Here is a 67,662-nt window from a genome sequence, read left to right as displayed (position 1 = left end):
TTCTCTGGGCTCCTGCTGCAGGAGGGCAGGGTGTGTGGGGGAGGGGTTGGGGCAGGGGCTGGGAGCACTCAGGGTGGGCAGGGCTGGCTGCGAGGGGCCTGGTGAGAGGCCATGTATGGGCATGGGGCACACAATGACACATACGTGTGTGTGACACAGGCATCACATGTGTGGAGCCCTCCCTGCCCCCAGGGCCGGCTGCGTGGGCCTGGCCAGGGTCCTCTTCCCGCCCCTCCTGGAAGCCTCTGGAGGCATGTGTGCTGAGCCCATCATCCAGGATGGTCCCTGGGGAGCTGGTTGTCAGATTAACCCATGCACACCCACTGTACTCTTAGCAGAAGTTTGAGTCCGGGCTGGGGATGTGGAGGAAAGATCCTGCTTCTCAGTGCGCTGCCCTGGTCCAGCTTCCCATGCTGCCACAGATCGGCTGCGTGACTGCGGGAAAGTCACTGACCGTCTCTGTGTTTCCATTTTCCTTATCTACAAAATGGGGGCGATGTGTTGGGGCCTTTCAGCTCAGCAGGGCGAGTGTATCACAGTGCTCACTGTTTGCAAATGTGCTTTGTCAGCTGCAAAGCATGAGGCAAACGTTCCTTGGTCTTCTGAGCAAATCTGGGTGGGGGTGGGAACCGGGGCAGCTTTGCTAACCACCTTACAGCGCCAGGGCTGGCCATGAAGACACAGCCAGTCCTCTTGAGAACCAGGGCTTTTGAGGTGCTTGCTGTATGCCCAGAAGGTGGTTCTTTCAAGGTCTGCATCTGTGAAGCACAGAGAATTATCCCCTTTCTCCTGAGACGAACGTCAACATGGGGCAGTTCATCCTTCCGTTGGCTCAGACCCAAAGCCTTGAGATCATCCTTGACTCTTCTTTCTCCCACACCCCACACCGCACATCCAATCTCTCCCCAAATCCTGTTGGCTTCACCTTCAAAACAGATCCAGAAGCTGACTGCTTCTCACCACCTTCTTTGCCACCCACCTCTGGCCCATGTCATTATCATCTTCCATCTAGGTTCTTGCAACAGCCTGTCCTCTGTTCTCTCTCTTGCCTTCTTCATCCTGCCAGTGGGATCCTATTAAAACCTAAGTCAGATCCAGTCATTTCGCTGCTCAGAACCCTTGAGGCCCTCACCTCACTCAGAAGAAAGGCCGAAGTCTTCCCCACGGACTCCAGGCCTATGTGATCTGCCCCCATACTTCTCCTCCCACTCTCTCCCCCGGACTCCCTCTGCTCCAGCCACCCTGTCCTATGGCTCTTCCTTAAACTCACCAGGCACATGTCTACCTCAGGGCCTTTGCCTTGGCTGTCCCCCCGCCTGGAACACTCTTTCTGCAATAATCGAACGCTCTGCATCTTCACTTTCTTCAGGTCCCAGCTCAAGGGTCAGCGTCCCTGCCCACCTCTCCCCTCCACCATCCCCTGGGCTCCCTGGCCCCCTGGTCTTGTTCCACTTTTCTCCTTTGCACTGACCACCATTTTTACTTGTTGGCCTGAATCCCCCAGTCGCCAGGGTTTCTCAACTTCGGCATTGCTGACGTTCGCGGCTGGGTAATTAGTTCTTTTTTTTTTTTTTTTTAAAGATTGGCCCCTAGGCTAACAAATGTTGCCCAATTTTTTTTTTTTTCCCCCCCTTTTTTCCCCCCCCACCCCCCGCCCCCGGTACATAGTTGTGTATCCTAGTTGCAGGTCCCTCTAGTTGTGGGATGTGGGACGCCGTCTCAACGTGGCCTGATGAGCGGTGCCATGTCCGCACCCAGGATCTGGACCCTGGGCCGCCGCAGCGGAGCACGCCAACTTAACCACTTGGCCATGGAGCCGGCCCCGGTAATTAGTTATTGTAGGGACTGGGCTGTGCATTGTAAGATGGTTAGCAGCATCCCTGGCTTCTACCTAGATGCCAATAGGAGCCCTCCAGTTGGGACAATCAAAAATGTCTCCAGACATTGCTAAGTGTCATGTCCCCTGGGAGCAACATCACTCCCAGTGGAGAACTCCTGCTCTAGGAGACTGTGAGCTTGTTCCCTACTGTATCCCCTGAGCCTGGAAAGCTCTTGGCCCATAGATGCTGGTCAACAGGGTTTGTCCAAGGAATGAATGAGCGTCAGGTAAGCGAAGAACCTGGCTCAGGGTGATGCAGGTGGAAGGTGGGATTCTGCCTAGAGCCAAACCCCACCTGCTCCCCACACTCACCCAGCCTTCGCCAGGAGTTGGGCCATCCTAGAACTGGGTGATCCCTGGAAATCAGCAAGCCTTTTTGCAGGTGGGGACACCGAGGCCCAGGGAGTCTGAGAGCAGGTCGGTGGCAGGGCCGGGACTCGAACCAAAGCCTCCTGACTCTTATTCCAGTTCCCTTTTTGCTGCAGCACCCTGAGGAGTCTTGTGAGCACAGGCTGAGAGTTGGGCCTGATGTCAAGAAGTGAGGATGGGAGGCAGGCCTGACAAGAAGAAGGCACAGCCTGAACAAAGGTGTGAGGTAGGAGAGCTCAAGATGCTTTTGGAGAATACAAAGAACTCCACTGGGCCTGGAGTGAGGGACATCTAGAGGGACAGTGAGGAGTAGAGAGAGAACATCAGAAAAGGAGTAGAGGCTTGGAAGGCAGTGAAGCTGGCTGGCCTCCATCATGGGCGCCATGGGGAAGAGGCATGACGGGAGATCCCTGTGGCTGGTGGTGGTGGGTGGAGGGGGGACCAGAGGCCAGGGACCAGTTAGGAGGTTGTTGCAATAGTCTGGGAGAGGCGAGGGAGCTGGCTGGAGAGCCGGGCAGCAGGGCGGGCCGGGCTGGGGGAGGCAGCCTCTGGAGGCTCCTTAGGGGCGGGCCGGAGCCTGGTCCAAGGGTGTGGCGGGCCCAGTCATGATTCGGGCAATGGCCAGTGCTGGGGCGTCTGAGGGGAGGCTGCAGGCCGTCTGGCGAGTGGGCGGGTCAGCTCAGAGGTCAGGACTCCAGCCCCAGTTGGGGTGAGGGGTTGGGGGGCAGGCAAGGGAAGCAGGAGGAGGAGGGTCAAAGGCCAAATTCCAGATGGTCTGGCTGGGCTTACTTGCAAGTAGAAGGAAGCCCGAGCCAGGAGGGGGGCAGTGTTAGGGAGGAGTGGGGCACCTCCGAGCCCAGCAAGGCTAAGGGTTTAGTAGGGAGAGAATGAGACTTGGAGACGTGCCTGGGTGCCCAGTTTGGGTGGGTGCCTAGCGCTCACCTGCCCCCATCCAAGTGGGAAGAGGTGGGAGTGAGGCTGCCTAGTCAGGACGGGAGATACAGTGGGCACAGCATCAGGGATCTGGAGGTGAAGGGATCGAGAAGGGCTGGTTGTGGTCTTACTCTTCCTGCCAGTTTCTTTCAGTCTCACTCACCTTGGTTCCCCCATAGCACAGAGGATATGCAAATCAATGCAGTGAATGCTTGGAGGATGGGTGAATGGATGGATGGATAGATGGGTGGATGGATGGATGGATGGATGGATGGATGGATGGATGGATGGACTGATAGATGGATGAATGAATGGGTAGATGGATAGATGGATGGTTGGATGGATGGATAGGTGGATGGATGGATGGTTGGATGGATAGATGGATGGATGGATGGATGGGAGGGTGGTTAGGTAGGAGAATGGGTAGATGGATGGATGTAGGAATGAGTAAGTGCCTGAATGGATAGATGGCTAAATGGATGGGGGTGTGGATGAGAAGATGTTTAGGTGTGTGGGTGATACAAGGATTCAGGCAGAAGTGCTAATTCATAACTGGTCACCACCATGATGGATGGCATGCTCAGAATGTAACTGTGGGTCTGGAGGAGTGCCGCCCAGGAGGGTGGGACAGCTTGGGCTACTGCTGGCAGGGATGGTATGTGATGCTTCCCTGTTCCCACACAGCCTGTTTTCTCTGTGGGGGCCTGAGGTCAATGGGTCTCCCTGACTGAGGTGGGGACAGCTCAGGACACCAGACTCAGCTCGTGTCGGGGGGCAGGAGGATGGGGTTCCCCGCTCTGCTCATGGCCCTTATGGGGAGAGCTCACCTCAAGAGGGGCATGAAAACAGAAGCCCACTTCCCCAGAAGGAGCCTTGTCTTCCAGCTACCGGGACAAGCCAGACAGTGGTTTTGGATGCAGCGTGTGGGCCCGTGGGGGTGGGAGTGAAGGCAGCCTGCAGAGGGGCTGGCCCAAAGAGGAACAGCCAGGATGGGGGGGTCGAGTGGGATTGGGGGGCGCCCCCTGGGCAGGCGTCCTAGAGAGCCTTGGCACGCCCGGCCGCTGAGCCAGCACATTGCTTCGTGTACAAATCACCTCCTTTCCTCCTTTTTCTTTTGTCCCCATCCCCCCACCTCCCTCCATCTCTAAATTCTTCCCAAACCACCCGAGCCTTCAGGCTGTCGGGAGGAAGGGCCGATGGGTGGGCGGGAGGTGCCTGGTTTGGGTGGGAGCCTCAGGAGGGGAGGTGGGAGAAGTCCTAGGGCAGGAATGGGGAGGGAGGGGACTCTGGGAGGGAGGGCAGCGATTGTGCACCCCCCCAACATGCTGGTGCCGCACCCTGTGAGCTTCTGGATGGGAGAGCCCGCAGGAAGAGGGGTGGTGCTGGCGACTGGACAGGGTAGGAGAGAGGCTTGGGGAAGGTGGGGCCCAGGAAGAAGGGGTGTTGTCCAGGCCTGGCCCCTGGGGGTAAAGGATGCTGACAGCTGGAGGGGGCTGGGAGGAGTGTCTTTGCCATGGAGAGAGACTGTGTGTGTGTTCGTGGGTGTACCTGGGTGTCTGTGCATGTCCATGTGCACAGACGTGCATGTGTGTGCACTTGCACAGGCCCAGCATTGCTGTGAGTGTGCGCAGCTGGGTGATGTGTGTGTGTCTCCGTGGGCCCACACCTGTGCCCACAGCTGTGAGAGGAGACGCGTATGGCTGTCGCCAGCTTGCCCAAACTGGGCCCAGCTGGAGACCCAGTCGCTCTCCTGGCAGACACCTAACCTGAACATCTGCCACATTTGCCCACAAGGAAGGGAGTCCTGGAGCCCACATCAGAGCTAGAAGGGCCCAGCCCTTCCCCTCAGTGTACACACGGCCCAGAGAGGGACAAGGTTTGCCCCAGGTCACACAGTGGTGGAGGCAGAGCAGGGAGTGTACCCAAGTCTGGGGATCCCAGGCTGGGACAGGTGCTCTCCCCGGCCTCACCATTCGTATCCTCCCTCTGGTGCCCTTTGGCTGCAAGGCTCCATGGAGAGGCCAGGTGGCTGGCCCTGCCCCGGCCTTGCTGTGTGCTCCAGGGCGGTCCTGGCTGGCCCTTCTTGGGCCGCAGCTTCCTCCTCTGTGCGAGGGGTACCTATGGGAGTGGACTCTGGTCCCTGTGGTGGCTGGCAGAGGCCTGCTGCCCACGGTGACTAACTTGTCCCAGTTTGCTGAGGACTTTCCTGGTCTCAGCACTGCAAGTCCTGTGTCCTGGGAACTTCCTCAGCCCCAGGCAAACAAGGACGGTTGGTCCCCCTGTTGCCAGGGACATTTCTCTTTCCACCACGTCCTTCCCACTGCTACCCCAGTCTCAGCCTCCGCTGTCTCCACCCGCACCCTGGAACTTATCCCTTCTCTTCCTGTCCAGCGCCGTCTTCTTCCTGCCCCCTCGCTGTCCCCAGGGCTCTCTCACATCTCACTGTCCCTCCCTCTGACAGCAGGGCCTCTTTCTCCCTGTTCCTCTCTTCTCTCTCTGTGTTGGGGGTCTCTAGCTCTTCCTGCCTGTCTCTGGGGTCTCTCTGTCTCCTCTCCTGTCCCCAGGAGTGTTACCTTGTTGGTTTCTGGGGTCTGTCTCTCCATTCTCTGCCCACTTCTGTTTCTCCCCTCTCCATCTCTGGTGTCACACTCCCTCTGTCTCCCGGTTCCCGTCCCAGGGTCTCTGGCTCACCACCTTCCCTGGGTGGTCCAGGCCTCTCTCCTCTCCCCCGGCATGCACCCCCAGGGCTGGCTGGGGTGGGAGCCAGGTCTGGGGGCTGTGACCGGGCCGGGAAGGGGAACCCAAGCAGACATGATATTTATGTTAGGACTTCAAAGTGGAGCAGGGCCTGGAGCGGGGGTGGTGGGGGCTGGCAGGGGAGGGACGGGGGGAGGGTGGCGAGCAAAAGCCAGACTAAGGTCAACTCAGGCCCCTCCCTGGTGAAGGTCTCCTCGGTGACACACACCTCCCCCCGTGGGACACTGAGACCCAGAGTAGGGACAGAACGGGCTATTTTGGTGCAGAGTTCCAAGAAAGGCACTTCCTGCGCCCCCATCCTAGCCCCAGCCCCATCCTTTCTTCCTGTCGCCCTGCAGGAGCAGCTGGGTCCTCTGAGCATCAGCCTGGCCTGGGAGGCCGGGTTCCGGGGGTGGCAGGAGCAGAGGGCTCCATCTCAGCACGAAAATCTCCACGGCACCGGGCCAGCCGTGCCTTCTCCACTCTCTGGCAGAGGCCTCGCCTGGCAGTGCAGCCAGGGTTTGTAACCCGCTCAGCCCTGGCGGGCGGGCAGGTCCAGCCCCCCAGGGCCTCTGGGGTCCATTGAGGGCTGCCTGCCCAAGGGCCCGAGGGGCCAAGATGGCGGTGAAGGTCACTCCACCCCTGCCCCCACCCTTGGCCTAACCCTTGCTAAAGACACCCAGCTGCTAGGGCCAGGAAGGCATGGGGTCAGGGGCCCAGGCCCGGGGTGGGGTGGGCGGGAGGGCCCGATTGTCTCATCCGGCTGCTCACACTGTGTCCTAAGCCTCTCCCAGGGGCCAGGCCCAGCAGACACCCCTTCAGGCTGGGCCACCCCCTCGGAAGACCCCCTCTCAGACTAGAGGCTTGCTCTAGACCCAAGACCTTCTGGTCTGAAGTCCACCAGGCCCCCAAAGCCCCCGCCCCTGGGCCATTAACACCGCCCCCCCCAGTCCCCCGTCCTCCCCAGGCGCTTGCCGTGAATCACTCAGGCTGGAATCTGATGAGCTCAGGCCTCCCCGCCCAGTGCTGCCGGCCTCGGCCTCCTGCCTGGCCAGTGGGGTCGCCACACCCCCTATGGGGGTCTTCTCAGCAACTCATAGCCCCCACCAGGGTCCACCACGGGGGTGGTGGCTGAGTGGTGGCAGAGACAGGCCAGGGCTGGGAGTGAGGTTAGTCAGAGGGCTTGGGCCTCTCTGCATGATCTAAAGTGTAAAAAGGTATGTGTGCGTCTTTGTGTTGTGTGTGTGTGTTTGTGTGTGTGTGTGTACACTTGCTATGCCCGTGCAGAGTGAGGAGGAAGCATGTGCCCTGAGTGGGGGACTTGGGTGTGTCAGTGGCAGTCCTACATGGGTTGGTGTAAGTGTGTCGCGGAGTCCCTGTGTAGCAGGTCACCATGTCTCTGTGTCAGCCTGTCCCCATGTGTGTGTGTCAGGGAGTCATGTTCTAAGCCCGAGAGGGAGGGTGTTGAGGGAATATTTCTGAGTCTGTAGATCTACGGATGTGTGCGTCAGGGTGTGGCTCGAAGGCGGGGCTCAGGGGTGTCATTGTCCCATCCCGCAGGGCGTGAATGGCTAACAGTGTCAGGGTGTTCCTAACACCCTGGGTGTTCCAGCTAAGACTGGGGGTGTCCAGATGTACCATACATGACCACCGCAGGCCGGGTGTCATACACTGTGTGCAAATATGAGTCAGGATGTCTTTCTGTGTTAAACTGTGGGTGTGAACATGGGTCACAATGTCATGGCAGGGTGTTAAATGCTGTATGTTGAAGGTGAGTCAGGGTGTGGTTGTGGGTCTCAGCGGCTGCCTCCCCCCACCACACACACACACACACACACACAGGGTCCCCTCTCAGGCTACCCCACAGGCCCTGGCCCTGGGGGGAGGTGGCGCCTCCCTCACCCACCTTCCCAATCTCCATTCACAGGATCCCTGTTCGCAGGAAGGTCCCAGGGCCCCACTGCGGGCCTGCTTCCCTCCTGGCACCAGGCTGGTGCGGGTCCTCAGAGTGCCCTGGGTCCCTGGGTGGTCTCAGGCCAAAAGGGGACGTAGTAAGCGACTGGGAACGGGCACACTCGCCCCCTGGTGGCAGCGATGGAGAATGCGCCACTCGCACCCCGGGAGCTCGGAGCGACTGTTTAAGCCGAGTCATTCGGCATGGATCCTTCCGCGTATATTTACTAAGTGTCAATTCCGGCCAGGCATTGTTCTAGGCCCCCGAGATTTGCCGCGGGAGCAAGGCTGACTTGGCTCTGGCCCTCTAGAGGGGAAGACAGACAATAAACAAACTCACACACAGAACGACGGTGATTCCAGAGGTAAGCGCAACATTTACGAGTGAGGAAATGACTTGGCCGCTCCTCAAGACATCCAAGCGTCAGGGTTCCAGCCCTGCCCAGCATCACCTCTCAGAGCCTCGACTTCCCTTTCCAGAAGGCCAAAGGTGGGAGGGAGGGGTGGGGAGGCAGTACAGAACCCAGGCACAATAGGCTGTCACTGCCCAGATCACACCTGTTTCCCTCTGGCTAGGGCTGTGGGTGCTTGGTCCCTATGAACCCAATAGATTACTCCTGAGGGGACGAGTAAATGTGTCCTGTTTTGGATGACTGCAGGATCCGAAGCTCCACAGTACCTGGTGTCCAAGCCCTTTGCCCTGTAACAAGCCACTTTCTCTGAGCAAGCCTCAGTTTCCTCATCTGTCAAATGGGGATAATGAGAGCAGTCTTAGACCAGCCTATCATTGCCTGCCCTGCTGGGAGCCCCAGTGCCCTTAGCATGACCCTTGGTCATGCTGATTTACCCGGTCTGGACCCCTGACCAATCAGTCTCCTGAGAAGATAAACCCAAAGGCTCAGGCTGCAGGCAGGGCCTGGCAGGGCCCCGATGAGTTAGGACTGAGCACGGCAAGGGGCTGGGAGGGGTCTGCTGAGGTCTTTAAGGCAGGGGCCCGGAAGCCCTGGCTTGTCCTAGTGCCGGGAGACCTGCTCCACATCCGGCCCTGGGATTCTCCGAACACCCTCGAAACCACTCCAGGTCCTTCCTCTGGGACTGAACTTGAGGCTTCCTGAGTTTGGTTCCCAGAACCCAGCCCTCCCCTAACCTCCCAGCTTCCCACCTCACTGCCCTTCACTCTTAGGTATCGAACTCCAAGCAGTTGACAGCATTTATTGAGCGCCTACGGAGTGCCCAGCACTGTGCGAGGCACTGGGGGGCATGGGGTGGGGAGAGAGGACATACAAAAGAATGACGGGGGGACTCGACCAGCGAGACGCTTCGGGGGGCCAGGGGTGGGGCGGGGGCGGTGTTGGAAGAGGGGAGGGAAGAGCTGCCGGCGACCCAGTGAGAAATTTGGGAGCCAGGCATGTGGGCTGTATCTGGATTGTCTGAAGTCCTGACGTCCAGGATTTCTCCCTTCCAGTTGTCATGTGTCTGACACATGGGCTGATGTCCCTTTGTGCTCAGCGCTTGAGGGAGCACCTCAGAGACGGGCTGGGTTCCTCCTTCCACCAGGGGACAGTTACTTCCCAGGGAGTGACCCCTGATTCTAAGGGAGCTGAAGGCTGCAGCCTTGGCCCCTGCACTGTCCCCAGGTTGCCTGGCAAAGCCGGCAGCCAACTGCTGCTGCAGCTCTGGAGCCACCCCCGCCCCTGGGGTCACCCACTCAGCCGCTTCCTGGGCTGCATGCACCCCCTTGTGGTCATTGCTGGCATTTTCTTTCCTCAGATTTGCTGCCTGCTCTGGGCCTCCTGGGCCTTGAGGTTAATTTACTGGTGGCTTAGAATAGAGGTCCTAGTTGGAAACTGACACCCTGGTTTGGGTGGGGGAACCCCTGATGGCCTGTTGTGTGATATCTTAGGAGTCACTTTCCTGAACCTCAGTGGGCAATAAGCCATGCCCTGCCCCTGTCAAGCTCTTGTGAGGTCCCAAAGAGTTAGGAGCAGAGAAAGCGGTTTCTAAGCCCCCGCTCCAGTTCAGAAGCCTGTCTCCCCTGTCCAATTCCCCTGGGACGCCAGAGGGCCTGGGAGGACTTCCCACCTTGGGAAAGACTGGAACTCGGTGCTCCCTCGGCCAGGCCTGATGTCCAGGATCTCCCCTGGGCTCACTGGAGAACATCATCCTTCCTGAGAGAAGAGATCAAATCCTTGGAGCGGTGGGGTGGGGGCTGCTAACATCCTGCCTCCTTCCCTCCGCTTTCTCCTAGTCTGAGCTCTGCTTGGCAGCAAAACCATCCATTTTGACCCCTGGAAGACTTCCGGGAGAAGGCCGGGCAGCAATAGCCACTCCACTTGACACGTGAGAATGCTGAGGTTTGGAGGCGCTAGCTGTTCTCCAGGCGGTCGGGGCAGGACTGGGCCGGAGCCCTTGCTGCCTCCCTGCATCTTCCTGACACCAGGCGTGGGTGGAGCCTCTCAGGGCCTTGAAGGCCCCCCTGCAGGGGCTGCTTGGTAGCAGTCCTGCCCTGCCCACGCTGTGTGCCCCCCCCCCCCACTGCCAGCTGTTGGGCACCTGGTGGTTTGTCCCCTGATGGGCACGCTCACCACTGCAGGCTGGTTGGCCTCCAGCGGGGGGAAAGGATGTGCGGCAAAGGGGCTTGGGGCCTTGATCTGGCGTCCCCCAAACCGCCTCAACTTTACTCTAATGGCCCAGACATGGCCAGTCAGGCATTCCTCCAGCAGGTGTGATCATAGGGATAAATGGCACACAGAGGTGGTGGCAGACACAGGAGTGGCCTGAGGTGGGGAAGGCTAAGGGGGCTGCGGCCTTGGCTGGTGGGGCTGACGACTCCTCCAAAAGGCCTTCCCAGCAGGCTCAGAGTTTTCTGCCCCAGATGACCCTTCTGGCCTCTCCCTGCTACTCCTCTGCTGCCTGGCTTCCCTTGGCCTCTGGCCCCCCTGGCTGAGCAGAGCCCCCCCTGGCTTGGCCCTCGCCCCCCTCAGCTCCCTGGGCAGTTCTCTCAGACTCTCCCCTGCTGTCCCTGGCACTGGCTTTGACCTCAGTGTCCCCGTCTCCTGGGCCCCCTTTCTTCTCCTCCTTGCTCCCTGCCTCTGGCTCCCCATTGCCCTCCCCTGCTGCAGCCCCAGGGGAGGGCCCCGGGGTCTCAGGCCGCTCCGCCCGGCGGTAGACGAGGTAGCCGGTTGTGGGGAGCCCATGGGCCAGGGCTCCGGGGGGCAGGCGGCGGTAGCCCTGCTCCTTGTACAGGAAGAGGCCGAAAGCGTCAGGCTGGCTCACTCGGAACTTGGTAGCACAGAGCTGGTTCAGGGTGGCAATCGAGGCCCCTGGGGGCACGGCCAGGGTCTTGGAGGTGCAGCCGCTGCTGGGGTCCTGATAGGCTACTCGGAGGAGGTGCTGTACAGGAGGAGAAGCCAAAACGAGAACTCAGCCCTGCCTGGTCTCTATGTGGCTGCCAAGCTGAGGCCCCAGCATGGTCTCTGCAGGGGCGGGGTGGGGGTGGGGAGGAGTGGTAAATCCAGAGGTGGAACAACCAAGTGGCAAAAGCTTTTTGGACGAGGTGAGCCCCGAGGGGGCTTCTGAGGAAGGGAGAGATGAGCTTGGGCCAGTGGGCCCCAGCTGCAGGCTGGAAGGCTGGCCCCCTGGCCCTACAGCCCAACCATCTGACTCGGACAGAGTGTGCCCTGTGCCCCAAGGGCTTGTCCTGCATTAATTCATTGAATCCTCACATCCACCCCAGGACGCAGGTACTATGACCCCATTTTATAGATGAGAAAACTGAGGCACAAAGAGGTTACATAACTCTCCCAAATTCCCACAACCAGAAAGTAGCAGAGCCAGGATTTCAACCCAGGATCTGGCTACCAAGTCTGAACTCTTAACCAAGGCTAGGAAGGATCCCTCACTGGATAGAGAGGACAGTGAATGGCCAGATGGCATCTGGCTCTGCGGGCACCAGGCCTGAGTCCAGAAGGGAGGGTGAGGGGAGTGTGGGCTGGAAGCCTGAGTCCAGGGGAGGGCAGAGCCCCAGCTGGGGGCTGGAAGCCAGGAACTGGAGCTTGAGCTGCCCTCTGTGTCCCTTTCCCTCTACCATTGTGTCTCAGTTTCCTCATCTGTACAATGGGGACAGCAATGGCCTTACTTCAGAGTTTCTGTGAAGATGCCGGGCTGAGTACCCACAGCACTTAGCAGCACTCTGGCACAGAGAGGGGACTGTCTCTAGAGAGCCTGGGTCTGACGCGTGTTCTGCGTGGGGCGCTGTTTCTATTGGGGGTGATGCAGGACTGGCCCTTCCCCTGCCAGGCCCCACTGGGAAAAGAGGGGGCTGCACAGGAGGATGCCGGAGCCCTCCAACGCTGGAAAGTTTGGGGCAGATGGCGTGGAGGCCCTGTTACCTGGAAGCTGTGGCTGGCGGGCAGCCGGCGCTGCTCCCAGAGGCTGAGGGAGCGCTGCAGCTCCTGGGAGGGGCTCAGGGGGAGGGTGTGGGCCTGGCCCAGGCTGCTCAGCAGGGCCAGGCTGGCCGAGAGGGTGGTCAAGTAGTAGCCGCCTGGGACACAAGGGGAAGAATGCAGCTCAGGCTAGGGGTGGGTGACCTGCTCCTTCTCTCCTCCCCTGCTTACTCAGGGCCACACAGCGGCTAAGGCACCCCAGCCCCACCCTGATGTGGCGTGTGTGTGGGCGGTCCCTCACCCTCTCCAGTGAGCAGGGCAGGCTCCAGCAGCTCAGACATGTACTCAGCCTCCAGCAGCAGCTCAGGAAGGTTGCACTGGGCCAGGACAATGCTCAGCAGCGGGAGGAACTCATCGGCCCCGGCGCCCTCTCCTGTGGGGGGTGGAGGAGGAAGCTTCAGGCTCCTCTGGGGCCCCCGGGTCAGAGGCCACTCCTCGTCTTAGATAGGGACCCTCCCCTCCACCTGCCAGGCCTTGGGCAATGTGGTATCTATGACAACCATGAGCAGGGGCTAGGGAGAGGATGCTGTACTTGCTGGGCCTCAGTTTCACCATCTGTGAGATGGGAGAGTTGGACTCATTTCCCGCCCCCCCCCCCCCCCCCCCCCCCCCCGTTCCCATTCGGGGGGCCCCCGCCCCATGGGGGGGGGGGGTTGCCTCTGACTCAGCAGGGGGTCAGTAGGAGGAGGTGGGAGGAGGCATACCCGCATGGGTCCTCAGTGCTGTGTACAGCAGCTTGCAGGCCTGCAGGAGCCACTTGACCTGGGCGCTGGGTGAGTAGGCCCGGAGCAGCTGCAGTAGCTTCTGGCGCACCTGCTCCATCTCTACTGGGGAGGGCAGGCTCAAGTGGGACCCGAAGGCTCTGGGGCCCTGGGCCCGGGCCAAGCGAAGGCCTTCAGCCAGGCGGCCCAGGGAGCCATTGGCAGAAAGCCGGCGCCGCAGACGGGCTGCCAGGATGGGCCGGAGAGGCTTGAGCACAGAGCGATGCAGCGACTTCTCCAGGACGCATTCTGTGGAGAGGCAGTCCAGGGTCAGGGGAACCATGGCAGGCGTGGGGGGCAGAGTCCCAGGCAGAAGGGGCACAGTCGGGGAGGGAGAAGGATGAGGAGTCTTGGTGAGACAGGAGGGGGGGAGGTGGGGGATGGAATTCACTTGAACGGAGATAAGATGAGGTGGGTTCTTAAAGCAGCAGAACAGACTAGAAAGGCAGGCTGGCACTGTGGAGAGGAGGAGGGAGCGGAAAGGGGATGAGCTGGAATCACGGAGAGATGAGGCTGAACAGGCAAAAGCCGGGGCTGGAGTCTCACCCAGTCTCTCAGGCGGCAGCAGCTTCTCAGGGCCCAGCTCCGCGCTCAGCATGGCCCGGGCCCGGCTCAGCGCCTCCCGGATGCCCTGCAGCTCCCGGGGCTCAGGGCTGGCCCGCACCTGGGTCAGCAGATCCTGCACCAGCTGGCCCACAGCTGTGTGGCGGTCATGCATCAGTGCCGAGGCCGCGCGGCCCACCTGCCGCTCGGGTGCCAGCAGGGAGCAGAAGGCAGCGCTCATGGACCGAAGCAGGGGCGGCCGGCGGCCTAGGCGGGGGGAGGTCACTGGGCTTCCCTGGGACCCAGGTGCCCCCTCCTCCTCTGAGCTGCTGGGGGAGCAGCAGTCCACCTCCTGGAGGGAGGGCAGGGGCGGGAGGCTGGGGCCGGCACCCCCTGGCACACGGTACCCCACTGAGCTCTCCCTCCGCAGCAGCTGGCGAGGGGGCAACCTTTCTGTCTGGTTGGGGGCTGCCCGTGGCAGCACAGGGACTGGAGGAGGTGGCACAGCAGGTGGAGACAGGGGGCTGGAGGTCTCTGTGGACACTCGCACTTTGAAACTCGTCTTGAATTTCTCCCGCTTGGTGGGACCCAGGTCCCCTGGGAACAGTGGGTTGAAGAAGCAGAGGGCGGCTCCAGTGCCCTGGTCCAGCTCTTGCGGGGACCGAGACTTCAGCCTGGGCAGCAGCGGGCCGTCAGATGGGCCCGGCTGAGCCTTGGTGTTGAGGGAGGAGCTCCAGAACTCTAGGGAAGAGAAACCACCTGGGGCCTCAGGGAGGGTGTCCAACCAAGGGAGAGGCACAAGCTTCAGGGTGTGCGCCTGCATGCCTTCCCTTTCCCCCTTGGCCTCAGCTTGCCCATCTGTGCAGTGGGTAGCAGGGGACCCCTTACCAATGCCCAGATGGGAGATGGCTTCCAGTTCCTTGTGCGTGGCTGCCAGGCGGATGGCTCTGGGGAGCTGGAGCGGGAGGAGAAGGATGTCCCTGAGGCCAGAAAGGGGAGCAGAAAATCAGGAGTGAGGCATGTTTGGGGCTGCGGGGGCTGAGAGGGCCTGTGGGGGCGGGGAGGACAAGGTGTCCCAGGGGAGCAGGGCCCCATAGACACCAGGTGCCCTGTGGCCAGGCTCACCGTGCGTGGCAGTAGGCACAGATGAGCTGGACCAGGTCCCGGAACACGAGCTCTGAGCTCTCCAAGGAGACGCCTGAGAGATGGGAAGTGAAGGTGTCCTCTGGGGAACCCCCCTGGACCCACCCTAACTGTTTCCAGCCCCTTCCCGCCAGGCCAGTTCCTCTCACCCCCAGGGCTCTCCTGGATGTAGTGGCTGGAGACGAAGGAGGGGCCGCTGGCCTCAGGCAGCCGCACACACAGGACTTGGCACTGGCGAGTGTTGGATTTCCGTACCAGGAACGTCTGCGGGTGGACAGGGTTCGGAGACTCAGACCTCGTGTCCAGCCCCTCTCCCTCCCATCCTCGGCTGGCCAGTCCCTGGAAGGAGGGGGCACAACTCACCCCCGGGGGCTCGGTCCTCAGTGCGTGCAGGGCAGCCGCGGCGTTGGCGCGCAGCTGCAGCCACACGGGCCGCGTGAGCAGCAGGCGCTCCCGCAGGCTCACGGTGCGCCCGGGTCGCTGGGGCCCACCTGCCTGACCCCCGCCGGCATCAGGCACATCATACAGCGGGTCCTGGGCTGGCCTGGAGGCAGGCACCAGACCTGAGGAGGAGGCTAGGAGCTGGGACCCTTTCCCCCTCCTTTGCCCCCAGGACGGACCCTGCGCTGCCACCCCTCCCTGCCCCACCAGCCACCCTTCCAACTTCACTAACTTTTCACTCTCCAGGTGTCCAGGTGCAAAGCTGGTCAGGCTGGGGGCTCCGAAAGGGCCTGCTCCTGGCTCCCCAGGGGTTTCCATGGCTGGGAGCTCCTTCGGTTTCTGGTTTCTCCAGGGACTCAGGAAGAGAATCCAGCCCCCAAGGCGAGAGCATTCACATTCCCGGTGGTGAGTAACACTTCCTGAGGGCGGATCGCCCTGTCACACCCCGCCAGTTAACTCTTGTGTGTCCACTCAGCTTGGGCAGCGCCCGTTGCCTCTCTTTTCTGGGCCCCGCCTCGGGGGGCAGGGATCCCTTCTATGCAAGCGCCACTCCGAGGGCCCCAGCTGTGGGCTGCCGCCTCCACTCAGTGCTTCCTGCAGCCCTGTCAGCTTCCCTGAACCACAGGGGTGGGCAGGAAGGGGTTAAGCAGGGCCTGTCTCAGTCCCCAGAGGCCCAAGCCTCGCCCCTGGGGCACCTTTAAGTCTGTGTCAGTTGCTCATCTGTCCAGGCCTTAGGGTCAGCCGTGTGGGAAAGCGCCCCCTATTGGCCACAGATGACTCATTCCTGAGCCTACCTTGGGTTTTGGGATTTCAGGTTGCCATGGAGAAAGGATGCCGTGTCTCCATGGAAACTAACCCCTTTGCTTAAGTGAGGTTCTGGGGGTGGTTCTAACACTCAGCGCTAAACAGGGGGGAGTCTGGCTGGGAGGTCGTCAGCACATGGCGCTGCTGCCAGCTGCCTCCCACGCACACAGGCCCTGCCAGCCTGCCTTGCCAATCTGCCAAGCGACTGGGGCAGGTGCAGACATGACCCAGTCTCCAAGCACCGAGCACCCAGCCCCCTTCCCCACCCAAGGCCACGTGTTCTCTCTGCCACATGGTGCTTCAGACTTTGCTCACCAGCACTGGGTAGTCCAGGGCCCAGCCCCCCACCTCTGCGGGGAGGAGCTCCCCCTTCCCCAGCCTGTACCCCAAGTCAGAGTGGATAGGCTCCTGCTGGGTAGTGAGAGGAGGCACCAGGGACCCCCAAAGAGACTGCTGTCTCAGGAACTCTCCACAGGAGCCGATTCCCTTGCAAGGTAAATCAGACACATGCGGGTCACGCCAGAGTCTCAGGAAAGGTTTTAATTCCAGTCCCCGAAATCCGGGAGGAAGACACCAAGAACTGCCTCGAGAAGACCTGGGGAGCCTGCCTTCTCACCTCCAGCAACAGCCAGGACAGACAGGCCCCCAAAATATAATTTCCAGGACCGAGTTCCCACGAAGCAGGGCCCTGCTCACTGGCTCAGTGACTAGGGGGCCGGGTCCAAGGTCAGCAAGAAGGACATTGCTTTGGCTTAAGATGAGGGACGTCTTCTCTGTCAGGGAGGGCACCGAGGAGGCTGGCCTTCGTGGTGGGGGGGAGGTGGTGGGCTCGCTGGGGATGGAGGAGACAGTCTTGCCTGGCGAGGGCAGGTCCAGGCCACAGCTGTACAGGCCCCCGAGGAGGGGCAGAGGAGGAGTCCAGACCAGTGGTGGCTGGATGGGAGGGCCCAGCAGCAGTGCTGGAGAGCCGGCGGGGCAGACCCCTAGGGGCCTGTCAGTCTGTGTTGCGGCAGCAGGAAAATGCAAATCCTGGGTTTGGTGCCAGCTGCTCCGAGGGGCCCCTCGGCTGTGAACAGCAGAGTCATGGTCCTGGGGGTACAGGGGACGGGGAAATCACTGCAGGTGAGATGCTGGTCCAAGAGGGAGGCAGTCACTTCATATGGGGGACTGAGAAGAGTGGCCTCGGTCTGGCTCAGGGCAGTCGAGGCTGGGAGGGCACAGGGCAGCTCCACACCCTCCTCCGTGAGCCCACCAGCCCTCCCTGACCAATCCTGGCCCCATCAACCGGGAGCTTCCCCACCCCCACGATGCCCTCAACCCCCGACCGTCCTCTCGCAAGCCACAGATCTCTCTAGCCTCTGCCCCTCTCGGGGCTCCCTTCCAGGAGGCTGGGCTGGGTGCGGGGACAGTGGGAGGTGGAACAACCCCTGTGGTGCTTACCATCTGATTTTCTCTTCTGAGGGGACACAGCTGCCCTAGCCTGGGTGGGTGAGAAGAAAACCCCCCTGAAAGCCTGTCTTCAGTTGGCAAGTCCCCTCCCCCCATCAGCCTCTCTGGGGTTGGGGGCTGCTGGGTCAGTGCTGCACCGAGAGGGGTGGGGAGCATAGACCCCTTGTAGGCAAAGCTCTGATGAGGTCTCCTGTCAGAGGCCTGGCCAGCCCAGCTGCTTTCCCTCCTTCCCTTTCTCCCACCCCATGCAAACCTGCCCTGGAACAAGGAGGGGGCTGACACAGATTAGAAGTTCCCTCCTCCAGGGTGGCCTCAGGCAAAGGGGTCTTGTGAGCCCAGAGCAATGCCAGGGAACCCGGGCTGAGGGCAGGGGTGCTGAGGGCCGAGCACAGAGCTCCCCAGGCCCTCAGACAGCCCACGCGGGGACGGCCTGCAGAGACCAAGGCTGGGGTCTGCAGCAGGGACCTGCGCTGGCAGCCCCTACCTGGAGACGGGGCAGGAGAAGCGGCAGCACTGGACCCACCTTTTTGATAGCCGTCCAGTCCTCCAGGATGTCGATCTCCTGCAGCATGTACACGATGTAAGGGCCTGTGACGGGGTCAAGGAAGCAGGAGGCCGTGGAGGGGACAGGGGACGGGCCTTGGCCCGGGAGCTCTAACCCTCGGGAGCTGGTGGATGGTGGGGTGGGGCTGAGGGCCTGGGTGCGAACTCAGGCTCCACCTCCTACTTCTGGGCCCCCCGTTCTCAAGGAGAGGGGGAACCCGTGGGGTCAGCGGGCCCCAGCTTTACCTTCCCTGGGCCCCCTCTCACCTCCTCTCTCCAGTCTCAAGGTCAGTAGGCCGCGGTCCATCCCACCAGCTCAGGGACCTGCTCCTTCTATTCCCGTGCCCTTAAATGTCCCTTCATCGGGCCCCTTTCCCCATCTGCAGACTCTGCTCTCTTCTATTTTGAAAACAACCCTCCATCCTCTGGGGACCATCCACTCTGCCCTCTGTGCTCTGTACCTCATGCCTCCACGCCCTCACCTCCCATTCCCCTCAAGCCCTGCAGTGCGGATTCCTCCCTCCCTGCCTGAACCTGACTCCCACCACCAGGCAGTCAATGCCCTGAGCAGCCGGTTGCTGCAGGGATATGGGGGCGGGGCAGGGTGGGGGTGGGGGGCATGAGAATTCAACTCAACTCTGCGCTGGGCTATGCCACGAGGGATGAAGGCATGGCAGGCCCTGGACTGAGGGGGCTCATGCCTGAGGTGGGGCAGACACAACTGCTCCCATATGGGATGCAGGTGACCCAGTTGAGGGCACAGGGGTGCAGAGAAGAGAGAAGCCATAGCCATTGGGGGAAGGCCAGGAGAGGCTTCCTGGAGGAGGTAACAGCTGAGACAAGCACTGAGCAGGCAGAGACTGGCAGAAAGGCATTCTAAGAGGAGGGTAGAAAGTGAGCAAAGGCATGGGGATGGAAGGCCTGGGACGTGCCCAGGGACATCGTGGGAAAGCCAGAAGGGCCTCAAAGGAGACCTCACTCAGGAAGTTAAGGGGAGTCACTGAACGGATGTTTCTATTTTTCTGTGGTCCATACAGCCCACGAGAGACCCAGGACCCCACCCAAAATTCCTGACAGCTGGATTTGCCAGCACACAGCCACAGGATGCCAAATGACCAGACATGTGTCCAATCAGACCCTGCCCTCCATGTCCCTCCACCCCCTCCCCCGGGGCTGGAGCAGACGCTGACATCCTGCCTGGCTCAGGCCACCGTGGGTGGAAGGATACCAGAAACGAGGGGAGCCTTCTTCCTCTTGCTGGGTGGCAGAGAGTCCCACGTCTTCGAGCTGCCTCTGGCGTGCAGCTTGTCATCCCACCACTCTGGCCCCCAGACCCAGAGTCAGGATCAGGATGCTGGTCCCCCCAGGCCGCCCCAACCCTGCAGCCTGTGTCCCTCACACAGGCCAGCCCTCCCCATCAACCACCTCCCAGGGCTGTGGGAGAATGCTGGGTTTGGGGGCTGGCAGCTGAGCTCAGGTCCCGACTGCACAGCCGTGTGACCCTGGGAAGGAGGGCAGTGGGCCTTTGCAAGCCTCGGTTTCTTCAGCTGTTCAGTGGGAGGAGGACAATTTCTGCTTCCCCAGGGCCCTGTATGAATGTAGACACTGGGGACACGGAGGGGCCTGTGGCTACTGTACGTGTGGGCGTGTCAGAACGACACCTCCTGTTCTGGAAGAGAGCAGGCCAGAGGAGGGTGGGGGACCCGCTCTTCCTGAGCCCCCACCGTGTGCCAGGCACTGGGTTAGGCCTTTCCATGACTGGTTTCATTCAGTCCCCACAGTGACCCCCCCGAAGCAGCTCCTTTTCTATCCCCTTGTGCAGGCAGGGGAAGCTGAGGTCTACACAGGGGTGGGCAGTGACAGAGCTGGGACCAGCACGGGGTGCCTGGGGCTGTCCCTCGCCTCACCAGAGCTGATGTCCAGGCTCTGGCGGTCCTCCTCCAGCCTCTGGATCCGCTCCTGCAGCTCGCCCTGCAGGGTGTCATACAGCAGGAGCTTCTCACTCTGGAAGAGGTGGGGCGGTTCAGCCAGGCGGGACACAGCGGCCACTTCGGAGTCCCCCCACACCCTCCGCCCGCTGCCACATCCACCTCTAGGTGTTGCTTGGCTCCCTGCAGCTCACACTGGTACTTATTCCTGATCACGTCCAGACAGAAGCCCTTGTAGATCCCTGCAGAGGGAGGGAGTGGGCTTGGCTAGGGACCCAGGCGCCCAAAAAAGGGGGGCCGGGAGCAGGGGTGAGGCCGGGAGAGGCAGAGAGAGGAAGGGGACAGAGCCATGGGTGTTGGTAAGGGAACAAGGAGGGGGACTGGGGACTGCCCCAAGGCATGGGACAGCCCACAGACCTGCCACCTGAATGCGAATCTTGAGGCTCTGCTGCAGCCCCCCCAGAGGCTCTGTGTACTCGGGCGCTCTCTCAGCCCCCACTTCCTCCAGCCGCAGCCGCAGCTGACTCAGTCGTTCTCTGAACAACCTAGGAGGTAAAAGGCAGCCACGCAGCCATGTGCTCATCCATCAGACATGTGCTGAGCACCCTCACTCACTCGGGGCCTCAGCCACCCCTGCCCAGCACCAGGCCCACTGCCTCCTCACCCGGGTGCCTGAAGACCCAGCCCTGGGTGTCCCATGCTCACTTCTCCTTCAGCTCCGAGAACTGCTTCTCTAAGTCCAGCATCTCGTTGACGCACTCGCTGCGGCGCCGCTCATAGTCCTCGTCGTCCATCTCTGGGACAAGAAGCCGGTCAGGGCTGGCTGAGGAGGGGCAGCGGGCACGCGGGTGTGCGTGTGGGGCTCACCTGAGCTCTCCTCCTCTGACTCGGTCTGGCTGCCGCTCCGTTCCTCCTCACTCTCTTCCTCCTCCCCATTCATCTCGGCGGCTGAGTCGCCCTCTGCTTCCATCTCTTCTGTGTCTTTGCTTGGAGGCTGGACGGGCATCTGGGCTCTGGGAGAAGGAGTGGAACTCTACGGCTCTGAGCGGGAAAGTGGCCACGCACGAAGTCAAACTGAGCCTGACCACAGAGGGGACAGCTGGGGAAGTGACTGGACTCGCCACACCCTGAGCACACACAGGGTGGGGACAGTGCAAGTAGCCCTGTCTGCACAACTGCCAGAAGTCTGGGAGCCACAGAAATGCCCAGGCCCTTGGACATTGTTGGTAGTCCCAAACTTGGGAAGACTAGCCAAGGTGATGACACATAATACGGGAAGTCAAGGACAGGCTCGCCACTGCCTATGGGAGTGAGCCCAAACTTCAGACTGGGGCTTTCAAGGCCCTGCAGACTGGACTTGGGCTAGTGGTCCGGTTCCTTCACCCCACCATCTCACGGCCAATTCTCACATACCCTATGCACTTCTTCCCCCTGCTCGTGCTCCAACCCTTCACTTCCCTTCCTGAAAACACTGTACAATCCTCCTGTCTTCTCCCTGGGCTCTGGGTCAAATCCTATCTCCTTCAGCTTCCTGGGGATCTCATGTCATCTCTTCCATCTCTTCAACTCTCCCTCTTGCCGGCTCCTTCCTATGACACCGTAGACATGCTCAGGTATCGTCTACCACTCAGAAAAAGCAGAAACATGAGACCTCACCCCATTCCAGTGGACGGCTCCCAGCTGTCCACCTCCCAGCCCCACTTTCAAGGCCCTGTGCACACTTGCTGCTCTTTCTCCCCCCCCCCCCCCCCCCCCCCCCGGCTTGTTCCAGTACATGTCTGTATCCTCACTCGGCTGAAACTACTGGTGGAGAGTCAACCAATGACCTCCTTGTACCTAATGCGTTTTCAGTGCTCATCTTAGTTGACTTCTCAGCAACACTGAACACTGCTAAACATTCTTTCTTTTATTCTCTTATCTACTATTTATTGAAAATCTAGTAGATGCTAGGTACCATCAGACACTACCACAGGGCACGACTGTGACAGACAGACACAGTCTCTGACCTCAGGGAGTTTACAAGTTCCTGGGCGAGAGAGGCAAAGAAACAGAGCACTCCTGTGGTGTGAGAAGAGTTGAGACTGGAGGCAGATGGGAGAGGCGTCTAACTGAAACCCGGAGCCGGCCGCAGCAGAGAGGGCTTGCAGGGGAAGGTGGGCCAGACAAATGAACTAGTTGAGGGAAGGAACATTCCAGGCAGAATAAGCAGCAGGTACAAAGACCCCAAAATGAGAGAAGGGGCAGAGTTGGGGCCACACGGATCTAAGCCTCAGAGAGAAATCCGGGCTCAGAAATCTGGTCATCAGCCGCTAGCGAGTTCTTCAGGTCTCGAGAGAGGGTGAAACCAGCAAGGCAGAATGTGTGGAGTGAGAAGAGGTCCAAGATGGAACTCCCAGGGTCACCAAAGGGACAGATGATGAGACCTCTGCAAAGAAGAAAGGAATTAGCAAGAGGTGGAGAAGGAAAAACCCAAAGTCATGGGAGAGAGAATTTCAGGATGCAGCAGTGACAGTGCCAAATGCTGCCAAGAGATCACCGAAGAGGCAGACGAAACAGTCCTCTTAACAGATCATCTCTCTGCTTACTGGGGTCTTCTATTCCACAGTGATGTTTTTCCAACCTCTCTGGGCACTCCTTTGTCGTCCTTCAGATCAGTGTAGACACCACTCCCTCCAGGAAGCCTTATTTGCTTACATCTCCTATTTGTCTGTTCGCATGTCTGTCGCCCCAACTATTCTCTAAGCCTCCCCAGGGCAGGGCTGCGCATGCGCCTTATTCACCTAACACAGTACTGACTCCCTTGGTGACTGCAGGATTTACAAATTAAACAAAATAAACTTTTGTGGTGCAGGGATTGGCTTTTACTTCTTGGTAACCCCAGGCCCCTGTAGTGGTAGCAAACCCAAAGTGTTCTGTTAACTTTCCCTGACACCATTCGAATTGTGTAAATATCTGGCCTAGAGAACAACTTAGTCACATGCCTCAGTGATTTCACAAATGATTTGAACCTGACCTGAAAACCCTGGTTCTCCAAACCAGCCTTACCTTTCCCATTCTCAAGCCTCAGTTCTTGCCGTCCCCAAATTTTGCAATTCCTCTTCACCGTTAAGTATATTTACTTTGAAAGACGCAACTTAAGCCCTACCTTTCGGGACCAGAAAGGGCGGCGGGGGGAGGCGGGGGGTCTCTCCAGCAGTCGCGGATTCTGCTGAATAAGCTAAATTAAATCACAACCCCGCCCCCTCCTTACCCAGGGTGCAAAAAGAGGACAATCACTGCCACTCTGAGTGCTGTAAAGATTGCAAAGGGTAAGGGATGGAAAAGTAAATTGTAAGGCGTCGTGCACATATATCTTTTCAGAAAGAGCAGGCCTCCACAGAAGACAGATTCTTCCCCACCCTCGAAGAGGCCAACACAGCCCCTCCGCGGCGCGCCCGAAGCCTCCCGCCACTGGCTTTTTCGCGGCCAGCTGCGGCCCCGCGGCCCCGCACGCATCCTGCCGGTTAAGTCTCCCCTTCGGCCCTGAAGATCGGGCCGGCTCCGACAGACTGACTGAAGAGGCCAAACCAGGCGCCAGGGGTGGCGTTACGCACCGCGGAGAGTGGGGCCTCCGGCTTCACGTCCGAGACTCCCAGAGAGGTCCCTCGGGCTACCGGTATTGGCCACAGCCCCCGGGCTCCCGGAAGCGCTGCGCCGGTCCCTCTTCTCCGGGGGGCGGGGCCTGCCCGCGCTTCCGTATACGTCATCAGGAGGCGCCAGTCGGGGGAGCTCATAATTGGACAGCTGGGGGCGAGGCATGCTGGGATACTGCGGGCCGGTCTCCATAGCAACCGGCCGAAATTCACGTAGGCCTTCAGCCGGCGGGAAAGGCCCTTGTAGTTTCCTCGCTTTGTTGCCGGCGGTCCTGGTCCGCGGCCGCCTGCCCCGCGGCGTGAAAGGAGAGAACCTGGAACCTCCCCACCCTCCAGGTCCAGGAGAGTAATGGAGCCAGCTGTAGGTGTGAACACTCATTTATTTATATATTGTCATTGGCAGGCAAATAACCCAGCCCAGCCTATTCGAGGGTTAGAGATCTGTGACAATCACACACACACAGCCTGCAGACCCCTCCCTTTTCCAGAGCCCCAGGGGACGGAAGCCTGGGAGGACCAGCTAGTTTAGGCTCCTGCCCAAAAGCTAAGAACTAAATTCAATGCCTTCATCTGATTTCTTTCCAAAAAGTCCATTTTGTTAAGCACTCAGACTTCTAGCTCTGCCCCATTCATACTTTTTGCTCTCCTACTGCCCACCCACCCAAGACTGTTAATAATATTGTAATAACAATAATAACAACAATAATAATACTGTAAGAATATTAATAATACTTCACATTTGTACGAAGCTTACAGAATGTTTTCACATATAGCATCTCATCTGAGCCTCCCAACAGTTCTGTGAGGTAGATATTCTCACCTCCCTTTTTACAGACGGGGTAACTGAGGCTCAGAGAGGGAACGGGATTTGCTCAAGGCCACACAGCTAGTTAGTGGTAAAGCTAGGACTTGATCCCAGCGCCCCATATTCAAGTCCATTCAAGTCCAGTGTTCCAACACCACAGCTACCGCTGTAAAGTGGAGTGACAGTTCTTACCCCTGTCAGGCCTGCGGGGTGGCCTGAGAAGGGAGGAAGCTGACTTCTCAGACTTGGGGAGAGAAGGGCTCAGCAGTGACGGGGGGAGTCGGGGTACTTGGCCTTCAACTCCTGTTTGAACTGGCGGTAAAGGATCTTATTGTGCTGATTTTCGGCTTCCTTTTGGGGATGGAACTTCAAGGCTTCTTTGAAGCCCTTATGAACCAGGAAACCTTCGTTCAGCACCTCGAAATCAAATCCTGCCACGTGCAGCTCACAGGCCTGTAGGGGGAGAGACAGGTCAGCAGAGTTTGTTGACATTCCTGGGCCGAGACTAACATCCCTAAAGCCGCACGCCAGCATCCCCACTCCTCTGGAGGCATCAGGGATCTTCCACACCATCCAACCACCTCCTGAACTATGATCCCTCCTGCCTCATTGCCTCCTTTCCATTCAGGGCCGCTCATAGCTCCCCGATGCCACCACCACCCCTCCTGCCCCATTTCCCCTGTCCTTTTCCCTCCGAGCACCTGGCTGATGCGATTGAAGCCGTACTGCCGAAAGCGCTCGTCGAACGTGGGCACCTTGCCTCCGGCCACGTAGAATGGCTCCCAGGGGTCCTGCCAGGGGACTACGTAGGCAGGCCTCAGCAAGGTCTCTTCTGGCAGGTTGACCCAGCGGGAGTAGTTGGTGGGCGCCTGGCAGGGCGTGCACAGCCCATAATAGAAGGGCCGCACCTCGCCCACCTGGTACAGCTGCAGCAGCTCATTCTTGTCCGTGGGCATGCGCCGGGCTCGGCGGATCTCGAAGGCAGGCACCACCAGCGCGGTGCCCGCCCACTGCTTGCTCTGATCCAGCATTTCCCGCAGGCCTCTCCACAGCCCCTCGCTGGGCACCATGTCCACATCGATAACCAGGGCATAGTTGGCCCCCTCACGAGCCAGATTCCTCAGCAGGTTATTGGGATACGAGACATTGGTGCCCAACGCGTAATTGATCCCGGGCTGGGCCACCCTGGCTAGCTTGTCAAAGACTTCCTGGCAGGACCGCAACAGGGCAAACTCTCCCGGCTCCCTGGGGTCGGGCACGGCGGCCTCATAGCGCGAGGGGCACACGAGGTGCATGGCAACCCTGGCGCGCATATCGGGGCAGTGGCTGCTCAGCGCGTAGGTCAGCACCGTGGCCAGCTGCGCCTCCTCCTTGGTGGCCGCGAACACCGACACGGATAGCGGGCCCTCCCAGCGCTCCAATAGGCCGGACAGGTGCAGCAGGTTGTCCACGCTGGCGTGCGTGGCCAGGATCACATCGTTGGGGTCCATGGTGGTCTTCAGTAGGCCCCTGTAGACGCGGTAGTCGCCGCTGGCGTCGAGGACGCCTCCGGAGGCCAGCGCGGTGCGGAGCTGCGCCTTGACCTGGTCCACGGACCGCGGGGATGGGGGGAAGAACTCGAAATACTGGTCCTGCTCCTCCTGCCCGTGTAGCCCGGATAGCAGCGACAGGTAGAGCAGCTGCAGCATCGCCACCAGCATTAGCGCGGCCAGCAGCAGCTGGTAGAAGGCGCACCGGATGGCGTAGGACATCTGCATGGCTCTCGGGGCGCGAGGCGCGCAGCAGGGACCACCGGACAGCAGGCTCCGACAGCAGCCGCAAGCCCGGATTTACCGCAGCCTGCCGAGCGCGGCCGAGGCGAGCCGAGCCGAGCCGAGCCCTGCGCGCAGCCCCGCCCGCCCGCGCAGGCCTCCGCGCGCCAGCGCGCCCCCTGCGCGCGAGGAGGAGCTACTGCACCCGCCGCCCGCGCCGCGCGCTTTGCAAACTCTGAAACTGCTCGCGGCCGCGCCGCCGCGCCTGCGGGGCTCCCAGGGACGCAGCCCCCTCTCTCCCAGGCAATGCGCGACCCCCTGGACCAAGCGCGTCCTGAAACCCCGGCGAGCTCGCCCCCGGCTCAGGGAGGGGAAACCTTGCCAGACCTCGGCTGCGGCTTGGGGAAGGATGGCGCGGGTTCCTGGCTGCGGCGGGCGGAAGGGAACACAAAAGTCCCTTTCTTGCTGTGGTCTCCCCCTCCTCTAGGTCCTACGAGGTCTGCTCTGAAGAGTGGGTATCAGAGTCCGGGAAGGTGCGGAGGAGATGAGAGATAAAGGAATATGGAAAGGGGTGCTGTACATGGGACGAGGTGGCCGAGTGGTTAAGGCGATGGACTGCTAATCCATTGTGCTTTGCACGCGTGGGTTCGAATCCCATCCTCGTCGGTCGTGTTTTACGCGGGAGATCAGTCTTAATTTTCCGCGTGCCGCCTCTCCGGAGCTGCAGGTTGAAGAGCACGGCACTGAGGATAGGACGCAATTCGTCCCAGCCTGGGGCTCTTTCTCCTCTTTGTTCACCGCACGTTGCTGGCCCCTTCGGGATCCAGGTGTCTGAACCTCCTGGGCGGAGTGCAGGGATGCGCTTTTCTTTCTCCCTAGGAAGAGGGTCAACGATTGGGTGGCACCTAGAAGACCAGAACCAGAATTCCGGCCAATGCCTAATTGGGGGCCAATATATTAACTGCAGGATTTAGTGAAGCCCCCAAAGGTGCCGCCCTCCCTATCTGAAGTGGTAGAACTTGGGGGTGGCGGCGGTGGTGGCGTTTGATGGTTTAAATTATAACTCTGTTCAGCCCGCTGATTCCCCTCCCCCCAGCACTTCTTCCAGGGCGGAGACCTTGTATCCACACACCTCCCTCCCCGACACACACACATACTTATACTATATGTGATAACTACTGGAGCGCTGTGAATCTTGGGAAGGTGCTTTGGGACAGACGGAGGAGGGCCGCGGATGCCAGGAGAAGGGGTTTGCCCGCTATTCCACGAGCAGTAGGGAGCCCGGGTTGTTGCGTTGAAGAGTGACCAGGGCATCCATATTCTGCATCCCTGAACACCACCACCTGCTGAGCGCCTGCTCCACCCCAGGGGCTGTGTTAGGCACCAGGGTGCTAGGCACTGGGGTGGACCTTGCAGGAGACACAGGTACTGTCCTTGAAGGTTTGACCTGGTGACCTGTGACAGGAGAAAGGAGAAAGGTAAGTGTGGACCCCTTCACACGCCTTGCCACGGGAGGCTGAGCAGCCAGATTTAGTGCATATGGGTTTTCTTTGGCCTGCTCAGTGTTTAGAAACAACAATTTGAATCACATTAGTTGTTAACTTTGGTAAATCAGAAGATTTCACATAAAATTCACATTTCCAACTTCTGTTTTAAATTCTGGACGATCTAGCAATGCCAGGCTGGCATTCCCATGGTGTGACAATCGGCCAGAGCGTAAAGGTGGCTCTCCCTTTGCAAACAGCCTCCTCTTTGCTGAAGTCTCAGCCCTTCCCCTTCCCTGTCCACCTCGGTCCTTTGAACGTTTGCGTTGCATCTGCGGTGCTCACACAATACCCATTTACTACCTGGACTGAAGATTTCTCCGGGTGTCTGCCCACATTGCCCCCGCCCACTACACTGCTAGCCACGTAGCAGGAATCAAGACATGTTTGTTGAATGAGTAAATATGAAGCTTCTGAAGTGTTCCCAGGGGCCCTAGTCTAAGGGGAGACTGAAAAGTAGTGGCTGGACCTTGGGGGGGGGTGTCAAGATCAAGGAAAGCCTTGATGGCCTTTCGCGTGAAAGGCCCAGAGGAAAGCCAAAAGCCTGCTCTTGTGGGCAGAGAGGCCTGGCTGGGGAGAGGGAGTGGCTGGGATGGAGCATGACATGAGAGATTCAAAGACCAGAGTTAAAAAAAATGTTATCAAGGGGTCTGCTTCTCACATACCTTTCCCTATGCATCTCTTCTGTTTGGCTGTTCCTGAATTGTGTCCTTTTATAATAAACCTGTTATCCAGTAAATAAAAGTTTTCTCTGAGTGCTGTGAGCTGTCTCGCAAATTAATGGAACCTGAGGAAGGGGTCACTGGAACCTCTGATTTATAGCCAGTCGGTCAGAAGTATAGGTAACAACCTGGACTTGTGATTGGCATCTGAAGTGGGGGCAGTTTTGTGGGACTGAGCCCTTAGCTTGTGGAATCTGACACTATCTCCAGGTAGATAGTGTCAGAATTGAGGTGCACTGTAGGACACTCGGTGTCAGAGAATTGCTTGGTGTGGGGAAAAAAATCCACACATCAGAACTGGTGTCAGAATCATATGTATAGAAATACAACTGAATTTTGTGTGTTGATCTTGAATCTTGCAACTTTGCTGAATTTGTTTATTAGCTCTAATAGTTTGCGCGTGTGTGTGTATTCCTTAGGATTGTCTGTATATATATATATATAATATCATCTATGAATCAGATCGTTTTACTTCTTCCTTTCCAATTTGGATGCCTTTTATTTCTCTTTCATGACAAATTGCTCTGGCTGGAACTTCCAGCACAAAGTTGAATAGATGAAATGGTGGAAGCGGCACCCGTGTCTTTTTCCAGGTCTTGACGGGGAAGGCTTTCAGTCTTTCCCCATTGAGTGTGATGTTAATTGTGGATTTTTCCTAAATGCCCTTTATAAGGTCAAGGAAGTTCCCATCTAGTCCTTATTTATTGAGTGTTTTATCTTGAAACGGTGTTGGATTTTGTCAGATGCTTTTTCTGCATCAACTGAGATGGTCATGTGGTTTTTCCCTTTCAGTCTGTTAATGTGATGTTTTATCTTAATTGATTTTTGTATGTTGAACCACCTTGCATTCTGGAGTAAATCCCACTTGGTCATGGTGTATAATTCTTTTAATATGCTGCTGGGTTTGGTTTGCTAGTATTTTGTTGAGAATTTTTGCATCTATATTCATAGGGGATATTGGTCTGTAGTTTTCCTTTCTTGCGACGTCTTTATCTGGCTTTGGCACCAGGGTCATGCTGGCTGTATAGAATGAGTTAGGAAGTGCTCCTGCCTCTTTGGGAAGAGTTTGAGAAGGATTGGAGTTAATTCTTCTTTAAATGACTGGTAGAACTAGCCTGTGAAGTCATCCGGTCCTGGAATTTTCTTTGTTACGGATTCAGTCTTGTTACTTGTCATAGGTATGTTCAGATTTCCTATTTCTTTTTGAGTCAGTTTTGGTAGTTTGTGTGTTTCTAGGAATTTGTCCATTTCACCTGGGTTTCTCATTTGTTGGTGTACAGTTATTCATAGTTTTCTCTTACAATCCTTTTTGTTTCTGTATAATCCATAGTAATGGCCCCATGTTCATTTCTGATTTTAGTAATTTTGAAGTCTTTTTAAAAATTTATTTTATTTTAAAGGTTGGCACCTGAGCTAACATCTGTTGCTAATCTTTTTTTTTTTCTTCCTCTTCTTTCCAAAGCCCCTCCCATCGTATATTCTAGTTGCAGGTCCCTATGGTTGTGCTCTGTGGGACACCGCCTCAGCATGACCTGATGAGCGGTGCCACGTCCGCGCCCAGGATTCAAACCGGTGAAACCCTGGGCCGCCAAAGCAAAGCTCATGACCTTAACCACTCGGCTACAGGGCCAGCCGCTCCACTCTGGTCTTTATCATCTCCTTCCTTCTACTTGCTTTGGGTTTAATCTGCTCTTGTTTTTCTAGATTCTTCTTCCTTTTTAACATAGGCATTTAGAGCTACACATTTCCTCTCTATGCTTCTTTCGCTGTGTCTCATGAATTTTATTATGCTGTGTTGTCATTTTCATTTATCTGAAAGTATTTTCTAATTACTCTTTTGATTTTCTTTTTAGCCCTTTAGTTGTTTGTGTTTAATTTCCACATACTTGTGAAGTTTCCAGTTTTTCTTCTGTTTTGATTTCTCGTTTTATTCCATTGTGATTGGAAAAGATACTTTGTATGATTTCAATCTTTTAAAATTTATTGCAGCTTTGTTTATGATCTATCCTGGAGAATGTTTCATGTGCACTTGAGAAGGTATATTCTGCTGTTTTTAGATGGAGTATTCTGTGTATGTCCCCTTGGCCTAGTTGGTTTCTAGAATGTTCAACTTCTCTATTTTCTTATTGATCTTTTCTGTCTAGTTGTTCTGTCTTTTATTGAAAGTGGGATATTGAAGGGGGCCGGCCTGGTGGCGCAGCGGTTAAGTTCGCACGTTCCGCTTCTCGGCGGCCTGGGGTTTGCTGGTTCAGATCCCAGGTGTGGACATGGCGCTGCTTGGCACGCCATGCTGTGGTAGGCGTCCCACATATAAAGTAGAGGAAGATAGGCATGGATGTTAGCTCAGGGCCAGTCTTCCTCAGAAAAAAAGAGGAGGACTGGCAGTAGTTAGCTCAGGGCTAATCTTCCTCAAAAAAAAAAAAAAAAATCTCATAGAAGAAAGTGGGATATTGAAGTCTCCAGCGGTTATTATAGAAATGTCTATTTCTCCTTCAATTTTGTCCATTTTTGCTTCAGAATTTTTAGGACTTTGTTGTTAGGCATGTATATGTTTATAACTATTATATCTTCTTGATGGATTTACCCTTTTATGAATATATAACATCTTTCTTTGTCTCTCAAATGATTTTTGACATTTTGTCTATTTTGTCCGATATCAGTATATCCACCCCAACTGTCTTTTGGTCACTGTTTGCACGGAATATCTTTTTTCATGTTTTCACTTTCAACCTATTTGTATTTTGGGCTGTAAAGTGAGTTTCTTGTAGAGAGCATATGGTTGAATTTATTTTTAATCCATTCTGACACTCTCTGCCTTTTTAATTGGAGAGTTGAATCAAATTACAAACCAGGAGGCCTCCTCATAAAAGGGTGAGCAACTTGAAGGTAAGGACTGGCCTTCAAATGTTGGTGTCCCTCCACCGAGCCTGTCTCAGTGCCCTCCACCCAGAGCCCTCTCCAAGTGTTTGCTGATGGAAACTGGCTGCTTCTGAGGGAACCCGGGCCTACTGGCAGAGCTGTGTCAGGCTGGAGAGGTGGCAGTGGCCGGGGAACTGGGCGTCCGGTGGGGGATGGGCAGGTGTGGCCCATCAGCCCAAGGATTACTTCTAACATAAAAAGCCAGTTACATTCTGATGTGATGGGAAAGGTGGGCAGATCTACTGCAAAGGAGGATGGGAAGAAGGAAATTGAGCTTGTGACATCATAAGGACATCTGATGAGTGAGTGTCCTCTTTCTGGGCTCATCCTTCACTGCTCACCCCAACCTGGGCCTGCTTCAGATGACCATGGACCAGCACTGATGGGTTCCCTGGACTGTTGCCTGGTTTGCGAGGGGAGGTCTGGCAGGTCTAGGGGGCTTTTGGGTACCAGAGACAACAGTCTCTGAAGGTGGAGAAAGAGAAGACCCAGGAGGTGTTGGGGTCCTGCCCCACCAGTCTCCGTCAAAGGGTGCAGCTGGGCCTCGTGGTCTGTGCAAGATACTCCCAGGACTACAACTACCCATTAGGAAATGTCAGTCTGTGCTCCAGCCCCGACCTCTCTCCAGGACCCCAGACTTGGGCATGTCCCAGTTCCCACTGCTTGTAAATGAAACGGCCTGGCCTTGAACCCAGGACTCTGGGTCAGCGCACACACGCTTAAGCACCATGTTAAATGGCCTCTGTAGAGGCAGCTGCCCTCTTCTCTCCTGTATCCCTCTCCTCTCTCTAATCACTGAGGCCCTTCATCATTTGTCCCCAACCCACTGCTTCAGCTTCATCCTCTCCTCTCCTCTAACACCCTAGGGATTCACCGCCCCCCTGCAACGAGCAGTCCCCACTGTTTCCTGAATAATCCATATCCATGCCTTCCACATTTTCTAATACCTCTGCCTGGGATGTTCCTCCCCCACCTCAGCCCAGCAAACTCATATTCATCCCTCAAGGCCCAGCTGGGGAGACACCTCCTCCAGGATGCCTGCCCTGACTTCCAAGTGGGATCAACGGCCCCCTCCTCTGGAGTCTTATATTACTCACTTCTGTAGGGCCCTCACAAGCCCCATCACAAGTTACATTCTTCTTCCTGTGGCCTTGGGAGCAGGGACCACATGTCCTTTGTTTCAGGGTCACCAGACCAGCTAGGGTCTGGCACAGTGAATAGTGGTCAAGGAATGAATCCTCACTTGGGGTCTGCCCTGTGGCTTTATTTCTGCTACCAAGGTCATCTCTTGCTTCACTTTCCTCTTTGACCGCAAAACAACCCCTGGTTTCTGAGCAGGGGCCCTGTGCTGGCCCAGTGCCTGGTATAAAACAGCTGCTCAGTGAGTGTTCACAGAAGGCAGGGGGCAAGTGGGCAGAAAGGCCGGTGCCTATAATAGCTTCCTCTGGGCTGAGTAGGATGCACAAGTGTGTGGGGGAAGCAGGCCTTTCCTCCATCCTTCCGGAGAACTGGCTCACTGCCTCTCTCTGAGGCTCCGTTTCTCAGAATGGAGGGAGGGGAGGGGGTGTCTGGGGAGGCAGAGGACGCCGGTGGAAGGGAGAGCGACATTCGTCCATGCAGCCAGGTGCTCTGCCCAGGAGCACAGGGCTCCTTGCAGCCAGTACCCCTTGGCCATCACGTGGTAGAGAGGGCCCAGCACAGGGATGCCCATGAATCTCTGCCCCTCTCAGGGCTTCAGGCATCCCGTCAGTCAAATGGGTACCGTCTTCCCACCCCGCCCAGCTCATCAAAGCCAATAGAGCTGAAAGCACTTTGGAAATAAAGACTCAGCGAATTCATGATACAAATGAAGAAGGTTGTTATTAGACCCAGGAGCGGGGTCAGAGGGAGAAACAGCAAGAAGGAAAAGAGAAGCAGGTGAACAGCAGCACCTACTGGGGGGGCGGGGAAGTGGGGGGCTGGGTCCTGGCTCTGCCACGAACCAGTCACTTTCCCCTGGGACTCGGTTTCCTCACCTGTACAAAGGGGGAGCACAGTCCCTGCCTGTTTCCCTCCAAGGGCCTCAATGTGGCTTTGGTGAGAAAGCGGGTGTGGAAGAGCTTTACACACTGTGAAGTGCAGTGCACACATGCAGGCCAACTGCGGTTCCCGGACCCAGGCCCAGCTGGACTCTGGGGAGTGGAGACAGGAAGTGTTGACAATGAAAACACTGTTGGAGGCCCAGAGGGTCCTTTGAGCACCCTCAAACCCCTAACACCTGTTCCTTCTCCATGCTCCCTCAACTGCCCCGGCAGCCTCTGTCCTGAGGTCCGAGGGACTCGATTGTGAGATTGCTGAGGCCTGGGGAGAAGAGGAGCTCCTTCTCTGGGCTGGCCCTCACTCCATTCTGAACCTGAGGCTGGGGTCACACCAGCCACAACCTCGGCAAGGCTCCGCTGGTGGCCTCTGATCCCTGGCGATTAGCAGGTGGGTTTCTTGTGATTAACAAACGCACTCCTGACGGTGAGGAAGGGCCATGGTCCCCGGCCCTCTTTTCCCTGATCAGCACCCTGTCAGTGAGGTCTTATGCACATCCAGATAGTCTGTCTGTGCCAGCTCCGTTCCTGGGTGAGGGTTGGAATGACGGGTGGTGAATTCTTCCTTGTAGCACCCTAAATGACTGCCAGCCCAGGAAGGAGAGCAGCGCCCGCCTCCTCCTGGCACCCCCAGACCAAGGGGCCTCAGCCCAGCAGGGGCTTGAGCCCGGCTCGCCTTGCCCCCTGCGCTGGGTCTCAGCTCCAAAGGGGGCAGCGAGAAGAGAGCTGCCGGGAGAGCCGTGGACGGAGCACTTCAGAGCAGCGCCTTGAAGAGGAAGGAGAGAGCGGCCCCACAGGAGAGCCCCAGGGCCAGGAAAAAGGTCATGAGGGTGCCGGCCACCTCCTTCTCATGTGGCAGCACCTGCCTAGAACACACAGGAGTAGGAGCTCTTAGAAAATGCCGAGCCAGACCTGGCCCCAGCCCCGGTGCCGTCTGCCCTCCTTACAACAGGACGCCTGAGTTCTCGTCTGGGCTGGCCCAGCCTCTGGGTCATTATAGTTAGGCCCTTCTCTCTGGACTTCCGTTTCCTGATCTGTAAAATGAGGCCACTGGACAAGGACATGTCTCAGGCCCCTGGGGTCCAGTACTATCTGACTCTAGATTCCACTGCCCTCCCTCTTGACAAAATGTCCCCAACCTGGTCCTCCCTGTCACCTTTACTCTCCCTGGATTTTCAACTCCATTGTCCCTGGAGTAGATAGCTCATAAACTTTGCTTTGGATTAAAACCTTAACTTCCCCTCAACTGAGAATTTGGGGAGTAACTGGGCCCTAAGGAATGACAGTCCAACCCATTTATTTCATGGATGGGGAAACTGAGGCCCAGAGAGGAGCCCCCAGAATGTGGGCTACTACAGTAGGCAGGAACCTCCCCTGTTGAGGCTTCCGCTCCCCAGCTGCTGGCCTGGGGTGGGCTCAGCAGTTGAGACCTGACCTGACAGGGTGGCGCCAGCGAGACTTGGAGACAGCTAGGGCTGGGCTGGCCAGAAGCAGGGTGGGCCCTCCCTTGCAGGCTGGCCCACTTCCCTTCCCCCCGGCCCTCCCCCACCAGCCCCCAGACCTGGGTGCCAGGCACATGGTGAGGGACATCAGGTAACCATTGGAAACGGCAAAGAGCAGCATGAAAGTGATGAAATAGGCGTCCTGTGGGAAGAGGATGGGCAGCCGGGACCTCTTGGGCACGTGGCACAGCATGAAGAGCGGCACAAACAGGACACGCAGGCAGACCAGCAGGGGCAGCAGCCGGCTGTCCTCGTCCGGCTGCGGCAGAAGCTGGGGTGAGGGTGGTCCCTGGGAGCGGGGTCTCTGTGCTCCAGGGGCGCCCCGATAGATTCACTCACCACTTCCCCTGACCTACCCTACATGAGCTGCCGAGGACCAGCACTTGGGCCTCTGGAGAGCGAGGGGCTGGGCCAAGGCCACCCAGCAATCGAGGACCGGCCTGGGGCCAGCCTCTGCCTCTCCTGAGCATCAGCCTGTGCTCTCCCCATGGCAGAACTGGGAGAGGAGTTTGGTTTTCAAACTCAGTTCCTCCGAGCACCCCTGGGGGTTCCACAGACCCCTTTGGAACAGACGGGGTTGCTGAAGGGGATTGGAAGCTGGGGATCCAGGCCCATCCTGGCTTGGATCAGAGCAGCTCCTCTTTGATCTACTTTATTTGTTGTGTCTCCCTGGAAGCTTTCATTTAAAGAAGCAGCACCTTGGCTAAAAGCAACCCAAACACTAGGAATCTTGCCCAACCTTTCATGTGGTGCAGGAACCTCCACGTGAGAGTCTGTGAGCACCGAGGCTGGGCCCTGGGCTGGATGCTGGGGACACAGGTCAATTGGACATGGCTTCTGCTTTCAAGGGGCTCACAGTCAAGCCCTGGCTTGCATCCCTCCAGGGGCCAGGTGCTCACCGCCACTTGGCCTGCTGTTCCATTGCCAGACCCAACCAGTTGGACTGTTGGGAAATCGCCTTTCTGTGCTCTTTCACCCCCTCTGATCCCTGACTGCTTCCTAAAACTGTCAGATCACCGCAGCCTTGGTGCCCTCACCCACAGGAAGTAGGAGGTCAGGCTCCGTCCCAGCCAGTCCATGACGTTGAAGAGAAGGAAGCAGCAGACGGGGTTGAAGAACTGACCTGGGAGAGAGGGAGGGCTTGTCCTGGGGCGGACTCCCCTCCTCCCTCTCTCCCCGGCACACCCTCCGCCCTGCCCTCTTCCGCTTCCCGTCACTCACTCCATTTCCCAGGACTGGTGGAGCTGGTCACCATGGCTGTGATGGCCGGGAAGACAGACAGGGTGACTGTGAAGACCAACACAAGGCACAGCGCCGTCAGCCAGATCTGGGAGCCAGACGCAGGGACGTGAGCCGGCGGGGCAGACCTGGGGCCCCACGCTCAGCCCCAGCCCTCGGGACCTCCCAGGACCCCGGGAGCCTGGCCCAGCTGTGTCCCCAACCCACTATGACCCTGTCACCTTGGGGTGGACAAGGTGAGAACGAAGACCCCTTCCATCTAAGAGTCCCTGGGGAGAGCTGGAGAGAGTGGCCCCCTCTGCCCCAGGGGTGGCGGTTGAGGGCTAGAGCCAAGCCAGACCTTTCGGAAGACAACGAAAACTGAAGGTTTTCCTGGCTGTTGCGGCTCCTCTGGCTCCAACTCTGGCTCCTTCTCAGAGTCAAGATCCAGAGTCAGGGGGCTGTTGGGAATCCCGTCCTTCTCATCTGGAGCAAGAGAGGAGGGCGGGATCATGCCTGTGACTCATGCGTGTGCCAGCCAGGCCCGAGGGAGGGAGGTTCCCGGCAGTTACAACAAGTGACCACCCCCGTCCCCCCCACCGCCACAGCCCAAGGTGCGGGCAAAGAGAATTAACAACGGAAATCGGCTTCGCTGCTATTTATTAAGCACACACATGTGCCAGGCGGACTTAAGCACCTTACATGGAATATCTCAGTGCCATTGCTTTACAAATAAAGAAACTGAGGCTCAGAGGGGTTAAGTGACTTTGCCTAAGGTCACACAGCTTGGATGTTGTGAAGCCAGGATTCAAACTCAGATGCATTTGAATCCAGAACTTGCATGCCTGAAGCTCTACTGCCTCCCTTTTTTTTTGTTTTTTTTGGTGAGCAAGATTGGCCCTTAGCTAACATGTGTTGCCAATCTTCCTCTATTTTTTGTATGTGGGATGCTGCCACAGCATGGCTTGATGAGCAGTGTGTAGGTCACGAACTTAACCACTACACCACCAGGCCAGCCCCCTGCCTCTCCATTTTATAGAGGAGGAAACTGAGGCCCAAAGGGCGACAGGGACAACTTTGATCCCACTGTCCACACTTCCCTTCTGCCTCTGCTCATATAAAGCTACTAGGGGTGAGGGCTTTAGCTGGGGACGGAGGGGCAATGCTTTCCTGCTGAGGTGGCTCTAGCCTCTTCTGGGTTTCACCTCCCCAGCAGGGTCCCGGGCTCACCAGAATGGAGGAGCTCAGCTTTGGTCTCCAGCTCCTGACCTTGAGCCTTCGATGGTTCCTTGGCCAGGTAGTAGCGGGCAAACTCCTGCAGAAAGAAAGTGTTGGCCCTGCCTGGCTTGGCTGAGGTGTCTGGATCCCTTCCCATCCTGGTGGCTAAGAGGCTGGGGTCCCCCAGTGGCTGACTCCTTTGGGGATTAGGACGGGGCCCAGGTGCCCTCCGCCTCCCCTGGCCTCTCTCGGGGCCTCAGACTCAGGCTGTATCTGAGATGCTCTGAAGTGGGCCCTTGAGCCCAGTACCAGGCTCACCAGGTGAGGCAGGCTCAGGTAACACACGATGGACATGAGGATGCCCACGCAGGGCGTGATGAAGTATCCCAGGGCGGAGGTCTGGGCATCCACGCCACCTGTGCAGAAACTTCAGCTGCAGCGGGAAGTGGCTGGTCCCGCCGGCTCCCACAGGGCTGACGACTCCTGTCCCACCACCCATGAAGCACTTCTCAGGTTCGCCCTCCGGCCTCTTCCACTCCTCTCACTGACACACTCGGGAATCTTGTGCAGAGTCCCAGCCCAGCCCTTCACTTCTCTCCCTCTGCCCTACGTGTTATTTTTGTTGATCACCTACTACTTGCTCATTATTACTGCACGCTTCTTACAATGTGAGGATGGAGCTACGGTAATCATTTAGGTGGGGAAACCGACACACGTTAAGTGTCTTGTTAATGCCCCCAGCTGGGAGCAGTGGAACCGGGATTCAGACCCCAGGTCATCTGAATCCCAAACCCGTCCCCCCTTCCTTCAACTTCAATTTGCTGCCACATTCGAGTGCTGGCCTCAGAAATTCTGCCCCAGGCCCCAAGTTAACCTAGTTCTCACCGGGTCATTCTCTCACTGTAGAACCCAGGAGTCCTGCTCCCTACCCCCAAACTCAATCCCCAGCTCCCCATCACCCCGTCACTTCCGTCTCCACCTAGAACCCAAGGCGGCTCACTCCTGGCACACCCCCTCCACACCCCAGACTCCCTGAGGCCACCCCTGCCCTCCAGCCACCCAAGTCCACTCACTGGCCATGGACATGAGCATGGCAAGGGCAGCGAAGATCCCAGCCAGGCCCTGGCCGCTGAGAAAGAGGGTGCTGTAGGTGGAAGGCATGGTGCCCAGCTGCCCGAAGAGGCTGCCCTGCAGAACTGCACAGAAAGCTGTAGAGGGACAAGAGTGGGGTCGCCGCTCCACTAGGCAGGCCTCAGGGGCTCCCTGGAGGAGGTGTCGGCGGGGTGCACAGGGGACTCTGGATTAGGTCTGGGCACTCTGGTGTAACACTCCTCACTGACTCTTCTTCTGAGGCGCAGCCATAGGTCTGTGGGGCCAGGAGGCCTGCTTTTAGGTCACTGTGGGGCCTGGGACAAGTGACTTTTCCTCTCCCTCTGGGCCTGTTTCTCACCAGGGATATGAGTGATGCTGCTGCTGTCTTCCTTCTTGGATATGTTGGGCCCATTTAGTTACAAAGAAGAGGCTGGGCTGAAGGCCTGGGTGGGCGGGGTGGGGAATGGGGAGGGGCGGTGGAGCTCACAGTTGATGAACCAGACGGAGGCCATGGTGATGGAGAAGAAGGGCCCAGGGCTCACGTCCACCTTGACCAACGCCGCCGTCAGGGTAAAGAGCAGCAGGATGACCAGCAGGCTGCCCAGAATCCGGACCGTCTCAGGGATGCTGCTCACAGCAGGGCAGAGTGGGTATTGGCTGGGCCCAGGCCGGGCAGGGGGATGTAGGCCAGAGGGTCAGCCCAGGGCAGGACAGTGGGGGCTGGGGGGAGGTGCAGGGGGAGCAGAGGAAAGACAGGAGGACTTCCCTGGGCTGGGAGGGAGCTGCCTCAGCAGGGGCTGGGGAGGGACAACAGAGGGATGGCCTGGAGGGAGCCCAAGGGTGGGGCCTCTCACCACTGGTACAGGAAGGAGTTGAGGAGAGTGAAGAGCAGCAGCGGCAGCTGGGACAGCAGCGTCACCCAGTTGTTGAAGTTGAAGGCGTCTGCAGGGCCCGTGTGGTTGGTGCCCAGGGTCTCGGCGGTGCTGTTGGCCCCTGCCAGCCTCCCCTGGAAGTACTGCCAGGATGCCAGGGCAGGGGTTACAGGTCACCCTACAACCTCCCCTCAGGAAGCCCCAGCTTTCCACCCGGCCTCCCTCATACTTGGGACTGCTTGGTTAATGTCTGCGGGGGCTGTCTGTGTGTCCGTGTACTGTTCCCAGCACGTGGCACACAGTCAGATCTCCACGAATGTGCTATGAGTTGAACAGCTGAAGTCTAGGACAGAGGCCAGGCCCTAAGCTCCCCTAACTCGGGCCTTGCTCCATCTTTAAATCACACCTCCCCTTCAGTGCCCTGGTCCCAGCTCCCACCCTGACTCCTGCAGCAGCTTTTAGATTCCTAAGTATTTATTGAGCGCCTACTGTAAGCCAGGTTCTGGCCTAGGTGCAGACTAACTGCATTCTCTCTGAAATGCATAAGGCTCTGCTTAACCTCCCCCTCCCCCCTGCCCATGGCTCCCTATTGCCTGCAGGGCAAAGCCCAAAGGTTTTGGAACAGCATTTGGGGCCTTTCAGAACCAGACCCCCGCCTCCCTTTGCGCCCCATCTCCTGCTCCGGCCCACTAAGCTCCAGGCAGCCCAGGCTGTGGCTCTTTCTCTGAACAGGCTGGCACTCCCCTGCCTCAGTGTCTTCACAAGGCTGTCATCTCCACCTGAAACGCCCTCCCCCTTCCTACCCCTCTGGCCCTGCCCCCCGTGAAGCAGAAGGAATTGCTCCCTCCCCTGAGGACCCACAAGACTCTGCTCCAAGCTTGGGATGGCATGTGTCCTGTCACATTATTAACAGCTCTTGGGCACCCATCTTGCTCACAAGACCAGGGGCTGATTCATCTTTGGGTCTCCAGGCACCGAAGAGGCATCTGGAAAGCTGGTGCATTGAATATATGTGAATAACCTAGTCCCAAAGAGAACACAGCCCCACGTTTCTGCCTTCCCTTGAGAGCATATAAGCCACCGGAGGATGGAGCCTTTCTCTGTCGTGTTTCCTCCTGTCCCTCCAGTGCCCTGAACATGGTCTGGTCCACAGTAGGTACACATTCATTATCTGTTGGATGAATGAATGTAATCTGTGCCATTTCGAAGAAAATCAAGGACTTGGATGACCCACTTTTGGAGTGACCAGCCCAGCAATAGTGACAAACAGAGGTAGTGGGCGGGTAGCTCTTTGCTGGCTCTGCAGGGCTGCGTGAGCTGGTGACCTTGCCCCTCCAGGCCTAAGCATCCCTGAACGCTTGGCCTCCCCTAGCAGGGCCAGGGGCGCCTCCCCTCTCTGAGGCTCCGTACTTCAGCCGTACAAACGGGGATAATGAGGAGTCAAAGCCGGCGTGGTGGGGAGAGCGCCTGGGACGCCTCAAGTCCACGGCGGCTGGAGGGACAGATGGTGGCTGTGGCCGTGGGGCTCTGTCCAGCCTCGCGTCTCACCGGGATGGCCGTGATGAAGAAGTTCCAGGGAAGCAGAGTGCCCAGGCCCAGGATAAAGAAGCTGATCCCGACTAAGTGGTAGCTGTGGGGATCAGTCAGAAGGTCACCCCGAGGACGCACCGCCTCGGCCGCCCCTCCCGCTTCCCAGGCCGCCGTCTCCGGAGAGCGGACTACAAGCCCCATTACCGCGGCTCAGGCAGCCGAGGGAGGCGGCTGATGGGAACTGTAGTTCCATTTGGTTTGCTTTGAGCCTGGGAGCGCCCAAAGGGAGCGGGTCTGCGCAGCCCACGGCCACCCGGATCCCCGTACGCACCCCACCGGTCCCCAACTCGCCTGTCCTGCGGTACATCTCCTCGCGCCATGGCCGCCCGGAGGGATGCGCCCAGGTGGGAGGAGGTGCGGTGCCGCCCCTGCACCTGCGCCGGGCTCAAGGGCGGGAGGACCCCGGAGGCTGGGTCTTGCTGGCGGTGGGCAAAGGGGAGGCGGGTCGGGTCTCCCTGGAAGAGGCGGGGTTGGCGCCAGCTAGGGAGGCAGCCCCGGGCGGATTTGGGCGGGACTCACGGTCCGCAGGCTCAGATATTGGCTCCGCCCCCGGGGTGGGGACAGAAGGTGGCACCACCCCTCCGCGCTTCCCCCTGCAGGGACTCCAGACTTAGGCGTCGGACACCCGCCTGACCTCCAGCCCAGGACCCCATGGCTCCTCGCGCCGCCAGGTGCGGCTTAGAAGTGGCTGACTCAGGAGGGTCCCCCTGCCGCCTCATCTCTCCGCGGGCGCCTGCCCCGGATCCTTGCGGGCTGAGTGGCGGGAGGCAGGTACCCCTCCTGCTCCCCCAGCCGAGAGCTCTGGACTAACCTGCGAGGTGTTCTGTCCCCTCCGCTAGCTCGGAGGTGGTGCCAGACCGCGCTGGCTGGAGCCCCCGGAGGGCCCTGCTCGCCGCGCGCCTGCGGAGCCCCAACCCGGGTGTAACCCGAGCGGGGCCGGCGCCCGGGGAAGCCAGAGAGACCGTCCGTCGCCTGCGGTCCTGGCGAGCTGCGCCTAGCTGGGCGCTTCCGGAGGCCGAGGAGAGGGCCAGATGCCCGTGCTGGCGGAGCCTCTGGGCCGGTCTGGAAGACAGACGGACAGACGGACCCTTTTCCTCCAGCTGGTGCCTGGAGAAGCGCCGAGTCTTTGGGGCGCACAGCGGAGGCGTGGGCCCCGCTGGAGCGTCCAGGCGGGCTTCCCTGTGGCGGTGAAGCTGAGCTGCGTGCGGAGCAGTGAGGGGTTAAGCAAAGCTCCGGAGGAAAAGGTGACCCGGAGGTGAGCGCTGGCCCCTCCCCAGCCTCGCCTCTTGCCTTCCCGCCACCGGCGCTTGAAAAAAAAAAAAAGAGACTTTCGGCGGTCCCAGGTCATATCCCGTCAAACATATTACGATACACCCACCTCCCACTTTTTTTCTGTGAAAAACTGATAAGATTATAAACCATTGCATTTTGAAATTAATTTGCTCTAACTCATGTCATTTACGAGTGGATTTGTGTTCTCTGCTGTCACCGTGCATATAGGGGATACTGGAGAAGTACACAAATTATTCTCACAAGTAACGAAATTTTATGGCCATTTCCAGGTACTTGTGGTTTTTTCTCCAGCCGACTGTGAGTCTGTGGGGCAAAGATTGCTTGGCTGGTTCAGCGTTTTATTATCGCAAACGTGCGGCGCCACTGCCCGGTCTGTAGCAGGTGCTTGATGTCGTAAAAGCTTGGTGAATAAATGGATTTTAATGATGTACAAGTGGTTTCAGGGAGAACAGAGGCGGCATTAAATTACGCTGAAAGAGAAAGTTATTCTCTTTTCATTTTGCTTTCAGGCCTTCGGAATATATCAAGGGGGAAATTCTCATTTAGGAGCCAACATGTTTCTAACACCTGTTAATTTCCCTCTCTCCCTCTCTCTCCAACAAAGAGCTGGCTTCAGGGCTTCTGCTGACGACTTTATCTAAATAGAGGTTAATAACTTATATGTTCCTTCTCTCTGTTTTTATAGTTGCTTTATTTTCTGGGCTACTCGTGGTAGTTTCTTATTTATGATAATGATATATGCTTTTTAAAAAATACAATTATGTATAATTTAACAAATCAACTTTTATAAATTGATTAAAATTAAAAATGAAATATAATTAAATTAAAAAGATACATTTATTAGAATTAAATGTAAGTAAATTAAAAATATAAATTTGTTGAAATAATAAAATATTTTTAAATAATTTTATTTCACTTTAAAATAAATTTGATTACAAATTTAATAGAAATGAAAAATAAATTTATTTATGAGGACCTGAGTCATTTAGAGAAAATGAACGAAATGAGATTGCAGGTGGGGCACAGCTGTGGCACCAGTTTTCGAAGGAAAGTCGTGAAGAACTGAGGCTTGAGGAGCACACTGAGGTTTGGTGAACACTTCACTGCGGTGAACAAGGAGGATAAAGGCATTTCAGGGATAGAACAGCCCGTCCCAAGATCAGGGACATGAGAATGCTGACACATTCTGGGACATACAAATAGATCCCTTTGGTAGGCATGGTGGGAGGAAGGGGCAGAGACTTTGTGACAGCTGGGCTGGTTATGACAGGCCTGAGGGCTGAATAAGCAGTGTGCATTTCATTTGAAAGCAGGGGTTCTCAATCAGACTCAGCCATCCTTTTAATGACGAATATTTTGTTACTCTCCTGCAATGAAATTCACATATGATAAAACCTATCTATACACACAAAATTTAATGTCAATATAATATCCTAATTGTGCTACCTAGGATAAATAAAGCATTTAGTAATAAAATAACGAGTCTGAATATGTTAATGATGAGGCACAATGAAGCAGTCAGATGCTGGCCCGTCTTTATAAACCCACAGTGAATGCAGGGGCTGCAGACACACACACAATACAGCTGTGCGGTGAACTGACCGCTCAAAGACCGTTAGTTTGCTATTGGTGATGTGATTTTCTGAAATGGTGACCAAGTCTTGGCGGATTTCCAAACCAGACGAAGTCCAGCTGTCCTTCTACACAGACAGTAGCTGCATTACTGAAAAACGCTGTGTAGCTTCAAACCTTACAAAGACTACATTGTGTCCATACGGAAAATGGGGTTAAGATCTAGGCTCGGAAAATTGGCAATAAAATTAAAACATAATAGATTTTCTTTTTAGAGCAGTTTTAGATTTACAGAAGAGTTGAGCAACTAGGACATAATTTCATATATTCATCCTCCCACCCCATTCCCCTGTTCCCCTTCTTAGTAACATCTTGCATTAATGTGGTACATTTGTTATACTTGATGAAGCAATATTGATACAATATTCTTAACTTATTGTTAACTTACACTAACTGTGGCCCATAGTTTACGTTAAGGTGCACTCTGTGTGAGGTAGAGCTCTGGGGGTTTTGACAAGTGGGTCATGTCATGTATTCACCATTACAGTTTCATACAGAATAGTTTCACCACCCTGCAGGTCCCTTGTGCCTCATCTATTCATCCCTCCCGTCCGTCCCCTGAATCCCTGGCGACCACTGATCTTTCTACTGTCAATATAGTTTTCCCTTTTCTGAAATGTCATATAGTTGGAATCATAGAGTATGTTGGCTTTTCAGACTGGCTTCTTTCGCTTAGCAATATGCATTTATGCTGGATCGTATGGTAAAACCATGTTTAGTTTTGTAAGAAGCTCTCAAACTGTCTTCCAAGTGGCTGTCCCATTTTGTGTTTCCACCAGTAATGAAGGAACGTTCCGGTTGCTCCACATCCTCGCCAGCATTTGGTGTTGTCAATGTTTTAGATTTCAGCCATTCCAATAGGTTTGTAGTGCTATCTTGTTGGTGTTTTAATTTGCAATTCCCTAATGATATATTCTGCTGAACATCTTTTCATATGCTTATTTGCCATCTGTCGATCTTCTTTGTTGAGGTGTCTGTTCAGATCATTTGCCCACGTTTGAATTGTGTTGTTTGGTTCCTTAGGATACGTTTGGTTGAATTAGAGTTCTTTGTATATTTTGGACACAAGTCCTTTATCAGATTTGTGTTTTGCAAACATTTCCTCCTAGTCTGTGGCTCGTTTCTTCATTCTCTCAACAATTCCTTTCACAGAGCTGAAGTTTTTAATTTTAACGCAGTCCATCTTATCATTTTTTTCTTTCATGGGTCATTCTTTTGGTGTTGTATCTAAATCCTTATCACAAACCCAAGTTCACCTAGATTTTTTCCTCTGTAATCTTCTAGAAGTTTTATTGCTTTGCAGTTTATATTTTGGTCTAAGATTTGTGTTGGGTTAGTTTTTGTGAAAGGTGTTTTTCCACCTACGTGAATGCCCGGGGAGTCCGTTAAAAGTAGTGCGGGATGCAGACGGGTTTTCCCTGTGTGGGACCGTCCCGTGCATTGGTGGATAACTCTTGTCCCTGCCTCACCCACTAATTGCTATTACCACCCTCTCCTCCCATCACTGTGAGCGCTGAAAGACCCTCAAATGCCCTAGGAGGCAATTCTGTCCTTCTAAGCATCACTTCCCCCTGACGTAAAAGGCAGCGGACGGAGGTCTTCAAATAAGTGGACTAAAGGTCACTGTGGTTGCTGTGAGTTTTATCACAGCATTTTGGATGAATCCGTCCCCAAACGATTTTTGTTTTGCTTGGTTTTGAACTTCACATACATGCAACTTGCTTTTTGAAAATTCAGCACATTTTTGAGGTTCATTCACAATGACGGATGTGGCTGTTGTTCATTCACTCTTCACTGATGTATAGTATTCCACTGCCACACGGTATTTATCTTGTTGAATAAATGTTTCAGGCGCTTGGTTTGTTTCCCGTTTTATTCTAGCATAAGCAATGCTGCTCTGAGTGGTGGTGTACCCATTGCATTTATCTCCTGGGCACTTGTGCAGAAGGCTCCATAAATCAGGGTTTCTCAACTTTAGCGCTACAGCTATTTGGCCAGATAATTCTTTGTTGTGGGGGCTGTCTTGTGCGTTGTAGGACAATGGTTTAGCAGCATCCTAGACCACACCCACTAGATGCCAGTAGCACCTTCCCCCAGCTGTGATAATCAACGTCTCCACACGTTGCCAAGTGTCCCCTGGGTGCAAAATTGCCCCTGGTTGGAAACCACTATTTTAGGCCACTTGTTCTCAGCTCTATCAGCCCCAACGCCTTCTTTTCATAACATATTTTGTAACATCACTTTGATAATCCTAAAAGAGATTCACAAGTAACATAACTCATTTATGCAATCTAAAAAACAATGATAATGCCCTAAGCGTAATGCAAAGGAAAAATAAAACGAAAGTAATTTATCATAAAATAGCATTTCAATATGTAAATCTGTGAGCGTAACTACTCTAAAACGAAGTTTGATGCTTGCACTCGCTTCTAATGAACATGTTTAGATTTAAGGGGAATAAGAAGATAAGAAGTGTAAATGACCCGAGTTTTATTCGCGAGTTTGATGTCACAATAATTCCTGATGTAATGATATGGGATTGGGATAGTAGTGAAATATCTCAGAAGATATATCTCCTACTTTGAAAGCTCACCACATGTTAAGATGTGGAGTGGGTCCCTAGTACTTAAGGACTCCGAGGTTATCACGTCTTTTGTAGGCAAAGAGGAATATAGAGTGGGTTGGAAAGAGCAAGCAGTAATAGGATAAGACATTATGGAGTTGGCTAGGTAGATTTCTGGGAAGAGCTTCCAAGTAAGATTTTTTTTACAAATCCAGGTAATCGCCAAATAAGTAAATAATTACAATATGTAATTTTCATTTTGTAGATTTCTTGTCATTTTGGGTTATAAATACTTTTAAAGCAAGCTTGATTAATTAAATGCAATGAGATCCCTGCATTTCATTTATTGCTACTAATTTATAATATTTTGTGCTACGTCTGTTCAAAGGAGTCCCCTCAGATTTCTTCTGATACATTGGTCTTGTTGCTTTTGCCGTAACTGCACTGCTGCAATGAGAATCTTTGAAATAAAAATGTTGTTGGAAATGCCATATGTGATTTAGTTCTTTCCAAAGGAGTGGAGGTGACAGTCATGGTTGGATCCAAAATCTTTCAGAAGTAGATTGATTAAATCATGTGTGAGGCTCCAGCATAGTTCTAAGCTCTGTTTGCTTTGCGTGTCAGTGTTAGCTAACATTCCACATGTGCTTCAGAGGGACTTACTACCCCAAGCAGTACTGGAACTTCAAACCGATCCTTAAATCTGGTCATCATGTCTGTGTCCTTTTAAATTGTATCCAAAATAGACATTCTTAAGACCTGTTTATATCAAATTGCTACAAAAAATGGAAACTGGAAATTCCCTGCAAGAAGGGTTATTTATTTTTTTGGAGGAAGATTAACCCTGAGCTAACATCTGCCAGTCCTCCTCTTTTTTGCTGAGGAAGACTGGCCCTGAGCTAACATCCATGCCCATCTTCCTCTACTTTATATGTGGGACGCCTGCCACAGCATGGCTTGCCAAGCGGCGCCATGTCCGCACCGGAGATCCGAACCTGCGAACCCCTGGCTGCCGAAGCTAAAGGTGGGCACCTAACCGCTGCACCACCCAGCCAGCCCCAAGAAGGGTTATTTTTAAATCCCTTGATAATTCCCTTCATTTTAGCAGGATTGATCTTTCCCAGGAGGTAAATTTTTCAAATATAACTAAAGATATATTACATTATTCTGCAACATCTCAATTACGATGTCTACTAGCTCCTCGATTGAATTAAATAATTCCCCAATAATACCAAAGAGTAAAGAAAAGTTTTAAAGAATTTCTTTGGAGACATTTTGCTTCCAAGGGGTCCGATGAAATGTTTGGACTCCTCTTCATTGTCACCGCAAAAGTTTAGGAAACAATCTATAACTCGAAGGATCATCCTTTATTTTGCTATTAAGTTTCACTATATTAAAATGCCAATATTTGATCTTTTTTAACCGCCAAAATGTCAGTTTCACATAGTTCAATCTACTAACATGGGAGAACCATTCATTTGTAGAGCCTTTCATCGAGATTCTTGGCGGCCGAGTGTTGAGGAGCGATGAAATGAACTGCTGAGGCAGCTTCTGTCTTTTTGTTCAATTGGTCACAAAATCTCCTTGGCTCCCAACCCATACAAGGACAGATTTGTGGCTGGGAATTCCTGTGGGAGCTCTTTTTCAAAAATGATTGTAATTGAGTGAAACACATTGAATGTCTAACAACCCATGAGTCCGTGATGATAACCAAAAAATAAAAAATAAAAAGTGAACAGAAACAAAACAAAACCCCACCATCGTGGCCACCACTGGAGGTGGCCGTTACATCAACTCGTAACCCTGAACGCTGGTAATTAAAAGGAAAAAATTCAGCAGGTATGGGAAGTAATTAGGGTTGAAATGTCATGTTACCTGGTTTTTATTTGTGTATATATTATATTTATTTATATAAAAATGTATTTATTATATATTTATATTATGTCATTTTTCATATAGATGAAAAAATGTGGCAAAATATTAACAATTGTACCTAGGTTGTGGCTGTATGAGTGTTCATTTTACTTTTCTGTCTGTGTTTCTATAGATTTGAAGCTTTTTGTAATAAAAAGTTTTAAAAGTAAGGATTTCTCTCACATTTCCTGTTCGTTGAACAATTCATCAAAGAGATGTTTTTATATTTTTCCCAGCATTTCAGTTGTGCTATATCAGGAGCAGTCTCTCTGAATCACATTGCCAGACTCCTTAAACTTTTTTTTAAAATAACTGCATTGTGTTTCATTGTATAGTTAAACCACAACATTTTAAAGTAATTCCCCTATTCATGGACACACAAAACTGAGCATCACAGGATCCAACTTAATTTTTTCCCGTTTGGGTTCTAGCACTATTTGGTCAATCATCCAACTTTGCCCTACTGATGTGAAATGCCCCTTTTACCATATATTAAATTCCCAGACATATCCGGTGTGTTTTTAGGCTTTCCAATCTGTCCGTTGATCTGTCAGTCTGTTTGTGTGCCAGCACCACTGTGCGTTAATTATCACAGCTTTAACATATGTTTTAATTTATGGCAGGAAGAGTACCTCCTGACTACTCTTCTTTATCAGAAATATTCTTGATATTTTTGCTTGTTTATTATTCCAACTGAACTCCAGAATTAGTTTGCTTAATTTTAAAAAATCCCGTTTCCATTCTTATTGGAATTACATTAAAAGGGTAGATTATTTTTGGGGAGTTGACGTCTTTACCATGTTGACTCTCCCTATCCAAGAGCATTATGGCTCTTTCTGTTTTCTCAAGTCTGTTTTTAATGTCTCTTAGTGGAGTTTTAAAGTCTTTTTTGGAAATGCCATGCACATTTCTTGTTAAGTTTATGCCCAGGTATCTTATTTTTTGTTGCCAAAGTGACTTAAAAAAAGAAACTCTTTATTTTAAGATAGTACAGACAGCTCATATATACCCTCAGCCTAATGTTACCTTCTTACGTCACCACAGCGCATTTGTCAGAACTAAGTAATGGACATTGGTATATTACTATTAACTAAACTCCCAGCCTCCTCTGGCCTGTGATGTTTTCTCAGCCTTTCCTCGTTCTTCATGACTTTGATACTTTTGAGGAGTACTGGTCAGGAATTTTGTAGAATGTTCCCCAAATTGTGTTTTTCTGTTTTCACTATGACTTAGCTGGTATAATGGGGAAAGATACCACAGCGGTGAGGTGCCCTCTCCTCACGTATCAGGAGTACCCAACACCGACATAACATCACTGGCGACATAACGTTGATCACTTGGTTAAGATCATGTTGCCAGCTTTATCCACTAGAAAGCTCCTGTTTCCCTTTCCATACTCTGTCCTTTGGAAGCCAGTTGCCAAGTCCAGCCCCCAGCCAAAGGTGGGTGGGGCCAAGCACTCCTGGAAGGGGGAGGGGCTACATAGATTCTTCAGAATTCTTCTGTAAGGAAGATTTGTCTCTTCTCCCTCATTTCTTTATATCCCCACGGACTCAGGTATATACTTATACTTTGAATTATAATCCAGTACCATGTTATTTACTTTGTTGCCCAGATTGTTCCAGCATTGGCCACTGGGAGCTCTTTCAAGTTGGCTCCTGTGCCCCTCTGACAATGCCCCCATCCTCCTGTTGTTTTGAGTACTGCCCTGCTTTCTGGTACTACAAAACGCCCCAGGCTCATCTGGTGTCCTCCTTGCCCTGACCCTGAATCAGCCATCCCCCAAGGAGCCCTGTTGCTTTTATTGGAAAATGGTATTTAGAAACCAAGATCTGGGCACTGAGAGGCAAAGTGACCTTTTAAAAACGAAATTTGGATTATATCAGTTTCCTGCTTACGCTCTTGGATGGCTTCCCACTGCGCTCCGAGTTAGAGCTGAGTCTGGGAACAGCCTGCAACATCCTGCCTGAGTGGGCTCCTGCGACCCCCAGCCCCAGCTGGCCCCTCTCCCTCAGCTCACCACGCCCCAGCCATGCCACCCTTTCACGTCCTAGCATATTCCAAGTTTGCTATTCTTGAGGTCAACGTGAGTGTTTTATCCTCTGAGTAACTGATTCCTCTTGAAATGTCCCTTCCTGAGAGAGATTCTATCTACTGGCCTCCTCCTGCTCAATCCCCAAATCTAATTAGCCCTCCCTGTTGCTGGGCCCAGTAATTTTTCTTCTGTGGCAGAGACTGCTTGCTATCCACCAAAATCCTTCCTCTTTTTGGTAGTAATAGACTTCAATGGGGCACATGACACCGTCTACACTTCTCTTCCCAGCTTCCTTTGGAGTTGGATTTGGCCATGTGCTAAGTTCTCCATGGTAGAATTTAACTGGAAGTGACGTGTGCCACTTTCTGGGCTGGCCCATAGAAACTTCCATGTGAGCCCTCCCTGTCTGTTCCCATCCTGACAGCTGGAATGGCCACAGCAGGGGTTTATGGAAACTTCGTACAGAAGATGTCAGCCCGGCACTTGAATCCCAGCGTTGGGCAGAGCTCCTCACCAACCTGGACCTGCCACCCTAAACTGTTACGAGAGAGAGTCAAACACTTCTGGGGCTTGTTTGTTTCATCAGCTTGGCCTTCCCCATTGAAAAACACCTTCCAGTTCAGTTCAGATGTTTTCAGTGGTATGTGGCGGACAGACTGGAGAAATAAAGGCAGAGCTTGTTGACTGAATGGAAATCAGGCTAGCACTGAATATTGTCAACCGCAACCCTTACAGATGTGGAATAAAATCTCCAACTTCATAAATGTAGTGCAAAGCCGAGCTTCCAAGGAGGAAAGAGAAATCTCCCTCTGACTTATTTCACTCAGCATAATACCCTCAAGGTCCATCCGTGTTGTCACAAATGGCCGGATTTCATCATTTCTTATGGCTGAGTAGTATTCCATTGTGTATAAATACCACATTTTCTTTATCCATTCGTCCCTTGATGGGCACCTAGGTTGCTTCCAAGTCTTGGCTATTGTGTCTAATGTCGCAATGAACGTAGGGGTGCAAGTATCTTTACGCCTTTGTGATTTCAAGTTCTTTGGGTAAATACCCAGCAGTGGAATAGCTGGATCGTATGGTAGATCTACCCTTAATTTTCTGAGGATACTCCAAACTGCTTTCCACAGTGGCTGCACCAGTTTGCACTGCCACCAGCAGTGAACAAGGGTTCCCTTCTCTCAACCAGAGTGAGGTGATACCATATGATCTCACTCATAAGTAGAAGATAAAAATGACAAAAAAAAAAAAACCACATAGCACTGGAGATTGGACTGGTGGTTACCATTGGGGAAGGGGAGAGGGGGAGGGCAAAAGGAGTGATTAGGGTCACATGTGAGGGGATGCACTATAATTAGTGTTCGGGTGGTGAACATGATGTAATGTATACAGGATTTGAAATATGATGTACATCCGAAAAAAATAAAAATTTTTTTTAAAAAAAGAAAGAATCAGATAAGCGAAGCATGGAAGATTCATAGTGAAGGCATACAAAGGATATTCAACTTAAGATCACTTATAGTAAAATAAGTGACATAAATAGAATAAGCAAATAAATAAAATAAGTAAAACAAACAAACAAACAAAATCTCCAAGTACCAGAAGCAAAGAGGACCCTGGGTGCAGGAGACACAGCCTGTGAACTGAGTGACTGGCAGCCCCCCCGGCTGGGAAGGGTTGGAGGCATGGTGCGCTGTCATTGTTTTTTGCTCGCTTTTCTTTTAAAGACTTAGAAATAACATTTGTTGAACACACTGCCAGTCACTATTCTAAGCTCTTTGTGTGGGTCCACTCACTTAATCATCACAACCTTATGAGGGAGACACTATTAATGTTCACATTTTACTGCTGAGGAAACTGAAGCACAGAGACGTTAAGTCACCTGTCTGTGGTCTCACAGGGGGAAAGAGGAGGAGCCAGGACTGGTGGCTGTCTTGCTTCTGAGTCTGCGCTCTTAAGCAGCACATGTTACTACACTATGCCAGTGTGACAAGGAGAAAAATAAGTACTGTACCAATTTAGTTTAGGACTCAGTTTTACCTTGGGAGTGATGTCCTGGCGTGGCATCCCTCAGAGCTTCGTGCATCCTGCGGCCCACAGAACCCAAGAAGGCTGCATCAAGCCAGGAAAGAGACTGCTGTCCCTGCCGCCTTCCAGGCTGTCCGTAGCCCTGCCAGACAAGCCTCCTTACTGTCTCGGGGGGCGGGGTGTCAAGTTCTTTTTTATTCCCTATGCTATTTCCTTCTGAAGAACAAGGTGCCATGAGGTTGCTTAACATAAGTCTCTGCCTAAGGAGACAGCGCTGCAGCCCTCTGTGCCCCCTGGATCCCGGGAAGCCCTCCTGTTAACCAGCAGGCTGGTGGCTGTCATGCCTGGCTCTTGGCTGATTGAAAATAGGCCTTTAAAATGTGAATTTGAAATCAGATGTCCCTAGGACTTCCAGCTGACTTGGCATCATAGGTGTTTCCCACATTTTAAATCTTGGGGGGAAAAAATACTCTACTCGTGTCTACCATCTCCACCAGGATGTCCGTTGTGGAAGCTTCATTTCTGTGTGTTCCCACTCTTCCTTCTCTATCTCTCTATCTTCTGCACAATCATCCTTTCTTACTAAGTAATTCAAGAATAAGGTCTCGGAATGTTTACATCACAAGCTTAAGAAAAAAATAAAACGAATATTTTCCCAGTCAAAAAAATTGTTTTCATTTGGGGAACGGCTGGGTGAGCTGCTGTTAGGAATCTGTTCAGGTCTCCTCCTCTGAGGCTGTAGTTGTGACGTAAGCAGAGAAGGATAGGCACCAGGAACGTGACATTATTTCACATACTAGGGGTCCTCGGGACCTGAGTCACTCTCTTGTCACTCAGTACAGAAGTATTTTCCCTTAAACATAGGAAGGAGCTCTTTCAGATAATTATAAATAAATCAACAATGGGGAGCAGGTGGCAACCATTCTAATTTGTTCCATTTGCAGACTACCTGAAAAGGCCATCTCAGCTTTGCCTGGAGTTTCCCCAAGGGGGCAGTCTAACACTTACTTATAAGTTCCCCAAGGGCGAAGCCTTGTTTTTTAACTTCACTTGGGAACAAAAGATGAAACCTCAGGCTTTGAGAGGGGATAAGTTGGAAACGGGACCCCTGCACAGGGCTAGGACCTTTGAAGGCTGTAATCGCTTTGTAAGGAGGACCAACAAACTTCCCACTGGCCCAGGGAGGCAACCAGGCAGCTGTCTTAGCCACGGCCCCAGCTGGGAAAAATTTCCTTCATCTTCGGGCAGGCATGGAGCCTGACTTAGCTCATTAGGTGGGAAACTCAAGCTGAGAAATTATCATAAAAATTCATCCCAGGCTGCTTCTATGCCTTGGACGCTGCAGGGGCGCTAGCCTACATGCCCTTTAAGCCATGAGTCCTTGAAGCCCCTTGTCCGGGCTACCCGCCAGCACTCATGATGATAACATGGCCAATCCACCTGTTTCTCTGGGATAGGTAGCACAAAGACTGTCACGGTCTGAGGGCCCTGGAGGCCCTCTAGGGGGGAGCTCTGGTCCTTGGAATGCAGGTCATACAGGGACAGTCCCCCTCGGCAAGCATGCAGCCTTTGTTCCTCTGCCTACTTAAGTAAGCTGCTCTCAGGGACCAGTAGCGGGTGCTCACTTCTGTTCAGCCAGCCGCCACTGGGCGTTCCCTGTAAGTAACTCCCAGTAAACCCATATGTCTCATTTGCCACCTCTGGGTCTTTTGCTCGGTCTCTCCACAACCCATCCCGCACTGCTTACACAGCCGGGTGTGCAGTGAAACACTTGGTGAGCCAGCCAGGGGACCTGAGAAAAACCCCCAAGAGCACGAGAGTATGGGGGATGGGAAGGGGAAATCCACTTGGGTTGGCCAGTGTCCTGAATATGGGGGCTGGTGGCCACCATCCTTGATGGACGGGGCCCACTGCAGGAGTTGGGGGAAGCCCAAAACACCAAAGGGCCTAGGGGAAGTCCTGGGCATGCGAGAAGCCCAGGCCATTGCTATAGCTGTGGATGGCGTGCAATGAAGGCGGGTGCCGGACGCCGTCCTGCAACTGCTGCAGCCCAGTGACACAGTCGGGGCACACGAAGCATGGGGGTTGCAAAGCAACCCCTGCAGGAACAGCCGAGGGTCCCCCTTGCTCAAACTGCTGTTACTAGATCCTGCATTGGCTCTCTTCATGACACTTGTGCTTGCCCAGGGGAATCTGCTGGGAAAGGTGAATCCCACTGTAATAGACAAGAAAGGCCCTCTTCTAACACCCCTTCAACATCCCCAGGGCCCTGCCGAAGAAAGAGGGACATTCAGCTGGGATATCAGGAAGACCCTTCCCAAACAAATATGGACCCATCCCCTTGCCTTCCCCTATAGTCATTGCAGGCAGAGAAATACCCTGGGCCATTAAGGTAGAAGGACGCTGGTGGTACCCCGCCCCCCGCCCCCCAGGGAACAGGGCTATGCAGAGGTTACCTCCCACACCCATGCCACCTACATCCACTCTAAACGTACAACTATGGCTGTTCGAAGTAAATAAGAAATACAGATGGGACTATGATGACACGTGGGGGCGCTGGAAAGAAATATATGGAAAGAGGGTTAAAGGGTCAGATGTCTCAGTGTGGGAGTTATATAAGAGGTTGTGGGGACCTGTATGTGCCTGGTCTAAACGTACCTTGGCTCACCTTTGCCCCAAGGCTTGTTTCCTCCTCCAGCATAACCCAAGTCTCGTCCCCTGCAAAGAATACTGTAGAGATCTATAAATATTAACTGCACTTACCCAGAAAATGAAAAGAACAGCTCTTTCCCAGGACTGAATAAGGGAAATAACCTTTAGAAACTGCTGATGACCCAGATAAATTAAGGAAGTAAAATGATATCATGGGGAAAAATCAAGCTACTTCAGGGGAGAAAATAGATGTACCCCAGATGCTTATATAATCCTCAAAACATATATAAACACACGCTTGACAATAAAGACTTCAGACTTGCTTCCACCAGCTTGGTGTGCAGTCTCAATCTCTTTGCCAACGCCGTTCATCCCTCAGGAACCTGGACTCTGTTGGAGCTGGACTCCGGCAGGTGGCACCCAAACAGGAACTCTTTGAGAGTAGAGTGCTGTACACGGCAACTATCCTCATCCACACCATTGGGAGTAAAGTCGGTATGGACCAGAAGATAGAAAGACCTGTCCTTGCTGAAAGACAACTGACCGCTCGACTGTCATCTTCTTTTCATTCTTTAGCAAATCAATTTCAATCTCAGGTGGATGGAACCCAGACACATAGCAGTTCAGGAAATTTGGCTTTCCATTCTCTGCTGGGTGACGTGAGTAAAGCTGAACCTTCGGAATACGCTGGACGGCCTCCAGGCGGCAGGGGAAATCCTGGACATAATAAATGATGAGAAAAACAAATCAAGGGGCCAGACCAGTTGCGCAGTCATTAAGTTCACACGTTCTGCTTTGGCAGCCCGGGGTTTGCCAGTTCGATTCCCAGGTGCGGACATACGCACCGCTTGTTGGACCATGCTGTGGCAGGTGTCTCACATATGAAGTAGAGGAAGATGGGCATGGATGGGCATGGAGCTCGGGGCCAATCTTCCTCAGCAAAAAGAAGATTGGTGGCAGATGTTAGCTCAGGGCTAATCTTCCTAAAAAAAGAAATCAAAAGCCTGGGCAGTTGCAACAGCCAGCTGTGGGGTAGCCTCTCCCTACCGTGGGATAGCTTACAATAGAAGCTGAGATGGAAGCAAAAGCCAAAGAAAGGCAGTCACAAGAAGAGCCGCTGGCTCTGACCTCACTCTGGCTCCAGTGCATGCACAGGCGCAAGGTCAGGCCAGGAGTGCGTCAGGCTATGTGCACAAAGTGCCTGCTGGGGCGGGGAGAGCGTGGTGAGTGCGTGGTCCAGGAACCCAGTGCAGAGGCAGAGAGAAGCAGGACTCCCTGCCCCTCTGGTCTCTCTGCCAGCGGCGACTGAGGCTGAGAGGGCACGGAGGGAACGGGGTGCGAGGCGGCTGCCACGGCCCCGGGGAGCAACAAGCACCCCTCCGTAGTTGTGCAGGTCGGGCTGCTCTGTGTTCAGCGACAGGCTGGGAACACCCTAGCCCCCTCAAACAGGGGGAGGGCCAAGGGACCTCAACCCATCCCTGCAGGGCCATGCAGGTGGCTCCAGTATTGGGAGACTGGGGGCCACATGTGAAAACAACAATAGTGGATACTGGAGCAGAAGGTATTTTGCTGTCGGGGTGAAAATGAGCAAAATGGCTTCCCACACTTCTCACCCCAGCCTGTGGCAACGCCTCTGAAGCAACTCCAGGTGGACAAAACCCCCTGATGTTGCCTTGTTTCATTACACCGATGATGTCATGTTAACCTCTGAGTCTTTTTAAGACCTTCGAGAAGCCTCCCACTCCATCATCAGCCACCTACACGAGCGAGGATGGGCGGTGAGTCATGGCACTTTACAAGGGTCTGGGTTGTCTGTCAAATAGTTGGGTGTTGTCTGGTCGGGTAAGACAAAAGTGGTTCCTGCTACTGTTATAGATAAGATACAGCTTGTCTGTCCTCTTTATAAGTTGGTACAAAAGGATATTATCTGGGACAGGGGGACCACCGAGCAGGAGGCCTTCACCAAAGCCAAAGTCGCCGTGAAACAAATCCAGGCCTTGGGTGTTTTAACATGTGGACAACCGTGTGAATTGGATGTTTCCAGTTACCCAGAGGGGTTCAGATGCGGGTCTCTGGCAGAGACAGGGCACCCCGAGCGGCACTCTGAGATAGAATGCCCGAGGAAGAGCCTCTGCCCCCGAACCCCAGGCTGGGGGCCAGACCTCGCTGGAGAGGGCAATGAGAACTCACCGAAGTGCCTTTCTGGCAATACTGCAGAGGTGTCAGAGGGATATGCCAGGGGCAGCTGCTGGCTGTTGGGCACTGCTGGCCACCACCTGCTCAGGAACTGGAGCTGGGAAAGCTGACGTCAGTAGAGCTGATCCCTGGAAAAACCACTGTGCATGAGCCAGATGCTAGAGAAGGCTGTGCTCTCGAGGAGCCTAGTGTGGGAAAACCGTCCGCCTAAGAGCTGAGAACCAGGGAAAGGGGGCTCTGCAGACTGGCAAGGGAGACCCGCCAGAACCAGGGAAACCCCTTCCTCCTCCAACGTCTCTTCAGGCCCCTCTGTCGATAAGGACAGGATTTCTAGCAAGATGGCTAATAAAACAAGGGAGATGGAAGCCCTCTGGACTGTGTAGTTACTGAGCCAGATCCTGCAGCCAAAGAGGGAAGACCCACTCAGTGGACTTGAGCCCCCTCTCAAGTAAGCTGCTCCTTGAATTTACTGCTCTAGGCTTCAAAGATGGCAGAGGAAATAAAGTTACACTTTAAGTGCAAGCACTGGTTGTTTAATGCAAAATGATTCAGTATTTCATGACTTATAATCTGTTGTCGTGACACTGATCTATTTTGCCTCTGGAGATAAAACTGCAGGAATTTGTGAAGGACACCAGAGTTGCACCAGGAAAATAGTGGATGATCAGCTGGACCTGATTACAGGTGGACCTCGTGCCAAGATGACTTTCCAGCTGAAGAAGGTGAGAAACATCCCAGTGCCCTCCAGGTGAAGTCGAGGTTGGTGATTCACTGAGAGATGTTACAAACTCTGTTCTGGGTTTTATGTCAAAGACATCATATGTGTCTTTCTTGCTGTTTCCATGTTCAGTTAATTGGAGAAAGTGAAGAAGAAGCTGGACCATCATGATAGCTGTTTAAATTTAGATGAAAAATAGACACAAACTCCTATAAGGAAGAGTGCATGAAGGGCAGACATAACAAGGAATATCCCCTGACTTGTCCTGTAACCTGTTTTCTTTCTAACGCATCTGAAAGACGTTAGCACCACGAGGGGAGCCTGCTCACTTGCGTCTTGGAGAAGAAGACATGGTTCACAACGCATAGCAATTTCTTCTGTCTCCAGAACCTGCAGCCTCTGAATTATTATTATTATTTTTTTAATGCATTTTTTTTTTTAAAGACTTTATTTTTTCCTTTTTCTCCCCAAAGCCCCCCGGTACATAGTTGTGTATTCTTCGTTGTGGGTTCCTCTAGTTGTGGCATGTGGGACGCTGCCTCAGCGTGGTCTGACGAGCAGTGCCATGTCCGCGCCCAGGATTCGAACCGTCGAAACACTGGGCCGCCTGCAGCGGAGCGCGCGAACTTAACCACTCGGCCACGGGGCCAGCCCCCTGAATTATTTTTTAAACTTAACTTTGTGTATACAAAGTATTTTTCATGACACAAAGATTTTCATTTTATTGTCCTTGAAATAAGAGGAAGTAGCCATTGGAAGATGGTAAAATGATCGCCGTAATAATATCAAGAGCATACCGTATACAGCATTTTTGTATGTAGACTAATAAATCTTGAATTGTGAAAATAATACGTAAATGGTGAGCTAACCCAGATTTCTCTTTTTTTTTTTTTTTTAAAGATTGGCACCTGGGCTAACAACTGTTGCCAATCTTTTTTTTTTTTTCTCCTTTTTCTCCCCACCCCCCCCCCCCCCCCCGTACATAGTTGTATATCTTAGTTGCAGGTCTTTCTAGTTGTGGGATGTGGGATGCAGCCTCAACGTGGCCTGACGAGCGGTGCCATGTCCGCACCCAGGATCTGAACCCTGGGCCGCCGCAGCAGAGCATGCGAACTTAACCACTCAGCCACGGAGCCGACCCCCAGATTTCTTGAATGAATGAACAACAGCATATGCCAGAAGACTATCAGTTTGTGCTTTTCCTGCTTTTGTGCAGTTTATTCTCAGGCGTCATTTGTGTAATTAAAAATAAATGACTAAAATCAAATAAAGAACATTTTCTATTGTTAAAATCAGAAAAAAATATTCTTACATTTCCAATTGAAACTCTACGTTCACGCTTCTGACACCAAACCTAATCTAGACTACAGATGTGTTGTAATCAAAATAGTGGAATATGGAACAGCAAAGTGTATCACCTAAGGATAAGTGCTTAAGCTATAAAAATTGTAAAAAACATAGGGGAAGTATTTGTGATCTTAGGTTATGGGCACTTTACTTAGATATGGCACCAAAAGCATGACCCATAAAAGAAGAAAATAATAAATTGGACTTCATCAAAATTTAAAATTTTTGCTCTGCAAAATATACTAAAGTGAAGATAAGACAAATCACAACCCGGGAGAAAATATTTGCAAAACATATATCGAACAAAAAACTTTGATCTAGAATATATAAAGAACTCTTACAACTCAGGAATAACGTCAACCCTGTGTTAAAAGTGCAGATGATTTGGACAGGCACCTCACCAAAGAAGATATGCAGATTATAAATCAGCAAATAAAATATGCTCGGCATCATTAGTCATCAGAGGAATGAAGATTGAAACTACAATGAGATACTACTCAGACACCTATTAGGATGAATGAATTAAAAAGACTGACCATACTGAGTGTCAGCTATGATAGGAGCAGCTGGAACTCTCATACGGTGTTGATGAGACTATAAAATGTTACCATTATTTTGGAAAAATAATTGGCAGTTTCTTAAAGAGTTAAACACATACCTACCATGCGACCCAGCCATTCTACTTACAGGTAGAGATCCAAGAGAGATGAAAGCATATGTCCACACAAGGACTATGCCCACACAAGGACTTGTACACAAATACTCATAGCATGCTTATTTGTAATAGCACAAAATTGGAAAAAACCCAAATGTCCATCAACAAGTGAATGGATGAACAAATTATGGTATATCTGTAGAAAGGAATGCTACCCAGGATTAAAAAGTAAAGAACTACTGATACACATAACAGCAATGGATGGATCTCATAATAATAATGCTGAGAGAAAGAAGCTAAACTCACCTCCCCTCAAAAGAATACCTATTATATGGTTCCATTTATATAAAATTCTGGAGAAAACAAAAATCTATGGTAACAGAAAGCAGAGAAGTGGTTGCTTAGAGATGGGACTGGGCAGGGAGCAGAGAAAGAAAGAGATTACAAAGGGTCATGAGGAAACGAGGGTGATGGGGATGTTTGTTGTCTTGATGGTGGTGACGGTTTCATGGGTGTACATATATATCAAAACCCGTTAGAGGAGTAACCTCAGCATCATGGCAGAGTGAGCTGTTCCCTTTGTCTCTCTCTAAATTACAACTAAATGGGCATTCATTAACCGACTGAAGATTCCCTACACAACACAACAAGATGCCTGAGGGATTCATGCAGCCATACCTCTGAATGTGGGTGGACTGGAACCCCCAAAACCAGTGGCAGTAGGTGAGCAGACCCCTCCCCTTCCCCAGAAACAGCAATCCACGTCATGAATCTTCACACAGTGGCTGGCACAACTGTGAGTGGAGGCAGGAGAAGACTTGCCGGCAGGAACACTTTCAGAATGGTAGCCTGGCCCACTGGAGTGCCCACCATGCCACAGCAGCCCCACCAGCACAAACGCTGGCCTAAGTGGCAGGGGCTCAGCTCATGCCGAGGCACCCTGCCCACTAAGCACAGCAGCGCCACTGATCTGCCCCCAATCACAGCAGCAGCCCACACAAAAGCACCTCTCCCGCCTAGGGCAGCGGCTCAGCTGGACCCGCGTGGTGAGTGCAGTGCCCTGACCATTTGATGTATACCTGCCTACTGAGCACAGAGGCCCTGCCCCTGTGAGCACAACCTGCCAAGCAGCTGCGACCAGCCGGCATGAACACAGAGCAGCCCGACCAGCACAACTACCAGCAGATGGGGGTGGGATCAGAAAACAGCTCCTGCTACCCCCTAGCGGTGACAGGTGGAATCTGTGACCTGATACTACCGCAAATACACCGGCAGAGAGTCGATTCATCAAACACCATGAAAAACTATGGTAACACTGCAGAGCACAAGGAAAATGACAAGTCTCCAGAAACTGATCCTGAAGTCACAGAAGATTACAATCCAAATGACAGAGAATTCAAAATACTTGTCACAAAGAAACTCAGCAAGTTACAATAAAACACAGAAAGATAGTTCAATGAGCTCAGGGAAAAAAATTAATGAATAGAAGGAATACTACACCAAAGAGATTGAAGCCCTTGAAAAAACTATACAGAAGTTCTAGATGTTAAGAAAACAATCAAAGAGATAAAAAATAATGTAGAAACCCTTAAAAATAGAGCAGACGTTATGGAGGACAGAATAGAAGATAGAAACACAGAAGTGCTTCAGTGGAGGAGAGAGAACTAAGATTTTTTAAAAAGATTTTATTTTGCCTTTTTCTCCCCAAAGCCCCCTGGTACATAGTTGTGTATTTTTAGTTGTGGGCCCTTCTAGCTGTGGCATGTGGGACGCTGTGTCAGCATGGCTTGATGAGCAGTGCCATGTCCACGCCCAGGATTTGAACCAGTGAAACCCTGGGCCACTGACGTGGATCATGTGAACTTAACCACTTGGCCATGGGGCTGGCCCCCTAAGATTTTTTTAAATGAAGGAATTCCTTGAGAAACTTCTGACTCAGTTAGGAAAAGTAACATAAGGATTATATGTATTCAAGAAGGAGAAGAGAGGGAGAAAGGAGCAGAGAGCTTGGTCAAAGAAATAATAGCTGAGAACTTCCCAAACCTGGGGAAAGAACTGTACTTAAAAATATGTGAAGCTAAATACATCAATTCAAAAAGACCTTCTCCAAGGCAGACAATATTAAAATTATCAAAAGTCATTAACAAAGAAAATATTAAGGGTAGCAAGGCAGAAGAAAATAACCTGCAAAGGAACCCTTATCAGGCTTTCAGAGGATTTCTCACCAGAAACCTTACAGACTAGGAGAGAATGGAATGATACACTCAAAATACTGGAAGACAAAAATGTTCAGCCAAAAATACTCTATCAAGCAAAATTATCCTTCAGATATGGTGGAGAAATAAAAGCTTTCCCAGATAAACAAAAGCTGAGGGAGTTCACCACCACTAGACTTGCCTTAAAAGAAATGATGAAGGAAGCCCTCCTGAAACAAAAAGACAAAGGTTTGGAATGCTTTGAGCAAGGAGATAAATAGATAAAACCAGAAAATTGTAGCTCTCTATTAGAATAAGTTAGCAAACTCTTAATTATAACATAAAAGATAAAGGGAAGGAAAGCATCAAAAAAATGACTATAAACACTTCAATTTAGTCATAAAGTCACAACACAAAAACAAATAATTTGTGATAACAATAATTCAGGAGGGGAAGAGGAAGAGCATGGAACCCACTTAGGCTAATTGAGATAAGCGGCTATCAGAAAATGGACTATCTCATCTATGAGATCTTTTATACAAACCTCATGGTAACCACTAAACGAAAAATCAGAGTAGAGACACAAATCATAAATAAAGAGAAAACCATCACAGAAAACCACCAAAATGAAATGGTGGTCAGAAATACAAGGGAAAGGAAACAATGGAAATATAGAACAACCAAAAGACAAAAGATAAAATGACAGTATTAAGCCCTCATATATCAATAGCCATTCTAAATGTAAATGCATTGAATTCTCCAATCAAAAGATATACAGTGACGGGATGGATTAAAAAACAAAACCCAACAATATGCTGCCTCCAGGAAACTCATCTCAGCTCTAAAGACAAACATGGACTCAGAGTGAATGGATGGAAGATGATACTTCAAGCAAATGGCAAACCGAAGAAAGTAGGTGTTGCCATACTTATATCAGACAAAGCAGACTTCAAGACAAAAAAGATAATGAGAGACAAAGAGGGGCAGTATATAATAATAAAAAGGACATTCCACCAAGAGGACATAACGCTTATAAATATAAATGCACTTAACACAGGAGCACCAAAGTATATAAAGCAACTATTAACAGACCTAAAGTGAGAAATTGACAGCAGCACAATAGTAAGAGGAGACCTCAACATCCCACCTACATCAGTGGATAGATCAGACAGACAGAAAGTCAACAATGAAACCATGGCCTTAAATGGAACACTAGACCAGATGGACTTAATAGCTATATAGAACATTCCATTCCAAAGCAGCAGAATACACATTCTTCTCAAGTCCATCTGGAACATTCTCAAAGATAGGTCATATGTTGAGAAAAAAAGCAAGCCTCAATAATTTAAGATTGAAATAATATCAAGCATCTTTTTGGACCACAATGCTATGAAACTAGAAATCAACTTTAAGAAAAAAGCTGGGAAAGTCACAAATATGTGGAGACTAAACAATATGCTACTGAACAACCATTGGATCAATGAAGAAATCAAAGGAGAAGTAAAATAATATCTGGAGACAAATGAAAATGAAAACACAACATACCAACTCTTATGGGATACAGCAAAAGCAGAACTAACGGGGGAATTTATAGCAATACAGGTCTACCTCAACAAACAAGAAAAATCTCAAATAAGTAATCTTAAACTACACCTGACAGAACTAGAAAAAGAAGAACAAACAGAGCCCAAAGTCAGCAGAAGAGGGAAATAATAAAAATTAGAGCAGAAATAGGGAGTAAAAAAACAATAGAAAGGATCAATGAAACTAAGAGTTAGTTCTTTGAGAAGATACACAAAACTGACAAACCTTTAGCCAGACTCACTAAGAAAAAAGAGAGAAGGCTCAAACAAACAAGATCAAAAATGAAAGGGGAGAAATTACAATGGTTACCACAGAAATACAAAAGGTTATGAGAGAATACTATGAAAAACTATATGCCAACAAATTGAATAATCTAAAAGAATTGGATACATTCTTAGAATCGTACAATCTCCTAAAAATAAATCAAGAAGAAATAGAGAATCTGAACAGACCAATCACAGATATAGAAATTGAAACAGTAATCAAAAAATTCCCAAAAAATGAAAGTCCAGGACCAGATGGCTTTTCTGGAGAATTCTACCAAACATTCAAATAAGATTTAATACTTAATCCTTTTCAAACTATTCCAAAAATTTGAAGAAGACAGGACACTTCGTAACTCATTCTACAAGGCCAATACTACCCTGATACAAAAACCAGGCAAGGACAACACAAAAAAGGAAAACTACAGGCCAATATCACTGGTGAACATAGATGCAAAAATCCTCAACAAAATATTAGCAAATCGAATATAGCAATTCACTAAAAGGATCATACACCATGGTCAAGTGGGATTTATATCAGGGATGCAGGGATGGTTCAGTATTCACAAATCAATCAATGTGATATACCACATTAACAAAATGAGAAATAAAAATCACACGATCATCTCAATACTTGCAGAGAAAGCATTTGACAAGATCCAATATCCATTTACGATGAAAACTCTCAAAAAAAAAAAGGGTATAGAAGGAAAGTACCTCAACATAATAAAGCCCATATATGACAAACCCACAGCCAACATCGTACTCAATGGGGAAAAACTGAAAGCCATCCCTCTGAGAACAAGAACAAGACAAGGGTGCCCACTCTCACTACTCCTATTCAACTTAGTACCTGGGATTTTGTCCAGAGCAATTAGGCAAGAAAAAGAAATAAAAGGAATCCAAACTGGAGAAGAAGAAGTAAAACTCTTTCTTTTTGGAGATGATATGATTCTATATACAGAAAACTCTAAAGAATCCACAGAAAACTATTAGAAATAATCAACAACTACAGCAAAGTTGTAGGGTACAAAATCAACTTACAAAAATCAGTTGCATTTCTATACGCTAATAATGAGCTAGCAGAAAGAGAAGTCAAGAATACGGTTCCATTTACAATTGCAACAAAAAGAATAAAATATCTAGGAATAAATTTAACCAAGGAGGTGAAAGACCTATACACTGAAAACTATAAGACATTATTGAAAGAAATTGAAGAAGACATAAAGAAATGGAAAGATATTCCATGCTCATGGATTGGAAGAATAAACTTAGTTAAAATGTCCATATTACCTAAAGTGATCTACAGATTCAATGCAATCCCAATCAGAATCCCAACGACATTCTTCACGGAAATAGAACAAAGAATTCTAAAATGTATACGGAACAACTAAAGACCCCAAATAGCCAAAGCAATCCTGAGAAAAAAGAACAAAGCTAGAGGCTTCACAATCCCTGACTTCAAATGTACTACAAAGCTATAGCAATCAAAAGAGCGTGGGGCCAGCAGGAAAACTGACACACAGATCAATAGAACAGAATCGAAAGCCCAGAAATAAAACCACACATCTAGAGACAGCTAATCCTTGATAACAGAGCTAAGAACATACAATGGAGAAAGGAAGTTCTCTTCAATAAACAGCATTGGGAAAACTGGACAGCCATGTGCAAAAGAATGAAAATAGACCATTATCTTATACCATACACAAAAATTAACATAAAGTGAATTAAAGAATGTAAAACCTGAAACCATAAAACTCCTGGAAGAAGATATAGGCAGTACACTCTTTGACATCGGTCTTAGCAGTATCTTTTCAAATACTATGTCCACTCAGGCAAGGGAAACAAAAGAAAAAATAAACAAATGGGATTACATCAGACTAAAAAGTGTCTGCAAGGCAAAAGAAACCATGAACAAAACAAAAAGACAACCCACCAACTGGGAGAAAATATTTGCAAGTCATATATTCAACAAGGGGTTAATTTCCAAAATCTGTAAAGAATTCGTACAACTCAACAACAAAAAAAACAAACGACCCGATCAAAACATGGGCAGAGGAGGTGAACAGACATTTTTCCAAAGAAGACAGACAGCCTACAGGCACATGAAAAGATGTTCAACATCACTAATTATTAGGGAAATGCAAATCAAATCTACAGTGAGATATCACCTTACACTAGTCAGAATGACTATGGTTGACAAGACGAAAAATAACAAATGTTGGAGAGGATGTGGAGAAAAGGGAACCCTCAAACATTGCTGTTGGGAATCCAAACTGGTGCAGCCACCATGGAAAACAGTATGGAGATTTCTCAGAAAATTAAAAATAGAAATACCATACGATCCAGCTATCCCACTACTGGATGTTTATTCAAAGAACATGAAACCAACAATACAAAGAGACCCATGCACCCCTATGTTCATTGCAGCATTATTCACAATAGCCAAGAGGTGGAAGCAACCCAAGTTCCCGTCAACTGATGAATGGACAAAGAAGATGTGGTATACATATTTAGAACGGAATACTACTCAGCCATAAACAAGACAAAAGCATCCCATTTACAACATGGATGGAACTTGAAGTTATTATGTTAATCAAAATAAACCAGACACAGAAAGACAAACATCATATGATTTCACTCATATGTGGAAGATAAACAAACACATGGACAAAGAGAACAGATTAGTGGCTACCAGAGGGGAAGGGGATGGAGGGAGGGGGAAAGAGGTAAAGGGGCACGTATGTATGGTGACGGAGACAAAAACTAGACTACTGGGGGTGAGCAGGATGCAGTCTATACAGAAACTGATAAATAACAATATACAACTGAAATTATGCAATGTTATAAACTAATATGACCTCAATAAAATAATTTTTAAAACTCTCTTCAAATTGCACACTTTAAATCTGTGCAGTTTATATGTACATTTTGAATTAATACTGTCAATAGGCTTATATAAAACCTAATCTATAGTAGAAAACTATTGTAATCAAAACAGAGTATGGCCTAGCAATTGACAACAAATTAATTGAAGAAATTAAGGGTTCCCACAACAGGTCTAAGTGTATACAGGAAACTTAAAAATCTGCATCCAGTAAAATTCAGTTTTTGACGTATAGTTACATTATATGACTTTTTACAAATGCGTAGAATCGTGAAACTCCATACCCACTAAAACGTCCCCTCATGCTGCCACCTTGCAGTCAACCCTTCCTCCCGCCGACAAACCCTCCCAACCACTGATCTCTTCTCCACCCCTTCAGCTTTGCCTTTTCCAGAATGTCATACACGTGGAAGCATGCAGTATGTGGCCTTTGGGGTCTGGCTTCTTTCACTTAGCATAATGCATTTGAGATTAAATGGTAATAATGCACATCATTAAGAGGTTAGTAAATTACCACATTGTGGGAGAAAGTATTTGGGCAAAATATAAAAGGTGCATAATCTTTCATCCGGAAATCCCTAGAGCCTGGAATATCTTGTCACACCAGATAGCAAGAAGCTATTGAAGATGGTAGAGTCACGCTCAAAAGATCTCAGGTGGCGACTTGAAGAGGCCAAAGATGGGGTAACTTGAGCTTCAATAAGAATAACAATGGCAATGGATTGAATCCCATCAAACATCTTTAAAACCATGAGATCATAACAATATTTAAAAAATAACGGCCATCTTTGCATGATGATAAGATGTCAACTCCTTATCTTGAAAACTGG

General features: G+C 52.2%; 4 protein-coding genes and 1 non-coding gene across 12 annotated transcripts; 1 reads left to right on the top strand and 4 right to left on the bottom strand.

Moving 5' to 3' along the window:
* Positions 1 to 9,071: 9,071 nt before the first annotated feature.
* RIN1 (Ras and Rab interactor 1) lies at positions 9,072 to 15,665 on the bottom strand. Of its 3 annotated transcripts, XM_046645006.1 has the most exons (11): positions 15,436 to 15,610; positions 15,126 to 15,306; positions 14,912 to 15,026; positions 14,745 to 14,817; positions 14,508 to 14,599; positions 13,623 to 14,360; positions 13,020 to 13,325; positions 12,557 to 12,688; positions 12,262 to 12,413; positions 11,147 to 11,263; positions 9,908 to 10,038 (listed from the first exon to the last, which is right to left on the bottom strand). In XM_046645006.1, exons 1-11 carry the CDS (start codon positions 15,519 to 15,521, stop codon positions 10,030 to 10,032), a joined length of 2,001 nt encoding a protein of 666 aa, XP_046500962.1. In that variant the 5' UTR covers positions 15,522 to 15,610; the 3' UTR covers positions 9,908 to 10,029. The 3 variants fall into 3 exon arrangements, with proteins under 3 accessions (XP_046500961.1, XP_046500960.1, XP_046500962.1); XM_046645005.1 differs by lacking the exon at positions 12,262 to 12,413 and having other exon boundaries at positions 9,072 to 10,038; positions 15,436 to 15,613; XM_046645004.1 differs by having other exon boundaries at positions 9,896 to 11,263; positions 15,436 to 15,665.
* An 867-nt stretch (positions 15,666 to 16,532) lies between these two features.
* Positions 16,533 to 23,655, bottom strand: BRMS1 (BRMS1 transcriptional repressor and anoikis regulator). Of its 3 annotated transcripts, XM_046644849.1 has the most exons (12): positions 23,521 to 23,655; positions 21,934 to 22,352; positions 21,341 to 21,516; positions 20,795 to 20,940; positions 20,633 to 20,723; positions 20,345 to 20,472; positions 20,090 to 20,169; positions 19,907 to 20,003; positions 19,228 to 19,320; positions 17,980 to 18,044; positions 17,448 to 17,487; positions 16,533 to 17,096 (listed from the first exon to the last, which is right to left on the bottom strand). In XM_046644849.1, exons 4-12 carry the CDS (start codon positions 20,931 to 20,933, stop codon positions 17,089 to 17,091), a joined length of 741 nt encoding a protein of 246 aa, XP_046500805.1. In that variant the 5' UTR covers positions 20,934 to 20,940; positions 21,341 to 21,516; positions 21,934 to 22,352; positions 23,521 to 23,655; the 3' UTR covers positions 16,533 to 17,088. The 3 variants fall into 3 exon arrangements, with proteins under 3 accessions (XP_046500805.1, XP_046500807.1, XP_046500804.1); XM_046644851.1 differs by lacking the exon at positions 21,341 to 21,516; XM_046644848.1 differs by lacking the exons at positions 21,341 to 21,516; positions 21,934 to 22,352 and having other exon boundaries at positions 23,521 to 23,651.
* Positions 23,656 to 23,921: 266 nt separating this feature from the next.
* Positions 23,922 to 26,242, bottom strand: B4GAT1 (beta-1,4-glucuronyltransferase 1). Its single transcript, XM_046643959.1, has 2 exons — positions 25,066 to 26,242; positions 23,922 to 24,817 (listed from the first exon to the last, which is right to left on the bottom strand). The coding sequence occupies exons 1-2, from the start codon at positions 26,119 to 26,121 to the stop codon at positions 24,626 to 24,628; spliced, it is 1,248 nt and encodes a 415-aa protein (XP_046499915.1). The 5' UTR covers positions 26,122 to 26,242; the 3' UTR covers positions 23,922 to 24,625.
* Positions 26,243 to 26,699: 457 nt separating this feature from the next.
* TRNAS-GCU (transfer RNA serine (anticodon GCU)) lies at positions 26,700 to 26,781 on the top strand. Its single transcript has one exon. It is a non-coding gene; the product is annotated as a tRNA-Ser (tRNA).
* A 6,397-nt stretch (positions 26,782 to 33,178) lies between these two features.
* Positions 33,179 to 42,836, bottom strand: SLC29A2 (solute carrier family 29 member 2). 4 transcript variants are annotated; one of them, XM_046643032.1, is made up of 13 exons: positions 41,679 to 42,836; positions 41,159 to 41,322; positions 40,826 to 40,907; positions 39,260 to 39,420; positions 38,893 to 39,032; positions 38,387 to 38,521; positions 37,632 to 37,729; positions 37,326 to 37,410; positions 36,457 to 36,581; positions 36,099 to 36,204; positions 35,915 to 36,000; positions 34,937 to 35,019; positions 33,179 to 34,241 (listed from the first exon to the last, which is right to left on the bottom strand). In XM_046643032.1, the coding sequence occupies exons 2-13, from the start codon at positions 41,185 to 41,187 to the stop codon at positions 34,130 to 34,132; spliced, it is 1,242 nt and encodes a 413-aa protein (XP_046498988.1). In that variant the 5' UTR covers positions 41,188 to 41,322; positions 41,679 to 42,836; the 3' UTR covers positions 33,179 to 34,129. The 4 variants fall into 4 exon arrangements, with proteins under 4 accessions (XP_046498988.1, XP_046498989.1, XP_046498986.1 ...); XM_046643033.1 differs by having other exon boundaries at positions 34,937 to 35,136; positions 35,919 to 36,000; positions 41,679 to 42,835; XM_046643030.1 differs by having other exon boundaries at positions 34,937 to 35,136; positions 41,679 to 42,834.
* Positions 42,837 to 67,662: the final 24,826 nt, after the last annotated feature.

The sequence above is a fragment of the Equus quagga genome, chromosome 17 (assembly GCF_021613505.1).
Source record: "Equus quagga isolate Etosha38 chromosome 17, UCLA_HA_Equagga_1.0, whole genome shotgun sequence".
NCBI lineage: Eukaryota > Metazoa > Chordata > Mammalia > Perissodactyla > Equidae > Equus > Equus quagga.
This window is presented reverse-complemented; position numbering and strand designations above follow the sequence as displayed.

Coding starts and splice junctions, on each gene's coding strand:
- RIN1 (XM_046645004.1), bottom strand. CDS start 15,521: ATGGAAACCCCTGGGGAGCCAGGAGCAGGCCCTTTCGGAGCCCCCAGC. Junction 15,027..15,125: donor TGAGGACCGAGCCCCCGGGG/GTGAGTTGTGCC, acceptor GTCCACCCGCAG/ACGTTCCTGGTACGGAAATC. Junction 13,326..13,622: donor GCTGCCGCCTGAGAGACTGG/GTGAGACTCCAG, acceptor GCCTCTCCACAG/AATGCGTCCTGGAGAAGTCG.
- BRMS1 (XM_046644849.1), bottom strand. CDS start 20,933: ATGCCCGTCCAGCCTCCAAGCAAAGACACAGAAGAGATGGAAGCAGAG. Junction 20,724..20,794: donor GTCAGAGGAGGAGAGCTCAG/GTGAGCCCCACA, acceptor TTCTTGTCCCAG/AGATGGACGACGAGGACTAT. Junction 19,321..19,906: donor GAGCCTGGACATCAGCTCTG/GTGAGGCGAGGG, acceptor TCTGGGGGCCAG/AGTGGTGGGATGACAAGCTG.
- B4GAT1 (XM_046643959.1), bottom strand. CDS start 26,121: ATGCAGATGTCCTACGCCATCCGGTGCGCCTTCTACCAGCTGCTGCTG. Junction 24,818..25,065: donor GCTTCAATCGCATCAGCCAG/GTGCTCGGAGGG, acceptor CTCCCCCTACAG/GCCTGTGAGCTGCACGTGGC.
- SLC29A2 (XM_046643030.1), bottom strand. CDS start 41,187: ATGGCGCGAGGAGATGTACCGCAGGACAG. Junction 36,582..37,325: donor AGCTGAGCTCCTCCATTCTG/GTGAGCCCGGGA, acceptor CTCTTGCTCCAG/ATGAGAAGGACGGGATTCCC. Junction 36,001..36,098: donor CACCAGTCCTGGGAAATGGA/GTGAGTGACGGG, acceptor CCTCTCTCCCAG/GTCAGTTCTTCAACCCCGTC.